Below are 72,089 nucleotides of genomic sequence, written 5' to 3'. Positions count from 1 at the left end.
TTGATTTGATTGAAAATATCTTGGGACACAGCACAGTAGATAACATTCATAGTTTTAGCCTTAACAGTTTGGTTTTCTTTGTCGAATTTTGTCCACTTTTCTTTAGATTTCGGTTTAGCATTATCAAGTACTATTTGTTTAGATGGTGGCACATATCATCTTTTAACTATATCCCAAACATCGTGATCCAAGGATCTCAGAAAGTAGTGCATTCTGGCCTTCTAGTATACATAATTTGATCTATTAAATACTGGAGGTCTAGAGACTGATGAGCCCTCTCCTTTGGCCATATTTCCAACTTCAGTCAAGATCACTCTCTAGGCAGTGAAGCACTTAAAGAGAGACCCGCTCTGATACCAAATAAAATTGCGGTAAAGACTGCTTTAGTTGAAGTAGGAATATGCTAATATGTCCTAGAGGGAGGTGAATAGGACTTTTTAATAATTTTATAACAATTTTAAAATCCTATCACTCTAATCCTTATGTAACGCCCTGAAATTCGGGGGTTGAGCATAACTCAGCTCCCGAGTTCCAAAACATCACTTATGCAACATATTTAATGATGAATGTATGTTGGCTGTATTAGTGCATAAAACATGGAATAGATTAAGCCAAAACACAGATATGATTCAGGGATAAGTGAATAAAGTAAACGGAAGACTTATAGAAAAATGTGTACAAGTGTAAATCCCTGAAGTACATATACAAGCCCGGTCGTATGAAAGTGTTATTTAACAAAATTATAAGTATCAAGTTACATCATTTAAATTCCTAAAAATAATCCCAGAGATCCCGCGCATCAGACCAAGGCTCGCTAGAACTCGTCTGAAAACTGCATATAAGAGAACGCAGCCTCATCATCATCCATCTCCCGCTCTGCCTCAGAAGTCGCATCCACATCTGCAACATCAGAACCTAAGACAGAGTCTGGTGGGTGTTTAACACCGCCCCAAAAATGTGGGAGTGAGTGATCAACTCAGTGAAACAATAAGGCACTGGTTAACATGTTATCAGTTCAATTAAACAGTAATGATAAAGCAGAACAATTAAATAAATCCTAAGTACTCTTGTTAATGCAAGGATGTATGCAAAATGATGCGTGCTCTCACGCGTACACCCTCAGCGTCTTCATCTTACGGTACGCATGACATCGCCTCAAAGTGCGCCACATCTACAAAGCACATGCAAATGCGGTGCATGGATATGATTACCAAGTCGTTATTAGTCCATTTCATATAGTAGGATTGGGAACCTAAGATACCTTCCTCATGTCACCATCCAAACAGTGATCCATTCTAGGGTCGTCAATCCTAGACATCTCATACGATCATATATTTGAGGTCGTAGCAAAGGGCTCGTCACCAATCAATGCACGCCTTTCATACCTTTACTACCACAATTCGGCTCGTCACCTCCTTGCGGTATCCAGGTATGCTCGAGGTCACTACAAAGGGCTCGTCACCAATCAATGAGGCCGACAGCACGAATATAGTGTCTCATACCACCATAATCGGCTCACGAGTTTAGTTGCTCACTGGTCACTACGGGGAGGCTCGTCACCCCAGCGTAGGCCGACAGCTCGACCACGGTGTCCCATACCACCATGTCCGGCTCATGAGTCTTAGCGGATCGAGGTACCACGGTTACTAGGATTTCACTGGTAAGTTCGGTACCCTAGATTCAAGCAGTAGCATCCATACATGGTGAACATACATCAGACAATCGGGTTACTTGACGAACTCGACTAGCACGAGTGCACGTTGAGTTGAGCGGCATAGAGTGCGCAAACACTCCGCGTGGCCAAACCACTACCGACAACTCTAATATGGCTCGGGTTCGTTTAATACGTCCTACGTGGCGAAAGCAACCTCAACCACGGACATAGAGTCGATTACCGATTTTCTGGACTAATGCATAGTCCCACACACATTACACTACAACAGATATTCATATGGAATGTAAAACAGTAATGGAACAACAACTTAAATCATGGTACATAAGCACTTGAGGAATATCAACTTAACATAAATGTAAGCACAAGTAGTGCTTGAATTTAAATAACATGGAATGTAACTTGCATAAAGGAAATCATGCACATCAATAGGAGTGTTGAGAATCACTTCTCAATGCCCGCAATTAGTGTAATAAATTACACTTTAGATCATTCATGCATTTCTACAAACACTTAGAATACATGGCACAACATACATGACGTATGTTGAAAAACATGCATTTAGACAATTCCTTTTACCAAGGAGTTGTCATACACACATCTAGCATACATACATGATGAATAATCATGGCAACCATAGGTGCATATTTTATACGTATACGGTACTTTATACATACACATAGAATACACAAATCTCAATATAACACATGCATAACAGGAAAACAACATAAACACAACATTTGGCATGCAGAATCTCATCCATAACAAGAATAAATCACTAACTGGCATTGAAAGCCTTGAAAACCATAACCTATACACTTAAAGTCTGCACCTTAAGCAAGGAAAGAACACCGAACTGATTTAGACGAGTTGTCTTCGTCAACGGCGAAAGAATACCCTAAAACAATGATAGAAATGAGATACAACAACACCAAGACTAATCTAAGCTCTAACACAGATTAGGGTTAGATTAACTTACCCCAAAATGAACTCAAAACCGTCAGAATAACGATTCAAAGTGAAGGTTCAAAGATGAAGAAGAATAAAGAAGAATCCAAGATGATTCACCAACTTATCTCTCTCACTTTCTCTCTCTTTCCAAGTTAGGGTTAGAGAAAATTCGTATGGAAAAGAGGGCTAGGGTTTAAGGACTATAAATAGGCCTATATTTGATGAAAATAACCCCAGGGACAAGGTATACTTAGGTTATAACCAAAGCATACCTTTCTCGATCCAACGAAGCACTTCTGGTGGGCCTATAACCACGAAAGGTCGGACTTAAGCTCCTTGACTATGGATCTAGGTCAAGCTGAGTTTTCATACCGACCGGCTCTTCAGATCAGCCGTGGCGGACCACACTCAATTCAACGGTCACGGAATCTCGATCAGGTCCACAAGCACAAGGATATGCCTGGACCACCTATCCTGATCAAAGGGTGAAATTGGGTCAGAATCCAACGGTCAGATAGCTTAAAATCGTCGCGCAAGCGACACGACTCAGATTTCATAAAAACTTAATAAATTCCAACCGTTCTCACACTCTTCACTCCGAACTCAATCAAATCGACCCAGATCATCACATGGACTTAATTTTTGAGGAGATGGTCAAGCCCAACTCAGTGACCACAACAACCTAAGATCATCGCCATCGGACTTTCGACGCGCGGTCCAGGTCCGATCCAGATCTTCCAAAAATTCTCCAGAACAACTGGATTTAGCGATGGATCTCAGATTTCAGAGTAACGTAGTGCTAACTAATCTATAGGTTTAGAGCCATGCAGATACAATTTAAAGTGATTGATGCGAATTTCACAAGCAATCGAGTATAGCGCTAATTACCCCAAAAACAACTACTTAAGGAAAGATTAGCACAAAAAATTCCAAGGTCGTTACACCTTATAACAAGCATATATTAGGATTACTCAAGAGTAACTCTACTAGCTTCTAAGCCCGGTAGAGGATCCAATCACAGACTATTTAAGAAATGAATAATATGCAAACTAGTGTATGATGGATATGACTGTGTATGTGTGTGAGGTGTGATCTTAGATAATCAAATATGAAAGTATTTAAGAAAATCACATAAACAAATGAAAGACAATAACAATCTCAAACACAGACATTTTTATAGTGGTTCGACTACTTGTCTACTCCACTCCCAGTAACCGCACTCAACCTTGAGTGTACCGGATTTTCCAAAGGAGGTTTCACATGGTTCACCCCAAACCCAAGGTTTTAAATCAGGTTCACCTTTAACCTTTACAACCTACACCTAGGCTGACTGTTTATGCTCTCATAAGCAACGATTAACACAACGCACCCACTTTTAGGCACACTGGCAAAGGATCTTCCATAAGACCCTAACTCGTTTATACTCTCATGAGCAAGGGTCACCACAATGCACCAACTTTTAGGCACACTGGCCAAGGATCTTCTACAAGACCCTAACTATTTATGCTCTCCACAGATCAAGGGTCAACACAATGCACCCACCATGTACACTCCCGCCGAAGGCCTCCTAGAGGACTTGCAAGGGGTGAGAAACACCTTAGACCCAATCCTACAAAGGAATGATCATAAGGATCCTCTGGACTCTAATAACTTATAGATAAGCAGATGAGTCCCTTTTTGCCCGTTGTCGAAGATCTCGTCCTTTGTTGATGAAGAGTCTTCTGCTTCCTTAAACTGCAACTCACAAGATATACCAATGCATGGCGACGGGTTGGGTTAAGGTTATGATGGAATCCTACTCTCAAATATTTTCCTATAAAGGAGATAGAATGATTCCAATTATCTATGCATTCAAGGCATCCCAGCTTAATGATTTGCCATTAAGGTGGTAGCTGGAGGATCCTTGAATGCAAAAGTTCATTCCCTAATCCACTTTATTGAATATCAATGATGAGGGTGGATTGGAGGATGAACTCCCTTGAGAGAAAGGGCTTTAGGTATATGATCTAATGTTAAACACTTAAAAGCACTCTCTTCTTTCTTTACCAGTAACAAAAGATAAGCTCTCTATATATAGAAAAAAAGTTTCAACGGATATAAAACGGTCACATTTATGACAGAGTTCGATATCATCGAGTGCATACTCTTGATTGTATCGACTGGCTGCTTGATGACTCAAACTCAAATGTCATACGCTTTTGAAACTTTTTGCCAGCTGATCCAGGAAATTGAAACAGGCGTCGATGACATCGGATTTTGATCTCCGATATCATCAATACGAGGTTCGATTCCTCGATATTTGAAAATGAGAGAGACAAAGCCTTTAAAAATTTTTAGGTCAAGGATATGATCGAGGTACACTCGATATCATCGAAATTTGAATGTCGATGATATCGAAAGTCGTGTCGATGCATCGATAAATCCAAAGATTTTATCAGTGAGCTTGTTGGATAGTTTATGTCCTTTCTCGATGCCATCGATCTGGCCTGATATCATTGATATTTGAATATCGATTCTATTGAGTGTCCCTCGATCCAAGATAAAAACCACCTGAAAAATGTTACTGGAAAAACTGTGTCCAAGACCAATATCATCGAAGGCCTTCCGATATCATCGGTATTTGAATTCGGAGGATATCAAGGAGTACTTCGATATATTGAGGGTCTATATGATTTTCTTACAAAAAACAGGGACACATACACTCTGTTGTCAATTTTATCGAGTCAACTTCGATAGACCCGAGTTTCAAATATTGATGATATCGATAGGGGTATCGATACATCGATAATTTCATCCAAATGAATACGTGGTTGCTGGACATTTTTGGTCCTCATTTCGATAGTATCGATTGATCATCGAGGACATCGACAACACTACTTGATTATATCGATAAGTCTATCGATAAATCGATAGAGGTAGAAAACTTAGAGATTTTTAAATATTTTGAAGATTTTTCTATTTAAAAAACCCTATGATATTCTAATCAATTTTAAGGGTTTTAATCACCTGGTGTTTTGAGACAAGGGATGTGAGGCTTAGATTTACCTGTGGCGAGTTCATACACACATCCGGTTGAGGCAGACGCTTTGATCGATCTTCCTATAAGGCTCTGCAGTCTAGCTGGCTCAACACACATTAATTGACAAACCAGGGCATTTTCAGGGTGGTGATTCAACACGAGTAGTGGGAATGAATCCTAGTAACGATCTCCTAAAATCTCTCTTCTCCTCACTCTTTTCTCCTCTTTTCTCTCTTCTCTCTCCTAGGGTTAGGAAAATTCATCTGGAATGAGAGAGGGGTGGGTTAAGGTCCTTATATAGGCCCAGAACTGGTCCGAATGGCCCTAGGGCCATGGTATACTTAGGTTATAGCCAAAAGACGTCTGTTTCGAGCCAACAGAGCTCATCTGGAGGTCCATTACTCGTATACGATTTGGAGAAAGTTCCTTGAACATGGATCTAAGCTAGGTTAAGGTTTCGGTTCGATCGAACTTATAGATCGACCGTGGAGGACCTGTTTCACTTCGACGGTCATCGTCACTCGATCAGGGCCACAAGTATACTAACATGTGTAGAGAAATTTCCCTGATCCACGGGTGTAATGTGGTCAAAATCTGACGGTCTGAAACTTTATATTTGGCCTGCAAGTGAACAGCCTAATTCACTTAATTTTGAGTTCATTTTCTGAAGATATTCGCGTTTCTCACACACTTCGCTCCAGGCGCAAGTTGTGTATTTCTGGATACTATTTAGACTCGATTCTCATGATTGTCAAGCCCAATAAGGTGGTCATAACCTTATAGTTTTGCACTCATCGGACTTTCGACGCGCGGTCTAGGCCCGATACGGAGTTTCAATGTGCTCCCAAGAGCTACTGGGTTTTGAGATTGATCTTAGGTTTCTAGGTAATGTTAGGTTAGCGATTCTAATGGTTTTGGGCCTTGTAGTTCGTATAGAAAGTGATTCGAGCTAATTCTCTAACTTATTTAGTTTAGTACTTAATTAATATTCGTCTAATTTCTAAAGGATTCGGTCCTTAGTGATTTCTGCCTAAGGTGGTACTCGGGTCTTTATACGGATTTTTTCGAGATGTTACAATCTACCCCCCTTAAAGAAAAATTTTATCCTCGAAATTAATACCTTTTCGTACTCCTTGAGAATTTGAGGGTAGTTCTTATGGACCTCGGCTTCTGTTTCCCAAGTAGCTTCTTCCTCAGTGTGATATGTCTATAGTACTTTCATAAGTGGGATAACATTACTGCGCAGCACCTGTTCCTTCCTGTCTAGGATACGTGTCGTTCGCAGTACATTAGTAACATCTTCACTCAACTGTACCTGTAAGATCCGTATTCTAGATCGTATCGTTCTTTAGGCTTCTGTGGTACTTTCGGTAGAATTTCAGCAGCCCTCGACCTGTTACCGGCATTTACGTGTGGTCCTGAGTTGTGTCCCGTATGTCTGAGTCGACTCAACCTGAGACTTGTATCCTTGCAAGCTCGCCGTCGCAGCGGTTCCGATGTTGCGTCTCACGCGCTAAGGTAATACCCGGGCCAGGAGATGTGGGCCAGCGTTCAATTTGAGGAAAGATGCCGCGCGTTGCAATCACTAGAAAATCCATCACATCAATCACTTCACTTGTCAAAGTACACCCATTAATCTATCCCATCCCCAAGTACAAAAGTTACCCTTAAAGGTCAACTCTATCCCTCACTCAAGTACACCCATCCATCTCTCTCTCCCATCACTCCTCTCCCATCACCCCTCTCTCCCTCTCATTCTCTCTCCATTTTTCAAACAACACCCCATGAGAGCACCTAACGTCCATGGCTCCATCAGAGGAGCTCGTGTGGCCCACTTTCTATCTCTCATCTCCACCCTCCAAAACCAATCTCAACCGTTGAAATTCTTTCCTTGGAGCTCTAAGACCTATTGGAGGAAGGAGGAGTTCAAGATCCAGAGGTGGGTGCTTCTTTCTCCCCCTCTCTCTCTTTCATTATTTTAGTGTGATGATGTGGCCGTGTGGCCCACTCAGACGTACCCCACCTTGATGTATGTCTTATCCAATCGTCCAAGTCATGTGGACCTTACCTTATGGATGATGAGAAAACACAAATATCAGACCCATCAGGTGGGCCACGTTCATGTGGGACCCACCTTGATGAAACGTGGGCCACGTATACGTGGGACCCACCATGATGCTGTGTTTATCCATGCCGTCTAGCGTCCTTGGACGCTAGACGTGAAGCTGGGTATAACTAACATGGAGTGCGTGTACTGACAGGGGCGTGTAGTAACAAGCTAATAATAATAATAATAATAATAAAATATATTATTTATAATTGGTGTTTGGGATAGGCTGCTCATGCAGGCCCCACCTTGAAGTATGAATTCAATCCACATCGTCCATCTAGTTCCTCAGATCATTTTAGGTGTTGAGCCAAAAAATGAGGCCAATCCGATAATCAAGCGGGCCATACCACAGGAAATAGTGGCCTTACCATTAAAATCTACCCTGATGCTTCTGTACTCTAAAACATGTTGCATATTAGGCTTGATAGGTAGGTCTTGAGCCATAGAAACTAATGGGTGGAGTAGATCCACCTGATGTGGGCCCCACTGAGTTAAAACCTCAAATAAACCCAAAAAAAATAATTTAAATTAATACATGCAGCAGGTCGCTGCTACTGCCAGAGGGCACGCAGGCAGTGCCTGCTACGTTAATGGTGGGTGGACGGACAACAGGGACCCACGATCCCAGCCGTGGGCCCCACCGTGATGAGTTTTGAACATCAACACCTTGCATTTGGTGGGCCCCCCTCAGGGCAGCGGGCCGCCTCAAAAATCTGCCATATTTGGGACTCAGGTGGCCCACATCACAGGAAACAGTTGGGTTGAATGTCTACCATTGAAACCTATCACTGGAGTTTTGGATCATTATAAAATTTGTTTTCCCTCTTCATCAGGGTCCATGTGACCTTGTCAATGGCTTGGATGGTAGATAAACATTATGATGAGCCCCACGTGGGACCCACTGATGTATGTATTGAATCCCATACCGTCCCAGGGTGGGACGGCTGGTGTACCTCACTCCTACTATATAACTGCTACAGTGGTGTCACCAAGCTCTGTGGCCCCACCAGCTTCGTCCACGCTGTTCATTCATGGGACTCACCATGATGCATGTATTGCATCCAAACCGTCCAATCATTTGGCAAGCTCGTCTTAAGGCTTGAGGCTAACAATGAGAGATAGACCTAGGATCAGGTGGACCACATTACCGAAATTAGTGGGATTTAAACATCCACCATTAAAACCCTTGGACCACAGGGTTTAGACTAATGTGATATTTGTTTTCCCTTTTAATCCAGGTCTTTAAGACCTTATGATTAGATTGGGTGGAAAATAAACCGTATGGTGGGCCCCTGTGAATTGTTTAAACAGTGAAAATTATTATTTCCACTGGTACTTGGGGTATGGTCCAAATGATCCTTCAATATGACTCTTTTTGGGCATGTACGAGCCCCACTTTGGTATATATAGAGCCCCATGTGATCGGGCCCACCTTGATGTATTTTGTGGTCCATTCGAGGTGCCCACCTTGATGTATTTTGTGTCCCATTTGTCGGGCCCACCTTGATGTATTATGTGGCCCATTTGACGGGCCCACTTTAATGTACTTTGTGGCCCAACCGTCAGGCCCACTTTGATGTATTTTGTGGTCCATTCGAGGTGTCCACCTTGATATACTTGTGATACATCTGTGAGGCCTACCTTGATATATTTATGGGGCACATTAATGCGGCCCACTTATTGTATATGAGGCCCATTAGTGCGGCCTATTGATGTGGCCCATTTAATGTTTATAAGGCCCATTGGTGCGACCCGTTGGTGCGGCCCATTGAAATGCCTGCTTGATATTTATGAGGCCCATTGGTGCGACCCATTGGTGTGACCCATTGATATGACCCACTTGATGTTTATGAGGCCTATTAGTGCAACCCATTGATATGGCCCACTTAATGTTTATGAGGCCCATTGGTGTAGCTCATTGATACGGCCTGCTTGATATTTATGAGGCCCATTGGTGCGACTCGTTGGTGAGGCCCATTGATATGCCCGCTTAATGTTTATGAGGCATATTGGTGAGACCCGTTGGTGCGGCCCATTAATATGGCCTGCTTGATGTTTATGAGGCTCATTGGTATAATTCATTGGTGCGGCCCACTTGATGTATACGGGGCCTATTGTGATATATTTTCGGCCCACATGATGAGGCCCCTTTGAGATGTATTGCCGGCCCTTGTGATGCGGCCCATAGTAATGTATATTAGGCCTTTGTGTGAGGCCATGGGCCCATTATATGTTTGACTCTATGCGGACCACTCCTTGGGAGCAATGTTGGTTAAATGTCCACATTGATGGGCAATGATGGTTGAATGTCCACATTGTGACCTTCCCTGAGGCCTTGTTAGGCCCATTCTCATCGATGCCGATTATCATGGCCGATTGCCGATTCTGGTCATTTTAGCCGATTGACTGATTATCGATCGAGGCCGATTATCATGGCTGATTGTCGATTTTGGTTGTTGTGGCCAATTGACCGATTATCGATCGAGGCTGATTATCATGGCTGATTGTTGATTCTGGTTGTTATGGCCGATTGACCGATTATTGATCGAGGCTGATTATCATGGCTGATTGTTGATTCTGGTTGTTGTGGCCGATTGACCGATTATCGATGGAGGCCGATTATCGTGGCCGATTGCCGATTCTGGTTGTTGTGGCTGATTGACCGATTATCGATCGAGGCTGATTATCGTGGCCAATTATCGATTTTGGTCATTGTGGTCGATTAACCGATTATCGATCGAGGCTGATTATCGTGGCTGATTGTCAATTCTGGTTGTTATAGTCAATTGACCGATTATCGATCGAGGCCAATTATCGTGGCCGATTGCCAATTCTGGTTGTTGTGGCCGATTAACCGATTATCGATCGAGGCTGATTATCATGGCTGATTGTCGATTCTTGTCGTTGTGGCCAATTAACCGATTATCGTGGCCGATTGTCGATTTTGGTTGTTGTGACTGATTGATCGATTATTGATCGAGGTCGATTATCGTGGTCGATTGCCGATTCTGGTTGTTGTGGCCGATTGACCGATTATCGATCGAGGCCGATTATCATGACCGATTGTCAATTTTGATCGCCGATTCCGATTGTTAAGGCCCAATGTGATGTATATGAGGCCTATGTGATGAGGCCCATTGTGATACATTTGCGGGCCAGGCGATGGAGCCCATTGTGATGTATGTTAGGCCCATGTGAAAGGCCCATCGTGATGTATATTAAACTCATGAGTGAGGCACATGGTGTTGTATATTTAGCCCTTATGTGAGGCCATGGGTCCACTATGTGTTAGGCTCTATATGAGCCATTCCTTGGGGGCAATGTTGGTTAAATGTCCACATTGTAGAGGTCGATTGTCGATGTTAGTTATTGATACCGATTATGAGTATGTGACAGTATAGCATCATGATACATGCCCATACTCATCATCTGCATGTTTGTTATGAGATGTGGTTGACCGTTGCATATGTCATTGGGCAGGTTGTTATGAGACTCCCTGATAGGCAGAGATTGTCTCACCTAAGCACATGGTATGCGTAGAGTGATGCATGATTGGATTGTATGACTCATGCATCTTGCATTGTGATCACTGTACGCCCTAGAGACATCAAGGCCGTAGCCTCCACAGGCATATTGTGGATGGCCAGATGGGATCCCGAAATTCTATTCTAGCATCGAGCTGCCATAAATGGCCCTGGGTGAAAATCTCTAAACCTTCTTGGTACCAGAGGACGCCCTAACGTCTAGATCGAGTGGATACATGAGCACTCGAGTACTGAATACCAGGAGGCCACGTCTCCCACTGTGTCGTGGTCAGTTGGGAGGGGGTGTGACCTTACCCGCCCGAGCGTATAGGGCATTGCTAGGCTGAGTTTGACTAGCTCGTGAATGGGTTCACTATCGACGTGTCGGATAGGTATTGATAGACTATTGGCCAGGCGGATAGAGAGGTTTCTTACGCTCACTTGGACTATGCGGCTGGGAGAGCGGTAGTGCCATTTGGAGTGTACTAAACCCCGGTGATGATCCCAGAGAGGAACTCTATTGATATGTGGACTTATTGAGTAGGAGTTGCATACTCATGCATTCATTTTATTCACCATCCACTTGGGTTAGTGGTGCATAACTAATTATTGTGTACCTTCGCATGGCTAGGATTTCGGTTAGGTGCGTGACTAACCTGAGATCAGGAGTTTACCATATTGGGTCTGACTATCTAAATTTAGGTATGTGATTGGTTTGGATAGAACTCCCTTGTGATGGACCCCATAGCCTACGATACTACGTACTATCATCCCGACTTCACACTCCAGCAGGGTCGTTACATTCGCACTGCATATCGCATTATATCAGTAGCATATGACATTTTGAGTTGCTATGTTTTTGCATTTATACAGCCTAGATACGACTGACGGTATTTGTGGACTCATCATGATTTGCATATTGCATTTGCATCATCGGCATCTAATATTTGGCTTCCTGTCTCCGCATTGCATAGATGTTTTGCATTGCTTCATTAGTATATGATATTATTTTTATTATATTTCTGCATCGCATAGCCTGGATAAGGCTGATGGTATTTATGGGCCTATCAGTAGGTTTTCGGATTACTCTGATATCGTATGATTCATGTTGTTAATATTTTCGCTTACTCTGATATCGTGTTATTCATGATCTTGTTAATATTTCTACATACTCTGATATCGTATGATTCATGATCTTGTTAATATTTCTACTTACTCTGATATCGTATGATTCATGATCTTGTTAATGTTTCTGCATACTCTGATATTGTATGATTCATGATCTTGTTAATATTTCTGCTTACTCTGATATCGTATGATTCATGATCTTGTCAGTATTTCCGCTTATTTCTGACATTATATGATTATGGCATTGTATTGAATACTTGGCACTTATCTTGTGCACACACCTACACCACCCTCTAAGCTTTCTATAAGCTTATGCATGATAGATGCGTGCAGGTGGCGTTAGGTTGCAGTAGCGTTGAGCTTGGAGCATGCAGCGGACCTCTGGAGCTTTGATTTTCGATATATGTATTTCCCTTTCAGCATTGTATTCAAATGATTATATTAGTGGATATGTGATGATGATGTTGCCTTTATGATTTGGGTATACTTGTGGTTATGCTTATTGCGAGATAAATGTACAAAAAAAAATCCTCCTTGCCGGATCCCAGGATCGAAATCTGGCGTATGGACGCTAGGAGCCGAGAATGGGGTACTACGGAGGATATCGGCACCGGATCGGTGATCAGGATTCCTGTGAATCCAATCTCTGGGTTTGGGGCGTGACAGTACCTGCTCCCATTTGATAGTGTGGGAAAGATCAGGAACGTATTTCTTCAGCATCGATACGTGAAATACGCTGTGCACGCCTGTGAGTGGAGTAGGCAAAGCAAGGCGGTACGCTACCACACCCACTCAGTCTAGAATCTAGAATGACCCAATAAATCGTGGCGTGAGTGTCCCCTTCTTACCAAATCGGAGGACTCCCTTCATGGGGGAAACCTTAAGAAACACATGATCCCCAACTTCAAACTCTAGTTGTCTCCGTCTGGTATCGGCGTAACTCTTCTGTCGGCTCTGTACTATAAGAAGTCGACGCTTGATAATGTCGATCTTCTCTGAGGTCACCTATGCTAAATCTAGGCCAATCAAACTCTTCTCGCCAACTTCTGCCCAACAATGTGGTGCTCGAAATGGACGTCCATACAGTGCTTCTTAAGGAGCCATGCCAATACTCGCTTGAAATCTATTATTATAAGAAAACTCAGCATAGGGAAGACAGTCATCCCAACTGTCTTTGAAATCGAGCACACATGCCCGCAACATGTCTTCTAACACCTGATTTACTCGTTTCGTCTGACCGTCAGTCTGTGGATGGAACACGGTACTGAACTTTAGTTTCATACCCATTGCTTCTTGGATACGAGTCCAGAAGATAGATGTGAATCACGTGTCTCGATCCGACATGATCTCCATAGTAACTCCATGCAGATGTATTATCTCCTTGATGTATAGCCTGACCAAATCGTCTGCTAAGTTTGAGACTCTAATTAGGAGGAAATGAGCCGATTTCGTCAATCAGTCCACAATTACCCAAATGGAGTCATATCCCTTCCTCATCTTCGGTGACCTTATGATGAAATCCATAGAGATGAAATCCCATTTCCATTCAGCTATAGGCATGGGCTGAAGTAAACCAGGAGGTCGGCAATGCTCGGCCTTCACCTGCTGGCACGTGAGACAATGGGACACATACTCTGCTATGTGGGCCTTCATGTTGTCCCACTAGTATGAACGCTTTATGTCTTGGTACATCTTCATATTGCCAGGATGCATTGCCATCCTCGAATTGTGAGCAGCTTCTACAACTTTCTTTCTCAAGTCATGAAGATTCGAGACACATACGCGGCCACTATAATGTATGCCCCCATCCGAACTAACTCTCCATTCAGACTCTTCGTTGTCAGTTACTTGCTCTCTCATCTTCATCATTCATATTTTCTCTGAGCCACAATAATTTGGTCATCAATAAGTGGCTGCAAGCGGATGTGTGCGACGCTCTCGAATGGCTCCTCTACCGTAAGCTTCTGTTCGAAGTCTCTCACAAACTCGACCATATTTCATCCCTGTATTATCAGCGGAGCTGCAAATGCTATTCTCTTCTTGTGGCTCAACGCGTCTGCCACAAGGTTGGCCTTGCCAAGATGGTAGGAGACCTCAAACTTGAAGTCCTTCAAGGTTTTTAGGTAACGGAGTTTCAATGTGCTCTCAAGAGCAACTGGGTTTTGAGATTGATCCTGAGTTTCTAGGTAATGTTGGGTTAGCGATTCTAATAGTTTCGGGTCTTGCAGTTCGTATAGAAAGTGGTTCGAGCTAATTCTCTGACTTATTTAGTTTAATACTTAATTAATTTTCGTCTAATTTCTTAAGGATTCGGTCCTTAGTGATTTCTGCCTGAGGTGGTACTCGGGTCTTTGTATGGATTTTTCTGAGACGTTGCAAAAGATCAACCTGATACAAAACTTTTATGGCCCCCCAAAAAAATTTAATGGTCAATGCCCATTCAACATTGTTTCCTTTAGTGTGGTCCATTTGAGATTGGGATATACCCCATTTTTGGTCTCATTACCATAAAATGATCTAGAAAAACATATAAACAACATAAATGAAACACATACAACATGGTGAGGCCCACATAACACCTACCACCCACCATTGACCGGTTGCGTGGGAGTAGCCAGTCCGTTTCTCAAACCCACGGACGCGGATTTCCTATTAAAGCCTTTCCCACAGATTCGCGAAAGGATTCTATGGGGCTCCCTGTGATTTTTGTGTGAAATCCAACCCATCCATTCATTTTTAGATATCATTTTAGGACATTATACCAAAAATGAGGAGGATCCAAAATTTAAGTGGGCCAAACGAGATGAAACACTACAGAAAGGAATGCTTACCGTTGAGGCCTTCCTAGGCTCCACCTTGGTGTTTATATTCCATCCAAACCGTTTATAAGGTCATTTTCACTAATATGAAATGAAAACACCATGAACATAAACCAATACAAAACTTTTGTAGCCATATGAATGTTTCAACGGTGGTCACTAAATCCCCACTATTTCCTCTCATGTGGCCCATTTAATATTTGGATCCTCCTCATTTTTTGTTGCATGTCCTAAAATGATTTTGAAAAATGGATGGACGGGTTGGATTTATCACAAACATCATAGTGGGCCCCACACAGAATCCTTGCACATGATCTTCCAACAACGAAAGGCTTGCACATAAATTATTTGCTGCCCTATAAATGGATGGATCCTCCTCATTTTTTGTTGCATGTCCTAAAATGATTTTGAAAAATGGATGGATGGGTTGGATTTATCACAAACATCATAGTGGGCCCCACACAGAATCCTTGCACATGATCTTCCAACAACGAAAGGCTTGCACATAAATTATTTGCTGCCCTATAAAATTTCCCGGTTTGTTTAAAATTTTCACCATCTTACGAATAATGTGACGCCTGTACTCAACCTTATAGAAGGTATAATACGGTCAAGCATACAGTACCTTTTCCCATATATATATCATGCCAACATTTTTTAGATCGAAAGGTCTTACTTAGTTGTAGAAGATTTTTATCAATGTATGTAAGGAAGTAGCTTCTTGGTCTTACATGCAATGATATATATATATATATATATATATATATATATATATATATATATATATATATATATATATATATCATTGCATGTAAGAAGAGGAAGGATACATTATTCTTCAATTGCCACATGTGGCTGGGCAAGTGCCTTGGCAATGTTGGCCAAAGCATTAGCTTGAATACTGTCCTCTCAAGGGACATGTTACAGTGTGATGTTTCGCAATGTCTGGCTAAGCTAGAAATAAATTGGTATAAATACGCTAGTGTTCCATGCAATCTTTGAACTCTTTGAGGATTCATGACCTAGTCAATTTCAATTCCCTATTGTTCGTATGATAAATTTTCCAAAGGAGACTCTACAAATGCATTTGAGAAGATTCATGCATGGAGGCATTTGAGTACTTGATGGAGATGATCGTAATGATTAGCATGACCTTCTGAGTGGACCACCAACTCATCCACATGGAATAATGTTTGCAAACACATTGATACATCATGCCAACATTTTTTAGACCGAAAGGTATTACTTAGTTGCAGAAGATTTTTATCAATGTATGTAAGGAAGTAGCTTCTTAGTCTTTGGGGACTATCGAATATGATTGTATCCAGTGTTCGAATTATCTCCGATATTATCTTTATCTCTAGCTTAGCGATCCCAATAACATTGGTAGTGATACCGATAACGCTGGCAGTATCAAAAATTTTAGGTATTAGCAATGTATCTCTAGGTATGGCCAATGTATCAATATTGCTAATGTAATCGCCAATATTTTCAACTATGTAAATTTTAGGTGTCTCTTGTATTGCCAATGCATCAACATTTCTAGTGGATCCAAACCTTTATTTTAGGTAATGCTTGTATCATAAGTGTATCAATGATATTTCAATAGTATTACCAACGTATTGATATCATCAAAATTTTGTTTATTAGAAAAAAAATTATTTCAATTTTTTTTCACGGGCACATGGTTTTATGTAGTATTTAATTTGTCATTGATAATATTGATATTATCTCGATATTATCGATAACGCAATATACGCGATATTGAGACCACAATCTTTCATTTCCTTTACAATTGTTGATGATTTCTTGGTGAAATATCATGTGTTGTTGATATTTTGCAATATTAATGAATGTTTGGATGGTTAAATAGGCCGGACGGGGTAGTTAGATTGATTTTTTACAACAACACCTACTTGTAAGGCCCCATTAAATGGAAACTTGTTATGTATGCCTTCTTTTTGTAATTTTTTTAAAAAAAATTCTAAATATGCAAATATGTACATTTTAACATTTCCTAAAGTTTTGCTAAAAATTTCACCGTTTTCCCCATGTTTCCCTACATTTTCGATTATCAGCAATATTATCGGCGATATCGATATTATTTCTGTATCCCTGGCTAGCGAAACTTGTAGCAATACTGATATTTCGAACACTAATTGTATCAATAGTAGCCATACATGAAGAACATCGTGTTGTACCCAATTGTTTTGTCTATCAACATATGTGTAATGGTTGGTGGGAAATTGTCCTTGAGGGAGGCTACATTGAGGCTGTGAAAGTTGATGTAGACCTTGATTTGCCCATTTTTTCTTCTTGATGAGGATGATATTTGAAATTCACCAGGGCTGCTTGACTTTCTTTATGAATTGACTCCAATGAGTTTATAAACCTCCTATTGAATAAACAAAATGCCTAAGTAGTTCTTGCACTCCATGTTTTACTTATTAACCTCCAATCACTCACCAGTCTAGTAGAACACACTCGTGTCACACACCACTCTAGCAATGCGAGCTCAAGTTGTAACATCTCAAATTTTCACGGCAAGAGTTTATACTCATGTCTGAGGAAATCGGGTGTTAATAATGTAAGAAGTGGATGTCTTGAGGGCTAGCCTTGAGATTTCTCTTATCTAGATCATATCTGGTTACATTTGTGATGGTAATCATTCACAAGAATAAAGATTAACTGCATTTCTCATTCCATAATCAAATAAATTGTCAAATGTTCTTATAATGGGAGTTTATTACAATATTTGAGTTACGTAACGGAAGTGTAAATAAAATAATTCATAAACTAATTTTTCCCATTCTATTCAGTAAAGTCTTCTATCGAGAACTGATCTTCTGGATCCTCAACCTAGACGTCGCCTGCATCATCTGTACTGTTGGAGAGGATCAATGCCCTACTCATAGTGATGTTATCCTTTAAGATTATCAATAATTTAAGAGACTTATAAAGGAAACGTAAGGATTCTGATATGTCTCGTACTCCACTACTACGAGGGGATCAACATGCGCAAACAACCTACATGAGATGCATGCCTAACAAAGTGTGTGCGGCTCATCATACGTAGTGATCATCACAAGGTGGAAGATAATTTATAGAAAAACTGGATCGCCTCGCATTTTCACACTACTGAGATTCACTAGCATGCCCGATGTTACCGTGGATTTACGTGAACACCTCAAGGTGGTGCAACACATGAGTCAGATGAATTATATGACACAATTTGTTCATAGAGCGACTATTTGTGACATCCAATCCCGGAAGTGATGTAACATGCATTGCGAATTACTTACATCGATTTGTGCACCACTACTCAAAACCCATGGAATTACGCGTCGACCAAGAGGGTCTTTACCCAGAGCGCACTACGTCCATGATAAAATATTTGAATAACTAGTTGTGATACCTCTTAACACATCACTTGCACTTAAAAAGAACAAAAGCCGAATCATGGGGATTCTAAAATATCAAGACACATGCCCAAGCCTCAAAGGTAAAATAGCACAAGCCTAGTAAAGTAAGGAAGAGAGTAGCAATGACTAACTCACAAAGAGGAGAGTGACAATGGTCATCTCAATAAAAGAGGAGTAGCAATGGCTAACTCAACAAATAGAAGAGCGGCAATGGCCAACTCAATAACAAGGAGAGTAGTGAGGGCTAACTCAACAAATTGATAAGGGCAAGGGCAAGGCCTATATCTATCGCTCCACATAAATTCATAAAGATCATTTGTAATTAACATCACGTCGTAATTCCCAAAAGGGTAGATAAGTGGTAATGATACTTTAAATAATTGTAGGAAGGAAATCATGAAAGCATGTAAAAGTTAAGGTAATTCACATCATCTTATATCAATGCAGGCTTAAAGGAAAAACCTTCACATCTATTCAGAAAAGTCATGTATAATGTACATCATATCATAACTACTTTTCCCAAAGGATAAATAATTGAAGGTGGGAAAATATTTAAAGAAAGGATTCAAAGCATGTGAAGAAACAGAATAGGTATGACCAAATTAGGTTAATATAAGCTTAAAGGATAAAACCCTCACCTTTCAAGATAAGTTGCCTTCTAATTGCTATGGTTTGATGTATTCGTACATTACGGCCAAGATCTAATCATGATTAACACTCTATTTGGTTAGATCCTAATAATACATGGTTTGTGTAGTTAAGATAGATGGTTAGGGTTGGGCCTGCGATGTAGATCTAGGGTGATATAATTAAATACTTAAATATGAAACTTGAACCAAGATGTTACACAAGTGAACAACTTACCTCGTTTAGCTCTAAGTCTTAACCCAATGATCCAATCCAGTGGATTGCTAATCACAGCTTTTCTCCTTCTCTTCCTTGATGGTTAGATAGAGAGTATGGACAGACCAGATCTCGATCCGTCAAATCCCAAAATGAGCTAGCTCATAACAGGGCCCGAGCTTCTCTCTCTCTCTCTCTCTCTCTCTCTCTCTCTCTCTCTCCTTTGTTCTTGTTGTTTCTCCTCCAACCGCTAGAGGAGTGTTGTTCTTTTATAGTGGCGGGGTGAGTCATCCAAACTCTTCCTGCGCTTTCGCAAGGCCCTTTGTGTAAGTATTTACGTAGCTCTATTTTCTGTACAGTGAAAGTCAGAAAGAGGCTTGCGTATCGACCGAAGTCAGACTGGCCATCAATATGATCTTGACGATCCGACTTCGTGGAAGCAATCAGATTTCTTCTTTCAGGAATTTAGATGGTTGAGATCAGGATTGTGATCCAAGGGTTGGCCATCCAATGTGCTTGGTTCAATCTGGATTCCTAGCCATTCGCGTCTGCTGTGGAAGGTTTTTCTTGCGTTAATGATGGGGTCCATGATCACGAACATCTGGGAAATCTAGTCCGTCCATTAGCTTCATCGTGAAATCTTGGCCTAGGAGGAGATGCTTTTGATCTAAGTTCGGTGTGGCCCATCGAGTTAATCTCACTGTGATGATCTGAACGCTCGGAAGGGTGGGGATGAATTCTAATTCATTCCTAGCGTGGCTTGCTGGGTCTTGGTCGGAGGTCCCATCCGTTTTAGATGGACGACTCTAATTGTTCATATAGACCAAGTTAGTGGGCCATGGTCGATATCAACAGTTGTCCGTTTGAATTCCTTACGGTGGGAAAAATGGGAAGAAGGAATCCTTCTTTGGTTTCTTGCGAGGGCAAAGTTGGTTTGACCACCTTCCAGATTTAGTATAGTGCAGGTGCACCCCTACTGTGTACGTGCACCACCTGGAGTGGAGTCCACAACGATGATCTCAACAGATCCAGTCTGTCCATTTATTTTATTAGCTCATGTTAAGGCTTGACCCATAGGACGGGGCAGGTCTGAAGCTTGAGTGGGCCATGATCCTAAGTGATGGGGTTATATTGCGATCCAAGGAGATATAACGGTTAGATGTCTTAATCTTAAGTGGAGACTATTCCCAATGGTTAGGTTTGCATTGGGGAATGTCTATAAGGGTTATGATGGTTGGATTTGTATCGAGCATGTGTTCTTAAGGGATTAAGTTCACGTTAACACTCAAGAACTTTTGATAATCGGGTATTGAGAAGTTCGGGGTGTTACACGAGTTGATCACCTAAATGGGATTATTGCAAACCTAGTGTTAAGTACGAAATATTGCGTATTTTCCCCTATTTATACCTTGGTTTTATAAACATTATAGTACTTAATCAATCTAATTATGCATGTTTTTATGTGCGGGTGATTTCGAGATCTTAAGTTGAAATCGATGCCAAAAGGAAGATTTATACTCAAAAGATTACTAAATGAAGATTTGGAGATTTTGAAGTCATTAATGAAGAATTCACATGCCAAAGATCCAAGGAAACCAAATGAGGAATGAAGAGAATCGAAGATTTGAAGTGAAGAAAAAAGAAAAGGAATCCTGAAAATTGTCCTATAAAATATATTCATAAAATTGTCCTGAAAAAATATATTTTAAAACTTCGAGTCTAAAAAATGAAAGTTTTGGAAGTCTATTTTGGGAAACTGCGCAGAGTATGTAAATTTGAGGCAATTTCTAAAATTTTCCAACTTGGTGAGAAAGTTGGAGTTCCATAACTATAAATAGGACTCCATATGATGCTCCAAAGGATTTTCTAGGGTTTGAAAAGGTCTCAAGGAGTATACACGAGGGTGGAGTAGCTACCAAAGAGTTTTTCTTCTTCCCTAGTTTATTTTTTATGCATTGTTTAAGAGATTTGGTTTTAATCATGTCTATAGTTGGCTAAACCTCTTAGCCAGCTTGTAGTGTGTTTGGATGATTATCTTGCTTTGATTCTTGTTCTTATTGAACCTCATTTATTTATAGTTTGATATTAAAAGAATATTTTCAGTTTTCTATGATTTATTGTGACTCAAATTACAATAGATGTTGTGATAGCTTGGATATATTCTTTTTCTATTTTGAGATTGTGAGATTGATAAATCTTGTTGTTCACCATTGTCTCTCGGGCATGGTAGGGTGATAGAATCCCTTCCAATCATTACAATTCTACTCCATTGAGAATTAGGTCAATGAAAGTTTAGATTTGATTTAAATTTCTTTATCTTCCAATTGGATAGGATAGGACTCCAATTCCAATTGTGTTCCTTGAATGAAGTAAGGTAGCATCTTAATAGCTACAAGTGGATCCTTGGCACCCTAGTTCCCACTTTTAAATTCATAAGTTTTAATCAATATTATTCAACATTACTCTCAATTATTCAGAATTCAATTTAGATCTTTTTCTAGTTCTAGTTCTAGTTATTTTCAGATTATATACAAGTTTAGTCCTTGTGGATTCGACCTCGGTCTTACCAAGTTATTACTACATTGCGACCCTATACTTGGGGTTGTGAACAAGTTTTTGGCGTCGTTGCCGGGGACTACGGCTACGTTTTTCTGGAATTAATTAATTTTAGAATTAGGTTAAGATTACGATTTATTTTTCCGCTATGTTTTTAGGTTAGGATTTTTTCTGAAATTATTTTTAGAAACTAACATTGTTTTCTATTTTGTATGATCCTAACATAACAACTTTTATTCAGTAATTTTGTTCCAACCCTCTCTCTTATCTTTTTTTTAGATCTCTTATTTTTTTCTAATTTTTCTAGTTTTCTTTTTTAGGTTTAATTTTTTAGTTACTTGAGGGCTGAGAGTGTTTAATGCCCAAGTGGGTTCGTGACAACACCCTCTGTCTTTTGAGTGAAGAATGATTAGTCGAAGGGTTGCCTATCCATCACAGGATTAGACACCACTTGAGATCCTTTCAGTTAATTGAAGTGATGACTGCAAATCAACCTCAACCTCAACCACCAGTTGAGAAAGTTCAAGATGAAAATGAAGTGCATAATGCACCCCCACCTCGTACTGTACGAGATTATTTACAACCGGCGGGGGTGAGTACACCTTCCTGCATGATATTTCCATTGAATAGAGGAACTGTGGATATTAAACCAAGGGTAATTCAACTCCTCCCTAAGTTTCATGGACTAGAATCTGAAAGTCTATACTTGCATATGAAAGAGTTCAATGAGATAATATCTACATTACACTTCCCAAACGTGTCTGAGGACACAGTTAGACTGAAATTGTTTCCTTTCCCTTTGAAAGAAAAGACTAAGTCATGGTTATATTCCTTAAGACCAAGGTCCATTGGCGCATGGGCTGAGATTATAAGGGAGTTCCTTAAAAAGTTCTTCCCCTATCATAAAACAAATACCTTAAGGAAAGCAATCATGAATTATGCACAAAAAGAGGATGAAACCTTCCAATGTTGGGAGCGATTTAAGGAACTCATAAATTCATGTCCACAATATGGCTATGAAATATGGCGTATAACAAGCTTTTTCTATGAGGGATTGACCTCACTCATGAGCCAATTTGTGGAGATGATGTATAATGGAGAATTCATGAACAAAGAAACCGATGATGTGTGAGATTATTTTGATAAACTTGCTGAAAACGCGTAATCATGGGATACCTTCGCAAGAACTACTACTTTTAAGCTTACTCAATCAAAGGAAATGGGAGGAATTTATGTTTTAAAAGAGGAAGATGATATAAATGTAAGAATGACCAAACTCATAAGAAAAATCGAGGCCATGGAACTTAAAAAGGTAGAACCCGAAAAGGCTGTAGAAGTTGTTTGTGGTGTTTGTACTTGTAACATGCATACAACTGAGAATTGCCCAACAATTCCTACTTTTCAAGAGATATTGAATGATCAATCAAATGCCGTAAATAATTACCAAAGACCTTTCAGAGGACCTACCTCAAATACATACAACTCTAGCTGGAGGAACTACTCAAATTTTAGTTGGAGGAATGGACAAACGACTAACCCACAAGAGGCCCTTACACTATTAAATCAAAAGAAGCCTTAAGAGGATATGATTCAAAAGTTCATGTAAAACTAAGAGCTATTCAACCAAAATACGGTGTAAGCATTCCAAGATCTCAAAACAAAAATGAGAATGTTTGCATCATCAATTCAAAAGATTTAGTCCACTTAGCGAATGGGGAGAAAGGGATGCTTCCAGCCCAACCCCTCCCCAATCCAAAACCGCAATATGAAATAAGTGACCCAAGCTCTTCAAATCAGATGGAGCAAGCTAAGTTTATCAATACTCTTAGGAGTGGGAAAATTATTGACAAAACCATTCCAGCGAGGGTTGAAATACCTAAGGACCTAAAAGAAATTGAGAATGATAGACTTAGTAATGCTCTGCGTGGGTTAGAACCAGAACCTCAAAGTAAGTCGATTGTGTTATTCCCTCAACGGTTGATTGCACTAAAACCTCTCTCTAACTCTTAAGATATTGTAGAGGTACTTAAGCAAGTGAAGGTCAATATTCCTCTACTGGATGTCATTAAACAAATACCTTCATATGCTAAATTTTTGAAAGATCTACTGTCATGCCCTAAACTCGGAAACCGGGCTCACAAAATTCCTGATTGTCAAATCTAGCGCCGACAGCTTCCATAGTACCCTATTCTCGGCCCCGGCACCCATATACCAGGTTCTGATCCTGGGATCCAACAAGGAGGATTTTCAATATAAATTTGTTTCATAATAAGCATACCTATGAACAATAACAAGAACACCATCACAAAATCCACTATAATCAAAATCTTTAAGGTACAATGCATAAGGGAAATACAATGATAATATCAGCACTCCAAAAGCTCGGCTACATGCTCCTACTCCTGCTTAGTTATCTCCTTACATCGCCTACATGCAACAGTTGTGTATAAGCTTATAAAAAGCTTAGAGGGTGGTGAAAGTGTGTGCGAAAGGTAGAAATGCAAGTATGCAATATCAGAGTAATGCGGTATCAATCGTACCAAGGCTATGTGATACAAGACGTGAATGTTATCGGCACGCCAAGGCCATGAGATGCAAGGCCTACATGGCCACTGTCATATGTGAGATGCAGCTCAAGCATGTTAGTCCTCATCTGAATCCATATATTAATACAACTTATCTCTGGGATATCACCGGGTCTAATACACTCTACACCAGATCGCCGCCCCAACTAGACACGCAACCATGCAAGTGGAAGAGACCTCACTACCCGCCTGACTAATAGTCTGCCAATATCTACCCGGCATGTTGGTAGCGGACCCATTTACGAGCTGGTTAGACTTAACCTAGCATTGCCCCCAACCCTTAGGCGGGTAAGGCCACACCCCCTTCCAACCGACCACGACACAGTGGGAGATGTGGCTTAACGGTATTTGGCACTCGTGCGCTCTTACCTCCACTTAGTCTCAACGTTGGAGCATCCTCTTGGTACCATAAGGGTTTGAGGACTTTCACCTTGGGACATGTATGAGGCTTGTGTGCTTTAACAAGTATTTTCGGTGTCCAATCCTGCCGACCACGCTATACCTGTGGAGGCTACAGCCCTGATGTCGGTAGGGCATATAGTAATCATAACACATAATGCAAGATGCATGAGTCACACAATCCAGTCATGCATCAATCCTGCGTGTACTGCGTGCTCATGTGGGACAACTTCGTCTATCATGGAGTCCCATAAACAACCTGCCCAATGGCATAATGCTATAATCAGTCACTCCTCATAATAAGCATGCAGATGATGTGTATGGGCATGTATCATGATGCTATGCTATCACATACTCATAGTTGGAATCGATAATTGGCCTATAAATAAAGCGGGGTCCACAGAAGGACAACAGATCTGATCTATAATGTGAAGATCGGTCCTCAATAGTGGATATACCAAATCTAATACCACATATTCATCCATCTTAAGCAAGGGTGAATCACATAATAAGTGGGCTTCCTTACCCACCCTATTATAAAGCCAACTGGGCTATCAATGAGGCCTAAAAGATATAAATGGGCTAGCATTAGTGGGGGCCCAATAATTTGGGATAGCCCAAAAAGGTGAGATGGATCATACTTGTACTAGTGGGGGCCCATTAATTTGGGTTAGTCCACAACAAGGGGAGATGAGAGTGGGCCTAACAATGGGCCCTAGTGAGGATTACAAGGTGGGCATTTAACCACCATTGCTTTTACAATGTGGACATTTAACCATCATTTCTCCCAAGGCAAGGCCCACAGAATCTATCTCATGATGGGGGCCCAAGGCCTTATACTAGCTAGGACAATAGTTGGGCATCATAAACATTACTATATACATCATATTAGGTTTACACATCATAATGGCCTCACCACATAGGCCTCTCATATATTTATAATGCCACGAATTTTGAGGGTTGAGCAAAGCTCAACTCCCGAGATCCAACACATCACTTATGTAACATAGATAATGATATTTACATGTTGTTCATATTACTACATTAAACATAAGAGGGATTATACTAAATCAACATATCATACTCCAGGCACAATTAAATTAAGCAAACGAAAGTCTTAAGTACGTGTATTAACATATGAAAGTGTTTCACAAATCGGATTATGAATATGTACTAGGTTGAATACATATAAGTGTCATTTTAAAATAAACAAAATGTTAAAAGGTAAAGGTCCGACTAATCCATGTATGCCTGTAATCCCATCGAAGCAGCACGAGGTCTACATAAACCTGCCAGAGAGCTGAACATAGGAGAACTCTTCCTCCTCATCTACGAAGTCCAACTCCGCTGCATACACATCCTCATCACCTGCATCTATAACAGAGTCTGGTTGGTGTTTTAAAATACCATCCTAGAGTGGGAGTGAGTGATCAACTCAATGGTACTATAAGGCAAAGGTTAACATGTTATCAATTCAATCAAGCAGTAATGATAAAGCAATACAACAATCACTTCCTAAATACTCTAGTTAATGCAAGAATGAAGTGCAGTAATGATGCATGCACTCACACAAAGCTCCCTCACAAGCGACAACATCAGCCATTCGGGCATGTCCAACTCCCTAATTGTGCCCTTCATCTACAAAGGCACATGTAATGTGGTGCATGGTCGTGTTAGCCGGGTTCTTAATTAGGCTTATTCATATAATAGATTTGGGAAGCTAAGATACCTCCCTTTAAATCATTTACCCAAATAAAGGATCAATCTAGGGTCGTCAATCCTAGTTAACAACATATGATAGGCAAGTTGTAGGGCATCACCCCTTAATGTAAAGTAGTCGATGACAAATTTAAGAGTTTATACTCGAGGTCACTATGGGGAGGCTCGTCACCTTAGCATAGGCCAACAACTTGAATATGGTGTCCCATACTACCATATTCGACTTATAAGTTTGGGTTGCTCACTGGTCACTACGAGGAGCCTAGTCACCCTAGTGTAGGCCGACAGCTCGAACACGGTGTCCCATACCACCATGCCCGGCTCATGAGTCTTAGCAGAATAAGGTACCATGGTTGAAACGGGTCTTTACATAGGTAAGTGGTACCTTTGTAATGACCCTGAAAATTTTGTGCTATTCTTTCCTTAGTAGTTATTTTTGGGGTAATTAACGCTATACTCGATTGCTTGTGAAATTTGCATCAATCACTTTAAATTGGATCTGCATGACTCAAAACTTGTAGATTAGTTAGCGCTATGTTACTCTGAAATCTGGGATCCATCGCTAAATCCAGTTGTTCTTGAGAATTTTTGAAAGTTCTAGATCGGACCTGGACTGCACGTCGAAAGTCCGATAGCGATGATCTTAGGCTGTTGCGGTCATCATGTTGGGCTTGACCATCACCTCGAAAATCAAGTCCAGATGATGTTCTGGGTCGATTTGATTGAGTCCGGAGTGAAGAGTGTGAGAACGGTTGGAACTTAAATGAGCTTTTATGAGATCTGAGTCGTGTCGCTTGCGCAATAATTTTAAGCAATCTGACCGTTGGATTCTGACCCAATTTCACTCTCTGATCAGGGAAGGTGGCCCAGGCATGTCCTTGTGCTTGTGGACCTGATCGAGATTCAGTGACCGTTGAATTGAGTGTGGTCCGCCACGGTTGATCTGAAGATCCGGTCGGTACGAAAACTCAGCTTGACCTAGATCCATGGTCAGTGAGCTTAAGTCCGACCTTTCGTGGTAATAGGCCCACCAGAAGTGCTTCGTTGGATCGTGAGAGGCCGGTTTTGGTTATACCCTAAGTATACCTTGGCCCTGGGGTTATTTTCATTAATATTAGCCCTATTTATAGTCCTTAAAACCCTAGCTCTCTTTTCCATACGAATTTCCTAACCCTAGCTTGGAAAGAGAAAGTGAGAGAGAAGTTGGTGAATCATCTTAGATTCTTTCCTGTTCTTCTTCATCCTTGAACCTTCACTTTGAATCGTTATTCTGACGATTCTGAGTTCATCTTTGGGTAAGTTAACCTAACCCTAATCTGTGTTAGAGCTTAGAATAGTCTTGGTGTTGTTGTATCTCATTTCTATTCTTGCTTTAGGGTATTCTATCGCCATTGACGAAGACACATCGTCTGAAATCAGTTCGGTGTTCTCTTCTGGCTTAAGGTGCGGACTTTAAGTGTATAGGTTATGGTTTTCAAGGCTTTCAATGCCAGCGAATGATTTATTCTTGTTATGGATGAGATTTCACATGCCAAATGTTATGTTTACTTTGTGTTCCTGATGTGCATGCATTATATTGAGATTTGTGTATTCTATGTGTATGTATAAAGTACCGTATGCGTATAAATTATGAACATGTGATTGCCATGATTATCTGTCGTGTATGTATGCTAGATGTATGTGCGACAACTCCTTGGTAAAAGGAATTGTCCAAATGCATGTATTTCAACATACGTCATGTATGTTGTTTTATGTATTCTAAGTGTTTGTAGAAATGTCTGAATGATCTAAAGTGTGATATTTCAACCTAGTATGGGCGTTGAGAAGCGATTCTCAACTCTCCCACTAGTGTGTATGATTTCCTTCATGCAAGTTATATTCCTTGTTGTTAAATTTCAAGCATTACTTATGCTTACATTCATGTTAAGTTGATATTCTTCAAATGTTTGAGTACCACATGGTTTGAGTTGTTGTTCTTTTACTGTTCTACATTCAATACGAATATCTATTGTAGTGTAATGTGTGTGGGACTATGCATTAGTCCAGAAAATCGGTAATTGGCCTTAAGATCGTGGCTGAGGTTGCTTTCGCCACGTAGGACGTATTAGACAAACCCGAGTCGTATTAGAGTTGTCGGCAGTGGTTTGGCCACACAGAGTGTTTGCGCACTTTATATCGTTTAACCCAACGTGCGCTCGTGCTAGTCGAGTTCGTCAAGTAACCCGATTGTCCGATGTATGTTCACCATGTATGGACGCTACTGTTTGAATCTAGGATACCCAACTTACCGATGAAATCCTATTAACCATGGTACCTTGATCCGCTAAGACTCATGAGCCGGACATGGTGGTATGGGACACCATGGTCGAGCTGTCGGCCTATGCTGGGGTGACGAGCCTCCTCGTAGTGACCAGTGAGCAACCAAACTCGTGAGCCGATTATGGTGGTATGGGACACTATATTCACGCTGTCGGCCTACATTGATTGGTGATGAGCCCTTTGTAGTAACCTCGAGCATACCTGGATACCGCATTGAGGTGAGGAGCCTTAGTGTAGTAACGATGGTATGATAAGCATGCATTGATTGGTGACGAGCCCTTTGCAATGACCTCAAACCATATGATCGTATGAGATATCTAGGACTGACGACCCTAGAATGGATCACTGTTTGGATGGTGATATGAGGAATGTATCTTAGCTTCCCAATCCTGCTGTATGAAAAGGACTAATAACAACTTGGTAATCATGTTCATGCACCGCATTTGCATGTGCTTTGTAGATGTGGCGCACTTTGAGGTGGTGTCATGCGTAACGTAAGATGAAGACGCTGAGGGTGTACGCGTGAGGGCACGCATCATTCTGCATACGTCCCTGCATTAACAAGAGTACTTAGGGCATGTTTAATTGTTCTTCTTTATCATTACTGCTTGATTGAACTGATAACATGTTAACCTGTGCTTTATTGTTCCACTGAGTTGATCACTCAGTCCCACGTTCTTGGGTGGTGTTAAACACCCACCAGACTCTGTCTTAGCTGCTGATGTTGCAGATGCGGATGCGACCTCTGAGGCAGAGTGGGAGATGGATGATGATGAGGCTGCTTTCTCTTTTATGCAGTTTTTAGATGGGTTCTAGTGAGCCTCGTTCTGATGCGCGGGATGCTGGGATTTCTTTTGGGAATTAAATGATGTAATTTTGATACTTGTAATTTTGATAGCAACACTTTCATTACGACCCGGTATGTATTTGTACTTCAGGGATTCACACTTGTACACATATTTCTATAAGTCTTCCGCTTGCTTTCTTCACTTATCCCTGAATTATATGTGCTATTTGGCTCAATCTATTCCATGTTTTATGCACTAATACAGACAACATACATCCATCATTAAATATGTTGCATAAGTGATGTTTTGGAACTCGGGAGCTGAGTTATGCTCGACCCTCGAATTTCAGGGCGTTACAACCTTAGATTCAAGTAGGGATGTCCATACATGGTAAACACATAATAGGCCAGTCGGTTTTGTTGGATAAGTTCGATTGGTATGAGCACATGCTAAATTAATCAATATAAAGCGCATAAGCACTCCACGTGGCCTAACCACTGTCAACAATCGTCGTATGACTCAAATTTACTAGACGTATCAAATGTGGAGAGACTAATTCTGCCCTCAAACGAGAATTATTACCGATTGCCTGGGCCAGGGTATGGGTCCAATCTTACTCAAGTGCAATAGGCAGAACACATGTGACACTCATAACAACATTTAACAAACAATTCAAATACAACGCTCATTTAAGCATTTTGTCAACACATTGAACATGTTACCAATTAATTGCATTCCATCCATAAATTGGGTAATCAAAATTTGACTACATGAAGGAAGTTATACATATAGATAAGGTAATTGAGAATCCCAACTCAATACTCTTATTAAATATAAACCATCAACAAATTCTCATTTAGACATTTTATCAAACACTTAGACTACACCTTACTAAATACATATACTAAATTAGTTACGGCATGTACTATCTCAATTCATTACACAACATCTGCTATAAAGCAAATAACATACATGGATCTTAAATTAGAAATCATGACAAGCACAAATCAGGATTTCACAACCATTTAAACATTTCAACAAACACATGGAATGCATCTTATTTCAACATAGTTCACACACACGAATAATTTATCAAAAACGTCGTAACCAAGATCATATGGCAGCAATCAAGTCACACATAAATCATTGCTAACATCGAAAGCTTTGAAAACCATAACTTAAACGTTTATAGTCTGCACCTTTATGTTCCCGAAAACAGAACGGCGACACCTAAACAATGAAATAAGTTAGCTATTTTGTTGATTATCTTATTTGGATTTTTAAAACAAGATTAGGGTTATGATTTCTTACTCAAATCGCAGTTGAAATGGGTCGTGTAGCGATGTGGAAAGGCGATCTAGTGCATGTAGTCGTGGGAGAGAAACACTGCCATGATCTCCCAAACTTTCTCTTCTCCTCACTCTTTTCTCTTCTTTTCTCTCTTCTATCTCCTAGGGTTTTTAGAAAATTCGTATGAGGGAGAGATGGGGTGGTTTAAGGCTTTAAATGGGCCCAGAACTGATGTCAATGGCCCCAGGGCCGTGGTATACTTAGGTTATAACCAAAGGGTGCCTATTTCTGACAAATAGGGCCCTTAAGAAGGTCCATTTCGCACCTACGTCATAGAGCAAGTTCCCTAACCGTGGATTTAAGCTAGGTTATGATTTCGGTTCAATCGGATTAGCGGATCGATCGTGGAGGACCAGTATCAGATCGATGGTCGTTGTTACTCGATCGGGGCCACAAGTATACTGATATGTGCAGAGAAATTTCCCTGATCCACGGGTGAAGTTCGGTGAGAATCTGACGGTCTAAATTCTTCAATTTCCGCCCATAAGCAAAAGGTCCAATTCACTTAAGTTCCAATGCATTTTCTAAAGATATTCGCATTTCTCACATACTTTACTCAGGGCTCAAGTTCTGTGGTTCTGGATACTATTTGGGCTCGATTCCCGCGATAGTTGTCAAGCCCAGTAGGACAGACATAATCCTATAGTTTTGCGGTCATCGAACTTTTGACGTGCAGTCTAGGTCTGATACGGAGTTTCAATGTGCTCCCGAGAGCAACTAGCTTTTGGGATTACTCCTAGTTTTTTTATTAGTGTTGAGTCAGTGATTGTGATGGTTTTGGGTCTTGCCATTTGTATAGATAGTGGTTAGAGCTAAATCCAAGGATTAATTAGTCTAACACTTAATTAATTTTCACCTAAATCTCTACAGAATACAGTCCTTAGGGATTTCTGCCTGAGGTGGTACTCGGGTCTTTGTACGGATTTTTCTAAGACGTTACAATCTATCCCCCTTAAAGAAAAATTTCATCCCCGAAATTAGTACCTTTTCGTACTCCTCGAGGATCTGAGGGTAGTTCTTATGGACTTCAGCTTCCATTTCCCAGGTCGTCTCTTCCTCAGTGTGGTGTGTCCATAATACCTTCACAAGTGGGATTACTTTACTACGTAGCACTTGTTCCTTCCTATCAAGAGTACATGTTGGTCGCAGTACATAGGTCACATCTTCACTCAACTGTACTTGCTCTCATTTGATAATATGAGTAAGGTCAAGAATATATTTCTTCAACATTGATATGTGAAATACATTGTGCATGCCTGCGAGTGGCGTCGGCAAAGCAAGGCAGTATGCTACCACACCCACTCGGTCTAAAATCTGGAATGGACCAATAAATTGTGGCGTAAGCTTCCCTTTCTTACTAAACTAGAGGACTCCCTTCATGGGGAAAACTTTAAGAAATACATGGTCCCCAACTTCGAATTCTAGCTGCCACCGTCTTGTATCGGCGTAACTCTTCTGTCTGCTATGGGCTACAAGAAGTCGACACCTAATAATATCAATCTTCTCTAAGGTCGCCTGTACTAAATCTGGGCTAACTAAACTCTTCTCACCAACTTCTGCCCAACAATGTGGTACTCGACATGGGCACCCATACAAGGCTTCGTAAGGAGCCATGCCAATGCTTGCTTGGAAGCTGTTGTTATAAGCAAACTCAGTATAAGGGAGATAGTCATCCTAACTATCCTTAAAATCAAGCACACATGCTCGTAACACATCTTCTAATATTTACCCATTCTATTTGCCCATCAGTCTATGGGTAGAATGCGGTACTAAACTTCAGTTTCACTCCCATTACTTCTTGAATCCATGTCCAGAAAATGGACGTGAATCGTGTGTCCCGATCTAACACAATCTCCATAGGAATCCTGTGCAGCCATACAATCTCCTTGATGTATAGCTTGGCTAAATCATTTGCTGAGTTCAAAACTCTAATCGGGAGGAAATGAGTCGATTTCATCAACCGGTCCACAATTACCCAAATGGAGTCATGCCCCTTTTTCGTCTTCGGTAACCCGGAAATGAAATCCATAGATATGAAATCCCATTTCCATTCAGCTATGGGCATGGACTGAAGTAAACCAGGAAGTCGGCGATGCTCGGCCTTGACCTGTTGGCACGTGAGACAACGGGATACATAATCTGTTATGTGGGCCTTCATGTTGTCTCACCAGTATGAACACTTCATGTCTTGATACATCTTCGTACTGCCAGGATGCATCGTCATCTTTGAATTGTGAGCAGCTTCTAGAACTTCCCTTCTCAAGTCATGGAGATTCGGGATGCACAAGTGGCCACGATATCATAACCCTTCATCCGAGCCAAGTCTCCATTCAAATTCTTCACTGTCAGTTACTTGCTCCCTCATTTTCACCAATAGTTCATCCTCTTTCTGAGCCACAATGAGTCGATCTTGATAAGTGGTTGTACGTGGATGTGTGCGACACTCTCAAAAGGCTCCTCAATTGTAAGCTTTTTTTTGAAGTCTCACACAAACTCTACCATATTTTTCTATCATCAGTGGAGCTACAAATTCTATTGTCTTCTTATTGCTTAATGCATCGGCCACAAGGTTGGCCTTACTAAGATGGTAGGAGACCTCAAACTTGAAGTCTTTCAAGGTTTCCATCCATCGTTGTTGCCTTATGTTCAAGTCCCTTTGTGTAAAAATGTATTTAAGGCTCTTATGGTTGTAAAAGAGCTTGAACTCCTCTTCGTAGAGGTAATGTCTCTAGAGTTTTATTGCGAAGATGACTGCCACCAATTTTAGGTCGTGCGTGGGGTAGTTTTCTTCATGTTTCCTCAACTATCACGATGCATAAGCAATCACTCTGTCCTTTTGCATAAGGACACAACCCAAACCAACACGAGATGCGTCGGTATATATAGTATATCTGACCCTTTACTCTGGCAATACTAGCACGGGTGTGGACGTCAGCTTGTCCTTTAATTCCTGAAAGGCTGCTTCTACTTTCTAGTTTCAAGTAAACTTAAGATCCTTTCGAGTGAGTTGAGATAACGGTCTGACTATCTTGGAAAAATCTTTAATGAAGTGGTGATAGTAGCCGACAAGTCTAAGAAAACTCCTCACTTCTGTAACCGAACCGGGCTGCTCCCAGTCCTGAACCGTGGCCACCTTAGCAAGGTCCACGGCTATTCCTTCCTTGGAAACTACATGCCCCAGGAACTTGACTTCTTCTTTCTAGAACTCGCATTTTCAGTATTGTGCAAACCATTAATTCTTCCTGAGAGTATCGAAGACAGCTCGCAGGTGTTCTTCATGATCTTTCCGACTCTTGGAGTATATCAAAATGTCATCTATAAATACAATGATGAATCGGTACAAATATGACCGGAACACCAGGTTCATGAGGTCCATGAACACGGCCGGTGCATTCGTAAGTCTGAACGACATCAAGAGGAACTCATAATGCCCAAAACTGGTTCTGAATGCTGTTTTCTACACGTCTTCATCCCTAACGCGCAACTGATGATACCCAGACTACAGCTCAATCTTAGAGAAATATTGTGCCCCTTTCAACTGGTCAAACAGGTCATCTATCATGGGCAGAGGATACTTGTTCTTGACCGTGACATGATTCAACCTGCGATAATTAATACACAATCGCAGCGAACCGTCCTTCTTCTTTACAAATAACACAGGTGCTCCCCAAGGAGAACGCTCGATCGTATGAAACCTGAATTCAATAGATCATCAATCTGTGTCCTCAACTCCTCCATTTCACATGGAGGCATGCGATATGTTGGTAAGGAAATGAGTATTGCACCAGGCACAAGGTCAATAGTAAAGTCTATCTCGAGCCTAGGAGGTAGCCCAGGGATCTTTCTGAACACATCCGTGAAGTCTTGGACTACAGGTGTGTCCCCAACTGTCAGATCATTAACATTTTCCAATAAGGAAGCGTAACAACTTATGTGGTAGGGCCAACTGACTTGAACTGGGAAAGTAAAGGACGTGCCCTCAGGTCCATGTGCCATCACCAATCGGGTTTCACAGTCAATCTCTGCCTTCATTTTAAGTAAATCCATGCTGAGGATGACGTCGTAATGATACAGTGGGGTGATGATTAGGTCAATGCACACCGTTCTGCTTCCTAAGTCTATCGAGCAATCCTTACAAAACTTACTAGCATTGGAAAAGGTCCCTGTTGCGGTAAGGACTCTCACCCCAACCATAGGGATAATGTTCAGCCCTAAGAGCTTGACTGAAGGGTATGATATTATCGAAATAGTGGACCCAGTGCCCACTAACAGAAAAATCGGTGTACCTTGAATGTGGGCAGTGACTTCGAAGGCTAAAGGCACTACGGTTGCTGACTCAGATGCTTCAGTTGCAAGTGCATGTACACGTGCTTGTTGAGAATGATTGGGTTGCACTGCCATAGTTCATTGAGGTGACCTATTTCAAGGTATGGGAGGTCGGTAGAATGGTTGTGTTGGCGGTACTGATTGTAAAGGTGGGGCTGAAATTGCCTGTGGCAACTGACGGTTGATCTTCTGAGGTAGCATAAAGTCGTTGTCCCTCATCTTGGTAAAACAATAAGTATTCGTATGACTCATCTTCTTACAGTAGGTGCACCAAGTATCCGATCGCCTCTGTTGGGTCATTGGAACCATAAGCCTAGGAGGCAAATCTACACGTGGCCTCTTGCTGAGAAATGGTCGGTTCGGCAAATCTAGTCGAGGCCTTGGGCCCATGGGCATACATGTCCGGGACAATTTGTCTCCATCATGCTTAGCTCGCAGGCACATGTTCACTAGCTCAGCATAGTTAGGAATGCTAACACAACACATCTTCATATGGATATTGGGCCGCAGACCCTCAAAAAATCACCGCATTCTCATCGGCTCGTCTACTAGGATTAGTGGAGCATATCTAGCTAGCTCCATGAATCAGTTCTCGTATTCAGCCATAGTCATTCCTCCTTGTCGAAGGTAAAGAAATTCACCCTCCTTTTCATTACGGTGAGGGGAAAGTACTTTTCATGGAAATGAGTTTCAAATGCATCCCATGTCCACACGTATCCTGCGAGGACAGTCCGTAGGATGCTGTCCCACCAAAGACTAGCCTCCTTCTCGAACATATAAGTGACCAACTCTACTTGCTCTGCCTCAGTACAGTGCAAGGGCTTCAACATCTTGGAAATACGGTCTAACCAATACTTAGCCTCCTCTGGTCGGTGAGTTCCTGCGAAAGTAGGAGGACAGAAGCGCTGAAAGTGCTCAAATAAATTTCTCGTGTTCATAGTTCCAGTGGGATGTACTGATGGTGTAGGCAGGACTAGGTTCATGTTTTGGGCAATGGTCCCTGCAATAGTGGCCTAAACATGCTACTGTTGCTATATTAAGAGTACCATTTGCTCCAACCTATCATGAGGAGAAGCCACCTGAGGCATGTGTGGTGTCGATGTAGACGCACGGTTCTGTTCTGTAATAGGTGGTGCACAAGGTGTTGACCCATTGGTGGGGCCAGTGGCCGGCTGTGAATCCGATATAGTCTCAATATCCGGGCCCAAACTGGGGTCTGTCTGGCTATCATTCAAGGGAGGTGCCCCGTCAGTTGATCCGCCAAGTGCGAGACATGCTTTGTTCTGAGTATTTTTAGGAGGTATTCCCTATAAACAACATAGGGTGCAACATGTGTCAGATTAAGATAATATCATCCTTATTTCCAAACATTCTACATATCTCAATTCAAAAGAAGCTTCATGCATTTCATTTAACCAAAATTTGTCATAATACATGAGGTGTAGTATTACATGAATCATGACAGAAGATGCATGTGAGCTAACTTAACAAAAGTTTTAACACTGACTATCCTAACGCTAAACTAAACCAACTAAGGCTATTACATAGAGAAACAAGAAATAGAAAAACAAACAAAAGACAACTGTAGCATACGCCTAATCCTCTGACTTTGGCAAAGGTGGAGGAGCACCCTTATCCTACATACAACACAGGAGGGTCTTCAAAGTGCGAGACATTTTCTTAAATTTTTGTTTTAGATAGGCCTGATTCTCTTTGATCTCCTACTTCAGAGCGGCTTGGGTTTCTTTAATCCTAGCCATGCAGGCTTCTAAGGTGGCCAGATCTTGGCGGTCATCATGGGTAGTAGTAGGAGGCTCCCTATCTGAGTATTGGGCCTCCTCTTCTTCTCCCTACTCTTCCTCTTCACTGCCTTCTTCATAACTTCCTTCTTCACCTTCACTCTTTCTTCCTCACCTTCACTACCTTCTTCCTCCTCACTCTCCTCTTCTATTTCATCCCCGAACTCATCAAGCCTTGCTTGTCATTTTCTGGGGCCTATGCCCATATTGTTGAGTGTCAAGTCACTGATGATATGGATTGGGGCAACGCTATCCAAGTGGAGTCTAAAGTTAAAATTTTGGGTGATCTTACAAATAAGTCGACTGAAAGGAAGTAAGGCATTTCCCCGCATTGATCATGTAGTATCAATAATCTGAGATAAGACAAACGTAGGCAGGCACAACTTGTCTCCTTGACCAGCTCTATATAAGAAATCCATCATGAGTCGAGTACATTTCGTGTGGTTACTCCACCTAGGATACACGTTGTACGTGCATATGTGGTGGAGCAGGCAGAAATCATTTGTCATTTTAGTCACTGCAAGGCTATTTCCTTGCCTCCACTGCTCAAGCCACGAAGGAAACATGTGCGGTGATTTCTTTCTCGTTCACTAGCGAGGTTTTTCTCACTGGCATGTACAACTCCATGTTCAATTCCCATGATACTAGCTATGAAATCCACTTTGACTATGGCTTCTTGCCTCCCCAAAGGGATAGTAAACTGAAGAGGCTCCAATAGTGGGTTCCGTATATGGGCATAGAAGGCTCGCACAGTGCCTTCACTTGCATGGGTATTTCCCTCAAATATGGGACCCCATCCATTTTCCAGGAGCATGTCAATTACTGGATAAACCCAAAAAGCTTTTCATCAACATGAGCCTCAAATACAACCTTGTGGTCACGGAACTTACCAAGTTCGGCGCCCGGCAGTAGGGATCTTTCGATGGGGATCCGAGGGTCGAGATCCCTTTTTGATCTTCTCTCTCGCTCGATACTTACACTAGCCTTGGCGCTCGTCTTCTTCCTTGAACGGGTTGGGCGGATAGGCTCGGCTTCATCTGAGGCCATTCTTCTCTTTCCAATAAGGAAAAGGAGCGTTGAGATGGAGAAAATAGTAACGACTAGCTCAAAGAGAGCCATGTGAGTGGAAAGGCTTAGAAAATGATATGGATTGGAGGATTTGAAAGTTATGAGGGGGTTTTGTGCTCAAATGCGTATGAAATGGGAAGATTAAGAGGAGTAAAAGATGGGTTTAGAGGAATAATGGTGGAGGGGTGTAAAATGTGAAAGATTTGAGAGGTTTGTATGTATGAAAGTGAGGATTTGAGAGAGAAAGGGAGATTTTACAGGTTTAGAGTGAAAATAGAGATGGAGGGGGTGTGAAATGGGTTTAAACAACCTAAAAGGGGTTTTAGAGGGGTGGTGGGGTGGTCCCACACATGAACTAGGGTCTACATGGCTAGGTGGTGGGCAGCGCACCATCATTGTTGCGGTGGCAGCGCCATCTGCTGGGGAGGCGGGCGGCGCGCCGCCGTCCGGGTGGTACTACCGCACCCACCTAGGGTCGCTGGCAGTGGCTCTGCCTTGGGGCAGTGGCCACCCCCTCCCGGGGTGCCGTACACATGCGGGGGACCCCCTGGGTCCCATCGTATTTTATGGTTTGGGCTCCTATGCCTATGAGATGTATTTTCTCGGTTCAACTCGTACATATTCACACCTTTCGCCGTGTTACAAGTTTGGGGTTCACCGACTTATAGCTTGAACCCATCGATTGACGGCCTAAAAGGTATTAAGATCATTTCACATGATCTCAGATGCGTTCGGGCTACATTACAATGGTCAATTTCACCCGTCGGTGAAATTTGGGATCTTACGGTCATTTCTACATTTCATCATCCCCTTCCTAAGTCAAAGTATGTCGAGTGCGTCATGTTACCTATAACTTAGATCCAGTTTAATCTAATCATGCTCTGATACCAACTTGAAACGCCCCGAATTTCGAGGGTCGAGTAAAGCTCAACTCCCGAGATCCAACGCATCACTTATACAACATAGATAATGATGTTTACATGTTGTCCATATTAGTGCAATAAACATGAGAGGGATTGTACTAAATCAATATATCATACTCCATGTTCAATTAAATTAAGCAAGCGGAAGTCTTAAGTACGTGTATTAACACATGAAAGTGTTTCACGAACCAGAGTATGAATATGTACTAGGCTCAATATATACAAGTGTTGTTTCAAAATATACAAAATGTCAAAAGGTAAAGGTCCAACTAATCCATGTATCCCTGTAATCCCATCGAAGCAGCACGAGGTCTACATAGACTTGGCAGAGGTTGAACATAGGAGAACTCTTCCTCCTCATCTGCGAAGTCTAATTCTGCTGCATACACATCCTCATCACCTGCATCTATAACAGAGTCTGGTTGGTGTTTTAAAACACCGTCCTAGAGTAGGAGTGAGTGATCAACTCAGTGGTACTATAAGACAAAGGTTAACATGTTATCAATTCAATCAAGCAGTAATGATAAAGCAATACAACAATCACTTCCTAAACACTCTAGTTAATGTAAGAATGAAGTGCAGTAATGATGCATGCACTCGCACAAAGCTCCCTCATAAGCGACAACATTAGCCATTCGCGCATGTCTAACTCCCTAATCATGCCCTTCATCTACAAAGGCACATGCAATGCAGTGCATGGTTGTGTTAGCCAGGTTCTTAATTAGGCTTATTCATACAACAGATTTTGGAAGCTAAGGTACGTTCCGTTAAATCATTTACCTAAACAAAGGATCCATATATGGTCATCAATCCTAGTTAACCACATACGATAGGCAAGTTGTAGGGCATCACCCCTTAATGTAAAGTAGTGGATGACAAATTCAAGAGTTTATACTCGAGGTCACTACGGGGAAGCTTGTCATGTTAGCGTAGGCCGACAGCTCAAATACGGTGTCCCATACCACCATATTCAGCTCACAAGTTTTGGTTGCTCACTGGTCACTACGGGGAGGCTCGTCACCCCGGCGTAGGCCGACAGGTCAACCATGGTGTCCCATACCACCATACCTGGATCATGAGTCTTAACGGATTAAGGTACCATGGTTAAAATGGGTCTTTACATAGGTAAGTGGTACCTTAGATTCAAGCAGGGATGTCCATACATGGTAAACACATAATAGGCTAGTCGGTTTTGTTGGATAAGTTCGATTAGTACGAGTGCCTGCTGAATTAATCGACATAGAGTGCATAAGCACTCCACGTGGCCTAACCACTGTCCACAATCGTCGTACGACTCGGATTCACCAGACGTATCAAATGTGGCGGGACTAATTTCGCCCTCAAAAGAGAATTGTTACCGATTGCCTGGGCCAGGGTATAGCCCCAATCTTACTCAAGTGTAATAGGTAGAACACATGTGATACTCATAACAGCATTTAACAAACAATCTGAATACAATGCTCATTTAAGCATTTTGTCAACACATTGAACATGTTACTAATTAATTGCATTTTATCCATAAATTGCGTAATCGAAATTTGACTACATGAAGGAAGTTATACATATAGATAAGATAATTGAGAATTCCAACTCAATACTCTTATTAAATACAAACCATCAACAAATTCTCATTTAGACATTTTATCAAACACTTAGACTACACCTTACTAAATACATAGACTAAATTAGTTACGACATGTACTATCTCAATTCATTGCAAAACATTTGTTATAAAGCATATAACATACATGGATCTTAAATTCGAAATCATGACAAGCACAAATCAGGATTTCACACCCATTCAAACATTTCAACAAACACATGGAATGCATCTTATTTCAACATAGTTCACACACGTATGTATAATTTAACGAAAACGTTGTAACTAAGATCATATGGCAGCAATCAAGTCAGACATAAATCATTGCTGACATTGAAAGCCTTGAAAACCATAACCTAAACATTTATATTCTACACCTTTCATCAGAATACCCGATTTGAACTCGGTTCCAACATAACATTCTCAACAACGGAACGATGAAACCTAAACAATGAAATAGGTTAGCCATTCTGTTGATTACTCTATTTGGATTTTTAAAACAAGATTAGGGTTAGGATTTCTAACCCAAATCGCAGTTGAAATAGCTCATGTAGCGATGTGGAAAGGCGATCTAGTGTGTGTAGTCATGGGAGAGAAACACTACCACAATCTCCCAAACTTTCTCTTCTCTCCTCACTCTTTTCTTTTCTTTTCTCTTCTTTTCTCTCTTCTATCTCCTAGATTTTTTTAGAAAATTCGTATGAGGGAGAGATGGGGTGGTTTAAGGCCTTTAAATAGGCCTAGAACTGATGTCAAAGGCCCCAGGGCCATGGTATACTTAGGTTATAACCAAAGGGTGCCTGTTTCTGACAAACAGGGCCCTTAGGAAGGTCCATTTCACACCTACGTCATAGAGCAAGCTCCCTGACCATGGATCTAAGCCACGTTATGATTTTAGTTTGATCAGATTAGTGGATCGACCATGGAGGACCAGTATCAAATCGATGGTCGTTGTTACTCGATCGGGGCCACAAGTATGCGGATGTGCAGGGAAATTTTCCTAATCCACGGGTGAAGTTCGGTCAGAATTTGATGGTCTGAAGTCTTCAATTTCTTCCGCAAGTGAAAAGTCCAATTTACTTAAGTTCTAATGCATTTTCTAAAGATATTCGCATTTCTCACACACTTTACTCAGGGCTCAAGTTGTGCTGTTCTGGATATTATTTGGGCTCGATTCTAGTGATGGTTGTCAAGCCCAGTAGGATGGACATAATTTTATAGTTTCACGTTCATCGGACTTTTGACGTACAATCCAGGTCTGATACGGAGTTTCAATGTGCTCCCAAGAGCAACTGGCTTTTGGGATTACTCCTAGGTTTTTAAGTAGTGTTAAGTCAGTGATTATGATGGTTTTGGGTCTTGCCATTTATATAGATAGTGGTTGGAGCTAAATCCAGGGATTAATTAGTCTAGCACTTAATTAATTTTTGCCTAAATCTCTACAGAATACGGTCCTTAGGGATTTTTGCCTGAGGTGGTACTCAGGTCTTTATACGGATTTTGTCGAGACGTTACAATATCACATTGGGCCTCACCATATGGGCCTCACACAAGGGCCTTATATATATCACAATGGTCTTCATATACATCCCATTGGGCCTTACACAAAGGGCCTCATATACATCACAATGAGCCTCACTCAAGGGCCTCATATACGTCGCATTGGGTCTCACACAAAGGCCTCATATACATCACAATGGGCCTCACCAAATGGGCCACATATACATGATATTGGGCCTCACATAAGGGCATCATATACATCACATTGGGCCTCACTCAAGGGCCACATATACATCATATTGGGCCTCACACAAGTGCCACAAATACATCATATTATGCGGGTCCACGTTTGACGGACGGCTGGACGGTATGGATGAAACACCCACATCAAGTGGGGTCCATGGGCGAATAAAGAGGATACAACAGTAACATGATGTGGGTCCCACCGTCCAAGGACTGGACGGTGTGGATACACACATATCATCAAGGTAGGCCTCACATATCACCATCCAGGGATGGACGGTGTGAATATATAACATGTACATCAAGGTGGGCCCCACCCCCCTACACGTGCAGCACGGGTGGTGTAGGTCCCATGTCCCGAAAAATGGACGGATGACGAAGATAAAACCCATACATCGTGGTGGGTCCACGTCCCTGCTGGACGGTTGAGATCCCACACATGCAGGGTGGGTCCCACCGTCCTAGGGACGGACGACTTAGATAAAATACATAAATCAGGTGGTTCCACATGTGTGGGCCCACCAGCTTTGGATCAGCTGATATTTATGTTTCCTCTACATCTGGGCCTGTCCAAACGGACAGCCAGGTGGGCCGTCTAGATGGTCAACAAGGCGGGCCCCAGTCGATGGTCGGGCGGCGTGGGTGGCACACATGCATGATGGGGTCCACAAAAGGGTGGGCCACCCCACAGACCAAGCTGATATTTGAGCTTTTTCCCTCAACCAGGCTTGCATGGTCTGTCCAACCATGCAGGCCCAATCTGGGCAGCAGGATGGGCCTTATTTACTGGATGATGGGTGTCCCACTGCTTGGACAACTAGGATAAGATACATACATCATCAGGTAGGCCATCATACAAGGAAAGAGAGAGAGAGAGAGAAGACGGTGGTGGTGGGAGGAGCTCCGCCACTATGAGCTCCTCTCATACATGCACATGCACATTAAGTGGGCCTTACATGGATGGCCATACATTAGAAATTCTGATGGGGAAATGCCATTTCCTCCACATAAACTAGGGCTTAGGTGGCCATACCCTATTGCATAACATAGAAACTTCATGGTGGGAGCCATGGAGAATGGTCCCACCATGGGTAGATACATGCATGATGTGATGGACCTCAAGCTACCTCTAGGGACCAAGATGGGATCCCTTCCATTGATTGGTGGGTCCCACTTGCTCCAAGCTAAAGAAAATAAAGGTCCATGGAGAATATAAAAGAAATAGGATCTTAAATTTCTTCTTCCCTAGTGATTCAATGCTCCTAAGATGATTTAATGGTGGAGATTGACTTTTGATGGTTGGATTGGTGGGGAATATAGGTGAAAGGGGCTGAATTTTCTCCAAAGGGTGGGACGTCCAAGCCCTTGCAAGAATGGAGAAAATGAAGAAGAAAGAGGGAGGGAGAGAGATAAGAGAGAGAGAGAGCTAGCTTCTCTAGTTAGGCATGATGGCATGAAAGAAGCATGGAAGAGAAAAGCATCATTACTTGTAAGGTAATAATGGATTTATAAGAGGCATGGAATAGGTTAGCAATCATAACTTGCTATGGTAGGTTGGCTATAGCTAGGGTAATATCATCACCCTCATGATTACCTAGAGAATGGTGCTATATGGGATAAGTGGGTCCTGCAACATGCGGTCCATGACCATTATAATGTGCGGTCCACATCTTATGATCTAAGCGTCGGATTGGCGGATGAGATGCGACATTGGAACTGCGGCGACAACGCGGTTGCATTGGCATAGGTCTCGGGTTGAGTCGGATCAGGTTTACAGGATACGACTTAAGATTACGCACAAATAATATCTACAGGTCGTGGGTCGCCAGAATTCGATTAGGAGGACCGCAGGATCCTACGGAACGGCAAGATGCTAGGACACAGGCCTGACATCTACACACTATCAAAAGATGATAAAACATACAAAAGGAAATCCTTTTGATAGAAAAAGTGAGTACCATCCTCAAGTAAGATGTGCCACAAAAATACAAAGATCTTGGTAACCCAACCATCACTTATATAATTGGGAACCCCGAATTAAGCATGCACTTCTTGACTTGGGGGCGAGTGTTAACTTGATCCTTTACTCGGTTTACGAACAATTGGGTTTTAGAGATTTAAAACCCACCCGAACCACATTACAACTTGCCTATCGCCCAGTTCATGTACCGAGAGGGATGATTGAGGATGTATTGGTCCAAGTTGATAAATTATACTATCTAGTAGATTTTATTGTCCTGGATACTCAACCCATCATAAATATGAGCACTCAAATACCCATCATTCTTGGTCGCCCATCCCTTGCTACATCAAATGATATCATTAATTATAGGAATGAAATTATGAATTTATCTTTCGAAAATATGACATTGGAGCTCAACATCTTTTTCAATATGAACAAATAGTTAGAGGATGATAACGATACCCACAAAATTAACATGATGATTCTTTCATGGAAGATAAAGAACTTTTGACTCTATACTCTGACGCTCTAGAGACATACTTGACTCACTTCCCTGATTTAGATGATGACATGATAAAGGAGATGGATGTCTTGCTTGATGCTATGCCGGTACTTGAAGTTAATCGGTGGAGGCCACAATTTGAGAAATTACCCCAAATTGATGTAGTGCCTCTACTGTCTAGCCTCAAAGCACTGAAGCTTGAGCTAAAACATTTGCCTGTTGATCTTAAATATGTTTACTTAGGTCAAGATGAAACATACATGGTGGTCATTTCTTCCCACCTACAGAAAGAACAAGAAACTATGCTTATTTCTACTCTCGTTGAGCATAAAAGAGCCCTTGGATGGTCAATTGTGAACCTCAAGGGAATTGATGCTTTGATTTGTACTCACCAAATTCATCTTGAGGATAATGCGAAAACCTACCGACAACCATAATGTCGACTCAATTCAAATATGAAAGAAGTGGTTAAGGCTGAGGTACTTAAGTTGTTGGATGTGGGTATAATATACCCTATATCTGACAGTCAATGGGTGAGTCCAACTCAGGTGGTTCCTAAGAAGTCCAGAATCACCATCGTAGCCAATGCTGATAATGAATTCGTACCAACTAGAGTTACTAGTAGTTGGAGAATGTGCATTGACTACAGAAAATTGAATATAGTCACAAGGAAGGACCACTTTCCTTTGTCCTTTATTGATCAAATTTTGAAAAGGCCAGCTGGTCACTCTTACCATTGCTTCCTTGACGGCTATACAAGCTACAACCAAATTGAGATAGCCCTTGAAGATCAAGAAAAGACAACGTTCACATGTCCATTTGGCACCATTGCTTACCGAAGGATTCCATGCGAACTGTGTAATGCACCTGCCACTTTTTCAGCGATGCATGTTGAATATTTTTTTTGACATGGTGGGGTAATATTTAGAGGTCATCATGGATGTCTTCCCTGTCTTTGGTCTATCCTTCAGCAACTATTTGGAAAATCTTAAATGTGTATTGAAGCAATGCGAGGAAAAGAATTTGATTCTGACTTGAGAGAAATGTCATTTCATGGTTCCCAAGGAAATTGTGCTTTGACACGTAATTTTGTCTAAGGGAATTGAGGTAGACAAGGCAAAAATTGATCTTATCTATAACCTACCTCCATGTAACGCCCCAATTTCTAAAGCTCGAGTACGAGACTTGCTTCAGAAACCTGGGAGTTTATAAATCAAAGAACTAGCAGAAGTATAAATTTAGAGTGCGATAGCAAAATGAAGCATAGATAATCATTTAAGCCCAAATATTTGACTCACCCAGCTGGGGGTCTTAGTTACAAAATTTTTAAGTTCTAAAACATTAAACCACTGAAATTAAAATACTGATCCACTGATTTAGCTCGAAATATGCCGCTGCTTCTTACTGCAACTCGTCATCATAGTACCCTTCCTCGGGTTCTGTGGTCGCGCCATTAAGGCCAGCGCTGTCATCCTTTACATCCGGCCCTACATACTCTATACGATTAGATAGTTGATGAATGAGTGGCCAGCTTAGTGTGAATTCTCCTCAAGATTATACACCACCGCCTTAACAAACATAGTTTAAAGGAAACAAGGCAACAATCCAAAATAGACAAGATGCAGTCTTATGAAATGCATGGATGTATGAATGCACATCGACGTGGGGATGCTCATCTAGTCAGACTTAGGCTCGTCAGCCATGTAATCATCGACCTGGGAATACTCATCTAGTCAGAACAATAGGTCGATAGTCGATGGTCTGGGATCTAGCGAAATGATACCCCGATGATCCTAAGGGCACGTGCTACAACATCCAAAATTAACCACCCGTCATTGTCAATATACTATGGATGCATGATTAGCCAACCCATTATTAATACAGTTACAAACAGCCAGTTTGAGTAACTCAATGGTCACTATGGGGGGGGGGGGGGGGGTTCATCACCCAACATAGGTCGACAGCTCCAACATAATGTCCCATGACCACTATCCTCAACCCATGAGGTTCTCCCCCTTGGGATATTTAAATAAGATCCCTTAATCAAAGAGACACTAGGTCAAGGGCCCTATTTTTCTACACAGTTCGTCTAGTTACATCCCATGTGTGGCTCACATACAATAGTGGAATGCTCCATGTGTAACATTATGAGTGAAATGATAAGGCAACTTACAACAATCATGTAGTGACATATAAATTTAAATGATGATACTGAAACATGTAAGGAGGTGCCACGAAACTGAAATACTAGCTATCGAACGATATAATATTAAGACATGTGAATAGTAATCATCTCGTAAGAATTTACTAGCATGTGGGCCTATCATATAGTATGTGCATAGTACATTGAATCATAGAGTTGAGACAGGGTGGTTATCAGAAATTAGACATTTACAATGAATACTAGAACCATAACTAGTGGTGGCAATTTGATGCATACTATGTTTGGCTAACTTAGGGATGGAAAGCCCAAGGGAAAAAGTCATCACCTTGAAGAGTTACCTAACCGTCCTTGGTTCATGTTCCCGTACATGCCTTGTGGTTCAATTCATACAACGATCACCTACAGTTATAGCCAGAGATTTAAAGAGTGGAGTTGTGTGAGTTTAGAGGGCCCATAAACAGGGTATTTGGGCCAGAATTTGTGGTGCCCAGCCTCCACCAGATCTTAGTCCAATAAATGGCCCAAGTTGGGCCCCGGTTACTTCCATAACTAAGGCCTAGAATGGGCCTGGAGTTTGCCCACAGGTAAGGCCTGAATTGGGCCACAACTACATCAAGGTGGGCCTCATGGATGGGCTACACCATCTACACCATTTATCTATTTTAAGAGATCATTTTAGAGTATTACCCCAAAAGAACGAATCATGACGAAAGATCATCTGGACCATATCACAAATAGTAGTGGTGATAATGATTTCCACTATTGGAACCTCATAGGGCCCACCATGGTGTTTACTTTCCATCCAATCTGTTCATATGGTCACAAGGACCTGGTTTAAGAGGATAAGCAAATATCATATTGATCCAGAACTTCGGCGTTCCCAAAGGATTTCAATAGTGGACGTCCAATTCTCCACTGTTTATGGCAGTGTGGTCCTCTTGATAACTAGATCTGTCTTATTTTTCTTCTCGACCCTTAGGACGAGCTCTCCAAATGGATGGACGGTTTGGATGAATCACATGCATTAAGGTGGGCCCACCCATCCAGCATATGGACGGTGTGGATAACTCATATAACATAGGTGGGACCCTCAGAACTTGGGGCATCAATACAACAGCTATATAGCTGGTGTATACGTACACCAACCAATCTCTTCACAAGTGGGTCCCACGTAGGCCCACCATAATCTTTTATTAATATATATCATATTATATATATATATATATATATTACCATAACATAGTCCAGCGTCAGGCCCTGGACGACCTGGATACCAGACACATGCATCAACGGCCACACTTTGATGGTGGGCCACACTCTGTTCATATGGTGCAGCCCACCTAACGTCCAGCCAGCGTGTGGCCCACCCGCAGCATGCGGCCCATCTGCACAGAGTGCGGCCCACCTGCAGCATGCGGCCCATCTGCACAATGTGTGGCCCACTTGCAGCATGCAGCCCATCTGCACAGTGTACGGCCCACCTGAAGCCTATTTCGGGGCCGTTTCCCTGCCCATTGTAAGGCCTGTTTTATAGCCTGAATTAGGGCCTGAAGTTGGACCAATTTCAGCCCGTTTTAGAGCTCAAACAGGGGCTCGTTGGCTGCCATTTTTCCAGTCAAAGGACGGCCCGAATAGGGGTGTTTTTAACCAGGTTTTTGGACTATTATCAGTCTATTTTCTGGGACATCTTGTAGCTCAAACAGGGCCTACTTGTAGGCCATTTTTTTAGACTGAGTTTCAGCCCCTAGCTAAGGCCATTCATTGGCCATTGTTCAGCCTCAAACAGAGCTTGCACTCAGGCCATGTTTGGCCTCAAAACAGAGCTTGTTTTTTGGCTCTGTCCAAGCTTCTGCATGGTCAGATTTTTGGCCCCAAACATGGCTTATAATAGGGCTGATAACTACATGAAATGAAGAAGAAAACGGAAAAAGAAAAAAAAGAAAAGGCTGAAGTTTTGGGTTGTTTACCTGGCCGAGCCTGGCTCCACTCTCTCTCTCTCTCTCTCTCTCTCTCTCTCTCTCTTTTATTCCTCTCTTTTCTCTCCCTTTTCTGGTGTGAAATCTGAAGGGAACTGAGCCCTTCTTATAGGCAGGGGGAGGGGAATCGAATGGATGAGATCATCCCTGCCATCCCCAAGAAGCGGCCGTTGGTGCCAGCTTCTCTTTCCCGAAATGGGAAGTCCCTGTTTTCACTCTTCAAGCCGTGTCCGGTCACTTTTGGCTTGAGAGAGGACTTCCACCTTAGCTAGCGAGTGGGTGGAAGCAATCCACTAGACAAGCCAATGCTGGTTTGCATGGCGGTCCCTCTGATGGTCCCCTATCCGGAAATCCTAGCTGTATGTGAGCATTGGACGACCCCGACCCATCTCCCTCGCCTCTATGAGTGGGTCCAAAACCCTACACGGTTTTGGTTGGACGGACCCCGTGAGAAAAATGAACGATTTAGATCATCCATAAAGTGGCTAGGGTGGCCCACTTTGGGTCTCGAAATCTCCCGCTTTTGAAATTTCAAGATGGAGGGAGAAAATTCTTTGTTTTTGCAAATGGCTCGGTTAAAGACCATTTGACCGATAGTTGTGGTCTGGTGCACCTCGTATAGGGGAAGTTATTGGTGCACATGCACTGTGTACAGGGTCCACTATGATGGTCTCCTTAGATCCATTCGTTCAAACACTTTGGGAGCCTTATCTGGCGGTACCGGTCCACTTTGGGCTGATGGTGAGGCCCAGGTGGGCCGTTGCACACTTCTTTGGGCTATATTTGGCCCATGTGACGCAACTTGATGGTCAGATGGGCTTGATACTCATTTTTAATAGTCAAATATATTTTTATAACACGGTGGTACCTTGTTGGCTAGTCACTGACTTCCGTGGATTGAGTTTTCGAAATATTGTTAACACAAGTTGTCTTATAAACTGATGAGACTTAAGTCGTTCGATCATGCTTACCTCCTTGACTGGTGTCGAGTGTAAATGGAGTCTCCAGGGTCATGGTGGATTATATCAATGTTGCTTGGAACTCCCACCCTATACGTGTTAAGTTAAGTCATTTGATAAATCGATTTTGTGTTTCAATAGTCGCGGGTTTTTAAAAGGTAACACCCGAGTACCGGAGGTATGGGGTGTTACACTTCGCCCAAGAGCGTACGTGGCATACAATCCTTTCTAGGACATGCTAGATTCTATAGAAGATTCATAAAGGACTTTAGTCATCTCTCTCATCCTTTATGCAATCTACTTCAAAAGAATGTACCATATGAGTGGATTGAACAATGCTAAGAAGCTTTCACTAAGCTCAAGGGCATGTTAACTACCACACTTATTATGCAGCCACCCGATTGAAACATCCCTTCTGAGATTATGTGCAAGGCATATGACTATGCTATTGGGGCAGTGTTAGGCTAGAGAAATGGAAAGCAGCCCTACATTATTCATTATGCCAGCTATGACGCCCCGACTTTTCAGGACCCGAGTATATGACCCGTGTCCCAAAAGCCCGAGTGTTAACTTTAAAGGATGGTCAAATTTGAGTATACATTTTTTTTATCAGAGTAAGCAAATGAGCGTAGAGTGGACAAATCGACATAAAGAAAAATTTCATTATCGTTCAAATATATAAGAAACTGCCCATAATGACTTATACAAATCAATGTCTCTGAATTTAAACAAGTATAAGATTTACATGATTTAATACATGAAGAATAACAGAAAGCATATAAACATAAGCCGCGAGATCATGCAGCTCCTCCAAACAAATATAGTCATGCATCCCTGGCGATCGTACCCTACTCCTCATCAAGTCTAAACAAGCATATTACTTAAGCTACCTGTATTACCTGTACAGTTGTATATTTGATGGATGAGTGACCAACTTAGTGTGAATTCCACTCAAGATTACGCACCATCGCATTAGGTAAGAAATAGTATAAAACATCCAGACAACCAAAACAGAGTAAATGCAGTCTTATTAGGTGCATGGATGCATGAATGCAATCATCGACTCAGGTAAATCATCCAGACGGTCGGTGCCCCAGGAAAAACATCCAAACAGGCAATGGGGTCGTCACCCAAGGATGTGACTGGTCATCAGCGCAACACGCGGCGTAATCGTATGGGTATGAGTGATCTAAGTCATCATCATAAATCGATCGGCTGGTCATTAGCGCAACACGCGGCGTAATCGTATGGGCATAATGATCCAAGTCGTCGTAGTATGCCATGCATGCTTGATTAGCCAAGTCATTATTAGTCCATTTAGAACCAGCCAATTTAGATAAGCTCAAAGGTCACTACGGGGAGCACATGGCTCAGCATAGGCCGACAGCTCGGGCATAGTGTCCCATTACCACCATCCCCGGCTCATGAGACTACCATCTTAGGATGTTTAATGGAAACCCGTCGACTAGTGGCCAATAATATTACAGTATATGGGGCTTACCATCGCATGGTTGCATGGTATAAAACATCGAACCCATATAGGGAAAATACCAGAACAAAGCCATATAGGGCGATATCAAACAAGCCACATAGGGCGATATCAAAATAGGCTTCATAGGGCGAGTATCAAAACCATGTGATAAAAGACCATCCTTGAAAACTATTGGACATAACAACCCTAGATGGTAGGCCCACATTAATGATCCATTTAGACCACCACTCAATAACCACTAAGTCGAAGGTCCATTTTAATCACAATCAGTCAGGTTACATCCCAAGTATGGGTGTACATTTATAGGTGAGGGTTTCCCACTAATGTACCAGTTTAAAGTCCATAAGCAATACACAAATAGTCCACAAGCGTGAACAAATATACAGGATGAACATTAAGTAGACAATATAGCAATTCAATTTCTACTAGCTAACACATGTGATTATAAGAGAGAGATACTAATTATAATTCTTAATAAAAACTATAACTTAAGCTAATAAGAAGATGAAAAGCTCAAGGGGAAAAATCATCACCTTATACTTTGAATCGCCTACTAGTGCTGCTAGAGAATGCGTGTTTCCTTAGAATCAATCCCTATCATAAATCAGGAACTTGTACAATTAGATCTAATTTCTAATCACTATCTAGGGTTTGGATTTCTTTTAGGGTTTTAATATGGAATTAGGGCTTCATCCTGGGGTTTTAGTTCTAGGAGTCAAACTAGGGTGTAGGTGTAGCTTAAACATAATATAATGATATGGTTAGTTACAGTTTTAACGTTAATGATATGACTAATATTTGTGACCATGGTAATACTAAGTATTACAATGTAGCATGTAATTTATTTTTAATGATAATATTCTTACGTGATAGATACTACACTAACATCGTTAATGGTAACTTGCTTATAATGACTAGCATTAGCACAAACAATGTGTTGATGTAGAGCTAGGTTTCCATCCTAGAGTTTAGCCTTAGACTTAGGTTCTAGGATCTACATTGTAATTGGTGTACAATAAATTACAATGTTAATTTAATGATTAGAAAAATGATTACTAACCTTAACGTTATAATTAATGTTATTAACATGGTGATAATAATTATTATGATAATAATAAATACTATGATCTATTATTAAGGCGACACCTATTATAGTACTAAATCAATCGATTTACTTTAGGAGGGAAGGCTGACTTATATCTTAGTTGAGATTAGGAAATCTATTGACTAACTAAACTACAAACTAGAATTTCAATGAGAGGTAGAAGAACGCACCTAGTCGACTCGGTTGAGTCGACTCGACACACCATTGCTCGCCTCTCTCTTCTTCTTTCTACTCCCTTCCCTTCTACGAATGACAAGTCTATCAGCCAAACACCCGCCCTGGTCTTGGGTCATCAGCTGGGTCAACTCAGTTAAGTATTACAACGCCTCAGTGAGTCGAGCACACTCAACTCGGCAGTGAGTGCAACTTGCACTCGCCCACTCACTCTCTCTCTCACAAATCTCCTTCTCCTTCTTTCCTTCCTTCTTCTCTCCTTTCTTCCTCTACTCCCTGCTCTCCTTCTCACTCACGTCCATTATCTGGACTCAGCAGGACTCAACTCAATCCATGACTTGCTCGAGTCATGCTACTACAGCAAACAACAGCCAGACGAACTGCCTTCTTTCTTTTTCTTCTCATCTTCCTTTCTTTTCTTCTCTTTTCTTTCTTTCTTCCTTCATCAGATCTGTCCAACAAGTCTGCTGGACCAGACAATGTCTGGACTTGACCAGACCGCACCCACTCGGTCTAGACTCGGTCCAGATTCATCGGCTGTCAGGCCCAGCTCGATGCAGCAGCACGGTCGCACCTCCCCTCTCTTTTCTCTCTCGTCTTTCTCTCTTTTCTTTCCTTCTGTTTCCCAGCATCCAGCAAGGCTGGAGTAGACTCAGCTAGGCAGTGAGTTGGATTAGCACTTACAATGGGTGTGGTGCAGTACAGCCCAAGTCGAGCTCACCCCCCGCTCTCCGATTCTCTCTCTCTATCCTTCCATTTCTTTCTTTCTTCTTCCTTCTTCTTCTTCCTTTCTGACATGTCTAACAAGCTCAGGACTTGGTTTAACTGAGTTCGAGCAAGCCAGCAACTTGGTGAAGACAATCATGGCTGTTAATGGTGGATTTGGACATGATGCTTCCACCTCTAATCTGCCTCCTTCAGATGATTTGAATGGGTCCTAGAAAGCTCCTAGACAAGCCTTTTCAAAGCTTGAGACAGGTTTGTTTGGTGGTTTCGAAGGAATGAAGAAAACGGCCATTTTCGAGTTGAGGCAAGGGAGTGGGAGAGAGACCCATTGCAACTCCCATCTCTTGGACTTAAATCGGGCCCTGAACTCCCTCAGGGCCGTTGGATGAGGATTGGATGGCCCGGATTGAATACTGCCGTTCGGTTTTCTCAAAACCGTGGGAAGGAATGAAAACCAGTCGTGGTTTCATTTACAAAGCCCTAAGCGAATGGGACGACTAAGATCCCTCTAGGATGGAGGGTTGAGATGGCGTAGGAGCAGCTCACGCGGATTGCTGAGCTGGCTGGGAGAGCAGTTTCCTCTATTGGAAATGGTGCGCTTGCAGGCCTGGATTGCAGCTAGGATCGTGTGTTCGCACGTGCATGAAAATTAGTTTTGACAGTTGGGTTTTGGTCAGGGCTGAAGGATGTACGCGATGGACGGCTTGGATTATCAAGATGGGCCATGAAGGTGGGTCACTGATCAAGGAAAATGGGTGCCCGACTGTCTGCTGACAAGAGCAGTAGAAGGGAAAGAAAATCTCTCTTTTTGGAGAAATTTCGGGCTAGCCCCAGCTGACCGAGAAGACACGCCTGGTGCATGGCGGGTATGGGTGCACTCGCACCCCGTGTGGTGTACATCATGATGTTTGTGACTAATCCACAGTCCATTCATCTTGGAAGGCCCCAATATGGACTTTGACTGAAGATCAGGTGGAGTTAAGGCCTAGGTGGGGCCCCACAGAGGGATTTGGTGTTCTGGTTCCTAATCCTCGTCAACCTGATGGTCGGATCGCCATCATGCTTGTCCTATGGGTTTCCTAAGGGTCTTTGGTTGAGTTTAAATGAGAATCCTAGGTAACCTAGTGGTTAAATGCCTTGATCAGGATGGTTAAGCATCGTTTTTAATGAAATTCTAATGTGTGAGGATTGGTAATTTAATGATTAAAATCTCATACATATAAATAAAATTTTTAATGTTATTGCACTACTGTATACATGCTATTGATCACGTTAATTCATAACATTCTATTATAAGTAAACATACATATAAATGAATTGAGAATCAATTTAAAATCATGTTTGCACTTAATAATATTGTTATACAATTTTCCTGAAAATATCTGATAACTTTTGTATACGTATTTATAAAGAAATTTAATACTATATTTATATTTATAATTCCATTATACATTGTAAAACTATTGTAATGTAATATTACTTTCATAATATTTTATTTACATTAAATATATACATATCAATACATTTTCATACACTTCTATATGATAAGTAATTTATCAAGATACATCTAAAATTTCCCTGATCTATGTTTGTGTAAAATATAATAAATAAAATAAATATACTTATTAAATATCATTGGAGTGCCAATGGACAAATGGGTTAACATATGGATGGGAATTGTTTTAACGATTTGATTTAAACTAGGATGCACGTAAATGTTTACATAAGTCTAGCTTATTTTTATACTCAGTTTGGTTATATGGTAACACTCGAGTACTGAAAAGTAAGGGGTGTTACAATCTACCCCCCTTAAAGAGAATTTCGTCCCCGAAATTCAGTGCTCCTATTATTATTAGGGACGATGATAATATCCATTATTTTCCTACATGTAGAACGTATGTCACTAGGTGTCCAAAACTGAGGTTGTTGCAATCTACCCCCCTTAAAGAAAATCTCGACCTCGAGATTTGGTAACACGTGGTTCAATTATTATTATTATGATTGATTTAGTCATCCTAAACATGTACCCTATCATGTTACATGTATTCTCAACAAGCCACGTCAAAAATTTTCATGACCCTCATGCCTTTAAGCTAGTAGATCAATTGGTGACTGAAGATCGTAAATCATTTATGTATTAACTTGAGCTAGGGAATTATTCTAATGCTCATCAACAACAAGATTTTTAGTAACGTTTATTAAGATTATAAGTTCATTTGGGTTGCCAATATCCATATCTTATCTTTCCTTTTATTCCCGTTTACCTCTATTAATAGTTCCCCACTACCTAAAGTACAATATGATTTTTCAGTGTTCGAGCCGTCATGGACAAATGGTTGTAGTGGGTTTGAGTCCGATACAACGATCCTTTGCCTATGTAGAACAAAGGATTACTAGTATCAATTCGTAATCCTACAAAATCTCGATCCTTTGCTTAATCAGGGCATTGAATCATTGAGACTTGCTAGGACTTAGAATTTAGGTCAAACCGCGTACTCATCGCATAAACGTGATTCCATCAATCCGTGACCCCGATTATTCTAAGCTCATGGGAAACATCATTTGACCATTTATTTTCATAATGAACAAGACTATGTGGCCCATTACGCTTCCAATGCACACTCTGATTGTCTAAACACAAGATCTTAGGACCAAGGTTTCTACATGAAATCTAAGTTTGAATTTATTTTTTTTTCAAGTTCACCTAGAATTCCAAACCTAGCCCCGATATGCTTAGCCTATGGTTGAAAATTTACTTAAGATTCTATAAGTTCACCCCTAACTAATCTTTACATGCTGATGGGAAACGTTATATCTAAGTAAGAAGATGTATTAGGGAATTTAAACTACATTCATAGTAAGATTTCTTAAGTTCAGGGAGTGCCTATACTCAATCCTATGTACGATCTAGGGGATAAAGAATTTCCTATGAAGTCCGAGTTCGTTCGATAAACTGGTTATCATGACAACGTTGTTTCTAACTAAGAGATCCCGAAAAGGTTCAATTTCTAGATACCTAAGGATTGTTCATTGAGAGTCAAGCTTAAGGAACATTCTAATTCAACCTCAGACACATTATAATAGGTACTTGTCCTCCCACAACACACGAGTTTAATTCCTAAATGATAATTCTAATAGCTTTTAAGGGAACTAAGGTTTATGTTCCTAAGTTCAAATAATTGAACTTAAAATGTTCTAAATTCATTTCTAAGTTCTTTGGTCATCCAAACAAGTTTCTAGGGGCCTAAAATTTTGAGTCCCTATATCCTCAATTTCTCCTAACTACAAGGGACATCACATAAGTTCAAATGGTTATTCTAATCATTTCTAAGGGATTTCTACATAAGTTTAAAGTCCAGTGGTCTAACTTAAAATTCTCAAGGGAGTCTAGAGTTTGAGATTTCTATGTTTCCAATTTTCTATTATTTTAAGGGAATCCTACATATATTCAAATGACTAATCTAATAATTCTCAAGGGAACCTAAGTTTGGATTTCTACGTTCTCAAAACCCTTCTAATTTAAGGGACATTCACCTAAGTTCAATTTCTAATTTCAAACATCCTACCTTGAGACATCTAAAGCTTGTATAAGACCATTTCCCAAGGCCAAGTTTGTCCAAACTATGCTTTGATACCAACTTGTAATGCCCCGACTTTTCAGGACCCGAGTATATGACCCGTGTCCCAAAAGCCCGAGTGTTAACTTTAAAGGATGGTCAAATTCGAGTGTACATTTTTTTTCATCAGAGTAAGCAAATGAGCGTAGAGTGGACAAATCGACATAAAGGAAAATTTCATTATCGTTCAAATATACAAGAAGCTGCCCATAATGACTTATACAAACCAATGTCTCTGAATTTAAAAAAGTACAAGATTTACATGATTTAATACATGAAGAATAACAGAAAGCATATAAACATAAGCCGTGAGATCACGCAGCTCCTCCAAACAAATATAGTCATGCATCCTTGGCGATCGTACCCTACTACTCATCAAGTTTGAACATGCATATTACTTAAGCTACCTGTATTACTTATACAGTTGTATATTTGATGGATGAGTGACCAACTCAGTGTGAATTTTCCTCAAGATTACATACCGCCGCATTAGGTAAGAAATAGTATAAAACATCCAGACAACCAAAACAGAGTAAATGCAGTCTTATTAGGTGCATGGATGCATGAATGCAATCATCGACCTGGGTAAATCATCCAGATGGTCGGTGCCCCAGGAAAAATATCCAGACAGGCAATGGGGTCGTCACCCAAGGATGTGACTGGTCATCAGGGCAACACGCGGCGTAATCGTATGGGCATGAGTGATCCAAGTCATCATTATAAATCGATCGGCTGGTCATTAGCGCAACATGCGGCGTAATCGTATGAGCATAATGATCCAAGTTGTCGTAGTATGTCATGCATGCATGATTAGCCAAGTCATTATTAGTCTATTTACAACCATCCAATTTAGATAAGCTCAAAGGTCGCTACAGGGAGCACATGGCCTAGCATAAGCCGATAGCTCTGGCATAGTGTCCCATTACCACCATCCTCGGCTCATGAGGCTACCATCTTAAGATGTTTAATGGAAACCCGTCGACTAGTGGCCAATCATATTACAGTATATGGGGCTTACCATCGCATAGTTGCACGGTATAAAACATCGAACCCATATAGGGGAAGCACTAGAACAAAGTCACATAGGGCGATATCAAACAAGCCACATAGGATGATATCAAAATAGGCCTCATAGGGCGAGTATCAAAACTATGCGATAAAAGACCATCCTTGAAAACTATTGGATGGTAGGCCCACATTAATGATCCATTTAGACCACCACTCAATAACCACTAAGTCGAAGGTCCATTTTAATCACAACCAATCAGGTTATATCCCAAGTATGGGTGTACATTTATAGGTGGGGGTTTCCCACTAATGTACCAGTTTAAAGTCCATAAGCAATATACAAATAGTCCACAAGCGTGAACAAATATACAGGATGAACATTAAGCAAACAATATAGCAATTCAATTTTCACTAGCTAACACATGTGATTATAAGAGAGAGAAACCAATTATAATTCTTAATAAAAACCATAACTTAAGCTAATGAGAAGATGGAAAGCTTAAGGGGAAGAATCATCACCTTATACTTTGAATCGCCTACCAATGCTGTTAGAGAATACGCGTTTCCTTAGAATCAATCCCTATCATAAATCAGGAACTTGTACAATTAGATCCAATTTCTAATCACTACCTAGGGTTTGGATTTCTTTTAGGATTTTAATATGGAGTTAGGGCTTCATCCTGGGGTTTTAGTTCTAGGAGTCGAACTAGGGTGTATGTGTAGCTTAAACATAATGTAATGATATGGTTAGTTACAGTTTTAACATTAATGATATGACTAATATTTGTGACAATGGTAATACTAAGTATTATAATGTAGCATGTAATTTATTTTTAATGATAATATTCTTACGTGATGGATACTACACTAACATCATTAATGGTAACTTGCTTATAATGACTAGCATGAGCACAAACAATGGGTTGATGTAGATCTAGGTTTCCATCCTAGAGTTTAGCCTTAGACTTAGGTTCTAGGATCTACATTGTAGTTGGTGTACAATAAATTACAATGTTAATTTAATGATTAGAAAAATGATTATTAACCTTAATGTTATAATTAATGTTATCAACATGGTGATAATAATTATTATGATAATAATAAATACTATGATCTATTAATAAGGCGACACCTATTGTAGTACTAAATCAATTGATTTACTTTAGGAGGGAAGGCTAACTTATATCTTAGTTGAGATTAGGAAATCTATTAACCAACTAAACTACAAACTGGAATTTCAATGAGAGGTAGAAGAACACACCTAGTCGACTTGGTTGAGTCGACTCGACACACCATTGCTCGCCTCTCTCTTCTTCTTTCTACTCCCTTTTCTTCTATGAATGACAAATCTATCAGCCGAGCACCCGCCCTGGTCTTAGGTCATCAGCTGGGTCAACTCAGTTAAGTATTACAGCGCCTCAGTGAGTCGAGCACACTCAACTATGTAGCGAGTGCAACTTGCACTCGCCCACTCACCCTCTCTCTCACAAATCTCCTTCTCCTTCTTTCCTTCCTTCTTCTCTCCTTTCTTCCTCTACTCCCTGCTCTCCTTCTCACTCATGTCCATTATCTGGACTCAGCAGGACTCAACTCAGTCCACGACTTGCTCGAGTCATGTTACTGCAGCAAATAGCAGCCAAACGCACTGCATTCTTTCTTTTTCTTCTCATCTTCCTTTCTTTTCTTCTCTTTTCTTTCTTTCTTCCTTCATCAGATCTGTCCAACAAGTCTGCTGGACCAGACAATGTTTGGACTTGACCAGACCGCACCCAACTCGGTCTAGACTTGGTCCAGATTCATCGGCTGTCAGGCCCAGCTCGATGCAGCAGCACGGTCGCACCTCCTCTCCCTTTTCTCTCTCTTCTTTCTCTCTTTTCTTTCCTTCTGTTTCCTAGTGTCCAGCAAAGCCGGAGTAGACTCAGCTCGGCAGTGAGTTTGATTAGCACTGACAGCGGGTGTGGTGTAGTACAGTCCAAGTATAGCTCACCCCCCGCTCTCCGATTCTCTCTCTCTATCCTTGCATTTCTTTCTTTCTTCTTCCTTCTTCTTCTTCCTTTCTGACATGTCTAACAAGCTTAGGACTCGGTTTAATTGAGTTCGAGCAAGCCAGCAACTTGGTGAAGACAATCATGGCCGTTAATGGCGGATTTGGACATGATGCTTCCACCTCTAATCTGCCTCCTTCAGATGATTCGAATGGGTCCTAGAACGCTCCCAGACAAGCCTTTTCAAAGCTTGAGGAAGGTTTGTTTGGTTGTTTCGAAGGAATGAAAAAAATGACCATTTTCGAGTTGAGGCATGAGAATGGGAGAGAGACCCATTGCAACTCCCATCTCTTGGACTTAAATCGGGCCCTGAACTCCCTTAGGGCCATTGGATGAGGACTGGATGGCCCGGATTGAATACTGCCGTTCAGTTTTCTCAAAACCATGGGAAGGAATGAAAATTGGTCATGGTTTCATTTGGAAAGCCCTAAGCGAATGGGATGACTGAGATCCCTCTAGGATGGAGGGTTGAGATGGCGTAGGAGTAGCTCACGCGAATTGCTACAGTTTCCTCTATTGGAAATGGTGTGCTTGCAGGACCAGATTGCAGCTAGGATCATGTGTTCACATGTGCATGAAAATTAGTTTCGACAGTTGGGTTTTGGTCAGGGCTGAAGGACGTACGCGGTGGACAGCTTGGATTATCAAGATGGGCCATGAAGGTGGGCCACTGATCAAGGAAAATGGTTGCCCGACTATCCGCTGATAAGAGCAGTAGAAGGGAGAGAAAATCTCTCTTTTTGGAGAGATTTCGGGCCAACGCCAGCTGACCGAGCAAACATGCCTGGTGCAAGGCGGGTACAGGTGCATTTGGTGCACTCGCACCCCATGTGGTGTACATCATGATGTTTGTGACTAATCCACACTGTCCATTCATCTTGGAAGGCCCCAATATGGACTTTGACTGAAGATCAGGTGGAGTTAAGGCCTAGGTGGGGCCCAACAGAGGGATTTGGTATTCTGGTTCCTAATCCCCGTCAACCTGACGGTCGGGTCACCATCATGCTTGTCCTACGGGTTTCCTAAGGGTCTCTGGTTGAGTTTAAATGAGAATCCTAGGTAACCTAGTGGTTAAATGCCTTGATCAGGATGGTTAAGCATCGTTTTTAATGAAATTCTAATGTGTGAGGATTTTGGTAATTTAATGATTAAATTCTCATACATATAAATAAAATTTTTAATGTTATTGCACTACTGTATACATGTTATTGATCATGTTAATTCATAACATTCTATTATAAGTAAACATACATATAAATGAATTGAGAATCAATTTAAAATCATGTTTGCACTCAGTAATATTATTATACAAATTTCCTGAAAATATCTGATAACTTTTATATATGTATTTATAAAGATATTTAATACTATATTTATATTTATAATTCTATTATACATTGTAAAACTATTGTAATGTAATATTACTTTCATATTATTTTATTTACATTAAATATATACATATCAATACATTTTCATACACTTCTATATGATAAGTAATTTATTAAGATGCATCTAAAATTTCCCTGATCTATTTTTGTGTAAAATATAATAAATAAAATAAATATACTTATTAAATATCATTGGAGTGCTAATGGACAAATGGGTTAACATATGGATGGGAATTGTTTTAACGATTAGATTTAAACTAGGATGTACGTAAATGTTTACATAAGTCTAGCTTATCTTTATACTAAGTTTGGTTATATGGTAACACCTAAGTACTGAAAAGTACGGGGTGTTACAATCTACCCCCCTTAAAGAGAATTTTGTCCTCTAAATTCAGTGCTCCTATTATTATTAGGGACGATGATAATATCCATTATTTTTCTACATGTACTTCGTATGCCACTAGGTGCCCAAAACTGAGGTTGTTACACCAGCAGAACTCTAAATTCCACCCAAGTGAACTACTCTACTACGGAGAAGGAACCCTTAGCCATAGTGTTCGCTTTTGACAAATTTAGATCCTACCTAATCGAATTCAAGATCATCATCTACACGGACCATGTGGCGTTAAAGTATCTTCTTTCTAAGATGGATGCCAAGCCCTGCTCGATAAAATGGATCCTCTTACTCTAAGAATTTGATATTGAAAATTAATACGAGATCAAAAAGGAGTAAAAAACGTAGTAGTCGACAACCTTTCAAGACTTGACCTCCCTGATTCCCTTGAGCTGACATTAATAAACAATATGTTCCTTGATAAATAATTGTTTAAACTCTCCCAACTACCTTGGTTTGCTGACATTGCAAATTATCTTGCTATAGGTTTCACGTCAACATATTGGACTGCGCAAGATAAGAAAAAATTCATCACTGATGTACATAAGTTTTTCTGGGATGATCCTTATTTGTTTAAATATTGCCCTGACCAAATTCTAAGGAAATGTATGCCAGACAATGAACATCAAAGTGTTATCTCCTTTTGTCATTCTCTGGCCTGTGGTGGTCACTTTTTTACTAAAAAGACCACGACCAAAATTCTACTATGTGGATTTTTCTGGCCCATGATGTTCACAGATACCCAGAAGTTTTGTAAAGCTTATGAGCATTTTCAGAAATTGGGAGCTTTATCAATCGAAATATGATGCATCTGAACCCCATTCTTATCATTGAAGCATTTGATTGCTGGAGCTTCGATTTCATGGGACCATTCCAACAATTCTTTGGGAATATTTACATTTTTTAGCAGTAGACTGTCACTAAGTGGGTCGAAGCGATGTCGGAATAATGATTGTAAAACAGTCATTCAATTCTTAAAAGAAAATATACTTTCCCTGTTTAGAATGTGTCAGGCTATCATTAGTGATGGAGGTTTACATTTTCGTAATTGGCCATTTGAGAACTTAATGAAGAAATATGACATCCTTCATAAAGTGAACACTCCATACCACCCACAAATAAGTGGGTAAGTTGAGATTTCCAACAGTGAAATTAAATAATTTATGAAAAAAATGATTAACCCTGATCGTAAGGATTGGTCAATTCGCTTGATTGATGCCTTATGGGCTTGCCGTACAACCTTTAAGACCCCCATTAGAATGTCTCCCTTTAGATTCGTCTATGGGAAAGCTTGCCACCTACCTATGAAGCTGGAGCATAGAGCCTACTGGGCTATCAAAAATTTGAACTTTAATTTGGACAACGATGGCTCACTACGCAAACTTCAATTGAATGAACTCGAAGAAATCCATAACGACACTTATGAGAACTTGAGAATTTACAAGGAGAGGATGAAGGTATTCCATGACTGAAACATCCTTTAGAAATCATTCATAACTAGTCAAAAAGTCCTTATGTACAATTCTCGGTTACATTTTTCTTTCGATAAACTTTGATCTCATTGGACCGGTCCCTTCATTGACTCATGGGGACATTGAGATAAAGAATTCGATGAATGACAATGTTTTCAAAGTGAATGGATATTGTCTCAAGCCATTTGTTGAGAAGTTTGATTCAGAAGACATGTACATGTCTCTGATTGATCTTGTGTACCAGGATTGACCTCCTAGTCTGACGGAGGTGTTGAAAAGGCCGAGTTATACGTCCTAGAGGGGGGGGGGGGGGGATGAATAGAACTATGCCGAATTTAAAAAATAAATGTGGAATTAAAGAAAGATAACACAATTCAAATAATAATAAAGCACAAGTAAATAACAAACTCAAATGTACTAGTCTTGAGAGGTTGATACAAACTTAGTACTAAGGACAACCTAACATAAAAAACCAAAGGCTTATGGTAGGACAACCTTACTAGAACATTTGTAAGTATCAAAAACCCAAACTAATAAAGAGGCAAAGGAAATAGCAAATAAAATAAACTAAGTTATTACAACATTCCCACTAGTGCTTAAAATAAATTACAACATTCACACACATAAGCACATTCAATCATTCACGACAACTTCAGGAATTATAGTGGTTTGCTTGTGTGTACACCAACTATTAGAAAACAACCACGCAACTACTCCACTCCTAATATCTACTCCCTCGGGATATTAACATTCACTATGAAAAAGGTTTTCGAAGGTTTACCTTAAAACCTTCACAATTATGTCTATGATTGGGCTTACACAATTCCAAAAACCCCACACTATGATATTTTCTGCATCACCTCAAACAAACCAAAAAGAGATTTTTCTATCATAACCTCAAAAGCCAAAAAGATACAGAATTGTAAATAATACTTATCTAGAAATTCTCCTTTGAAGAAGCCTGATAGAACCGATCTGATTAAGACGAAGATGTTCAATGTCCAGTCTCACAGATGAAAAAGTTTTAGTTCTAAATGATTTTTAATTAAATCAACCTAGGCTAACTTGATTTGATTTTGATCTCAAGAAAGGGGAAAACTGAAAAGGTTGAGCTATATGTCCTAGAGGGGGAGGGGGGATTGAATAGGACTATGCCAAATTAAAACTTAATAGCAGAATTTAAATAAATTAAATATAGATAGCAATAGCAATAGACAATCTCACAATACTGAATTTAAAGACAACCTCAAATGTACGAGTATTGAGAAGTTGATACAGATGTTGTTCTAAGGATAACCTTACACTATAAAAACTAAGGGTTTATGGCAGGACAACCTTACTAGAATGGTTTGTGTATCAAAAACTCAAACTGAGACCACAATGCTATTACAACATTCCCACACTTGCAAAAAGAAATTACAACATTCTCCACAATGCAAAAAGGAAATTACAATCATCCATAAAAAGAAATAAACAATCAATTCATAAGACCAAAAATTATAGTAGTTCGCTTGTGTGTACACCAACTGTTTAGAAAAACAACCACACAACTACTCCACTCATAATATCCTCACACAGTGGATATTAGCGTTCACTATGAAAATAGGTTTTTCCAGGTTCACCTACAACCCTTACAATTGTGTCTTTCAAGTGGGCTTACACAATTCAAAAAACCCCACACTTTGAGTTTTCTAAATCACCTCAGACAAATCAAATCAGAGATTTTTCTGGCACAATCTCAAAATCCAAAACAGAAATTTATAATAATGTAAAATACCTAGATATTCTCTTTTTGATGCCGCCCAGAAAAACTAAATTGGAGTAGAATTTCAACGTAGAAGTTCAATGTCCAAACTCACTTATGAAATGGTTCTAGGTTCTAAATTGATTTTAAATTAAATCAAGTTGGGCTAGCTTTATTTGATTTTAATTCCAAGAAAAGGGCAATTCTCAATCCCTTCTTCAAATATGAATGGAATATAGAATACAAAATCAAATATAACAAAGCTAAATTAAGAGAATATTAAATGAGCACAATATAGCTTAAAAAGAACACTAACTTATCGCTTAGAGTGACATATTGATTTAGCTTAAATTCAATGAAAAACTCTGAAATTTGTGCTCTATTTATAAGTGAATAAATCGCGTTCATGACTGGTCCTGTGGAAACTATGACTGGTCGTAGGACCAATAGATTTTTAAAATTTTAAGCGTGATAAGATAAAGCTGTTCCACGACTGGTCGTAGGCCCTTCATGACCGATCGAGGGACCTCTACGACTAGTCATTTCCTGACCACGACTGGTCGTGTGGAACCTGAAATAGTTGCTTAACTTTGAGGCATAGCTGTAGGACTGGTCGAGAACGAGTCAAGCACTGTTTACACGACCGGTCGAGCAGTCTCTAGGACTAGTCGAGGCTTAACAAAAAATTCTGAAAATCTGTAACAAACTTAGGACTGGTCGAGGAATTTCTTGGATTGGCAGAGAAATTTCTTGGATTGATCGAGCTAGTGCTAGGACTAGTCAAACTGAGTCTAAGACTAGTCGAGAAATAGTCTATTCACTTATAAAATGATTTAATTGAATTATGTATTCAAAATGACCTACCCTATGGTCAATCTAGGGTCATTCATACCTTAAACATGATATATGAACATTGAAACTTCTTTTTCTTCATTTGATATTCGTTCTTTGAAGTTCACGAAGCTTGAGATCTTGTCATAGAATGAAGCTTGAACTTGTGACTTTTTGAAGAACATTCGAAGTTGAATTTGTAGCCTTAAGAAGCTTGAACTTAAAATATCTTAAATCTTAAGCTTGAGGTTCAAAGTAAAACGACTTTGTCTTGACTTAGAGCTTGAATTATGAATCTTGACCATTGAACACACACTTGATGTTGTACTCGAACTTGACCATGTAGTCTTACCTTTCTTGAAGTAAAGACCTTTGTTCTTGAGTGATGCAAAGTCTTCATGATGTAAAAGAGCTACATAAGACAGATTCCAAGAGAGGTTTTGGTACTACCAAATTTGACAATTATAGGAACTAGAAACTATAACACTTACAATCTCCCTCTTTGTCAAATTTGTGACAAAACACACTCCATACAAACATAAGCATTATATGCATAAAGAATCATGCACCAGTTATAAGAAGAAAGCAAGCATCAACTCGCATTACTTCCACCAACAATCAATTTTAAAATACTCCCCCTTACTTAACTCGCCTTCACAAAATAGAATCATTCATAATCAACCATCCATAATCCACATGCCATACCAATATATACCACAATCACCATATATTAAGCATGCCAAAATTCTCGCCCTTTTTGTCACAATATGACAAAGGAAGGAATCAGGAAATAGAAGAGGAATTATATAAAGAAGGAAGAATAAGATGAGTATTGAGGAATAAATGATGAAGAAAGTCATCATATGAAATCCATAAGCAATTCATATTCAAACATAATTAACCAAGTACTACCAAGTTAAGTCAAGAATAACATCACAAGACAAAATAAACTAAGTAGCATTAAAGTTATTATAAACCAAGATTAGAAAATACTAATCAGATCCTGAAGAGGAAGCAGGAATAGATGGATCAATCTGATGTAAACCCTTATTAATGTGCCTCATATATTTATGCATATAAGTAAATTGCAAATCCTGGGTTACATGAATCTGAGCTACTTGTTCCTCAAGAGAATTCAACCTCTCAGCAAAATCCGAAGGCTGATAATCAGGGTCAGCCGTAGAATCTGATTCGATCTCATCAAAGATATCGCCATATTTATGTCATCAGGAGGTAAATCGTCTTCTTCTTCATTTTCTGCTTTAGCTCCACCACCACCCACATTAACCTGGCCTGCGGCCAACATCAAATTCATCTTGTTTATATTTGAGTTGTTGAAAATAAGGTGTTGAATAGGAGCCTCTCTAACAGGCATAGCCACTAACGTACGGGTGGCCAACATAGTCATAAGATATGTAAAAGGGATATCACTGTGTCCAGGATAGAGACGGAATTGTATGATGGAATGACAGATTAAAGAAGGAAGACACATATTGGTTCCAGAGATGATGGAATGCAAAATTCGAACCATGAAAGAGGTGAGTTCAGTTTTGTTACTAGAACGTGGATAAAGTTTGACATAAATATCTTGTGAAGGACCCTATATTTGGGTAACAAGTACTTTGAAGCAAGCACATTTCCATTTTGACTCCATCACACATCTATATTGCACAATGCTCTAATAAGCATACGTTTTTTTTTATTCAGATGGTTTAACTACTAGAGTGCTAATTGAAATACCTTCATCATTGACAGGTATGTCCATTAGGCCAGAAATCAGATGTCGGTCTACTTCAAATGGACCTTCTCTAGTTATTATAATAAAAGTTAAATTTTTAGTTGAAAAATCAGAAATACATGCATACATAGCCTGCACAATAGACCGGTATGCCGGCCCACCCCAATGTAGAATGTTAGCCCATCCTACATATTGGAGAAGAGGAAGGATTTCAAATGGAGCAAGATGTTCAACATGAACAGGTCGCTCAATTATAACATTGTGAAACCGTAAATCCCACACATAGGAGGGATCATCTTCAGGTGACCGAAAGTGGCACCTTGTGATATGTGTCGATCTAGATGTTGAAGGACCACGAGAACTTTTCTTTCTACCTCTAGCATCCATTTCCAACTAGGAATATAAGAAATCAAGAGGTTGCAAAATATGTAGAGTAGGTTTTCTCAAAATTAAATTTTAGAGAAGAAAACCCCAAAAACCTCAATGAAACAAGAAATAAATCACTCCAAATATGAAAAAGAAGTAATAAGGACTTAAATCTATAAGGAAAATAGAAATAAACCGCTAACCTTGAAGATCAATGGAGATGGGTTCGACTGATCGTGCTTAGACCCATTGGAGAAGAAGCCCAAATGAAGAAAAGAGGGATTTTCCCTCAAATATAGTTAAACCCGCGATTCCACAACTGGTTGAGCATGTACTCAACTGGTCGTGCACAGCCAAAAATGAGTATTTTTCATTAAAATTTGAAATTTAACCATACAAACGAATAAGTATATACATTATAATACTGAAATGCTTGAATAATCAATTCAAATTGCACATACTAAGATCAAATTTCAATTTAGAAAAGCTTCTTTTGTCAAGCGATTTTGTGAATATGTCAGCAAGTTGAGTCTCGGTCTGAATGTATTCCAAAGTAATTATCTTTTCTTCCACTAACTCATGAATGTAGTGATATCTAATGTCAATGTGCTTAGTTCGTGAATGCTGCATTGGATTGTTAATATATTAATTGCACTGGAATTATCATAATACAAAACCATAGAGTCCTGTGCAATTCATTAATCACTTAACATTCTTTTCATCCATATAAGCTAAGTGCATGCATTACCTGCAACAATGTATTCAGCCTTAGCGGTAGAGAGTGATACAAAACTTTGTTTCTTACTCTGCCAAGAAACTAAACAGTTCACAAACATAGAAACAACCACCACTAGTTGATTTCCTATCATCTACATTACCAGCCCAATCAGCATCAGTGTACCCAACTAATTGAACACTAGTATCATGTGGATACCAAAGACCCAAATTAGCTATACTTGCGACATATTGCATAATCCGCTTAACATCAGTTAAATGTGACTCTTTAGGGTCAGATTGATATCTAGCACAAATTCCTATGCTAAATGCAATATCAGGTCAGCTTGTAGTTAAATACAACAAACTACCTATCATACTGTGATATAATTTAGGATCCACTTTCTTACCTGTATAGTCCTTTGAGAGTTTTAGAGTCGTACTCATAGGAGTATCAAAATTTTTCCTATTCTCAAATCTGAAATTTTTAACTAAGTTCAGATCATACTTGGTTTGAGAAATAAAGAAACCATCAGGTTGTTGTTTAACTTGCAACCCTAGGAAATAATTCAATTCCCCAACCATGCTCATTTCGAACTTAGATTTCATAAGATCTGCAAACTCAACAGTCATGTTAGCATAGGTAGATCCATAAATAATATCATCAACATAATTTTGTACTATTAAAATGTGATCATTATGTTTCCTTACAAACAAAGTTTTATTAACACTTTCCATTATAAAGTTATGACTTAGTAGAAACTTAGTCAATTTTTCATACGATGCCCTGGGAGCTTGTTTTAAACTGTAAAGAGCCTTTTTTAGGCAATAGACATGATCAGTATTCTTAGGGTCTTCAAAACCCGTTAGTTGTTCAGCATACACTTCTTCATGCAAATCATCATTTAAAAAAGCACTCTTTACATTCATTTGATAAATTTTGAACTTTCTAAAGCAAAGAATGGATATAAATAGTCTGATTGATTTAAGATGAGCTATTGGGGCAAAGGTTTCATCATAATTGATGCCTTCAATTTGAGTGTACCCTTATACAACCAGTCTAGCCTTGTTTTGAAATATATTACCAAGTTCATCAGACTTATTTTTGAAAATTCACTTAGTTCCTATAATATATTTATCTTTTGGTCTAGGAAATAAGTACCAAACATCATTTCTAACAAATTGATTAAGCTCTTCTTGCATCGCAACTATCCATTTTTCGTCAGTAAGAGCTTTTTTTATGTTAGCTAGTTCTATATGGGATGTAAAACATACATAATTACACATGTCTTCTAATTGTTTACGAGTGCGTACACTAGTGAGAGAGTTTCCAAGAATTTGATTAGTTGGATGATCTTTAACAGTTCTCAGTTCAGAGTTGTTTTGACTTAATAAAGAATCTAATTTATCAATTAGAAGTACTTCATCATTATCTGAACTTGAGACAAGTGTATTCAAGTGATCGTCAATAACCACATTAATGGATTCTTGAATTACACTGGTTCTCTTATTTAGAACCTGATATGCTCGACTATTCAGAGCATACCCTAAAAATATTCCTTCATCACTTTTGGTGTCACACTTACCCAGATTTTCCCGGTCACGTAAATGTAGCACTTGATGCCAAAAACTCGAGAGTATTTGACAGTAGGCTTCTTATCAAACCACATTTCATAAGTTGTTTTACCATTTAATTTTCTTTTATAAACACAATTAGTTATATAACATGCAATATTTACGGCTTCGGCCTAAAGATTTTTAGGGAGCTTTATACTGTTTAACATTACATTTGCCATTTCTTAAAGCACTCTATTTTTTTCTTTCTATTATACCATTTTATTGTGGTGTTTTGGGTGCAAAGAATTCATGTGATATTCCCTGATCACTGCAAAATTTCTCAAAACCACTATTTTCAAATTCTGATCTATGATCGCTATGGATCTTATAGACTTGAGATTCTTTTTTAGTTTGGATATGTCTAAGTACCCTTTTAACTTCAGCAAGAGTTTCTGATTTTTCTCTTAAGAAGACTACCCAAGTATATCTGGTAAATTCATCGACGATTACCAGTATGCACTTCTTGCCACCTCGACTCTCCGTTCTAGTTCGTCCAATAAGATCCATATGGAGGAGTTCGAGCGGTTTAGATGTGGCATTGGAGTCCACTTTTTTGTGAGAACTCTTAGTTTGCTTGCCAATCTGGCATTCACCACATATTTTATCTATTTTTTATAATTTGGGTAAGCTTCTTACTAACTCCATTTTGCTCAATCTATTTAAGTTACGGTAGTGTACATGTCCAAGGCGTTTATGCCATAACTTGGTCTCATCGGTATGGACCATGTTACATGATAGATTAGGTAGCTAGAATCACTTACAATATAGTATTTTTTAGAAGTTCTGTGACCAGTTAATATTATTGAACCATTTTTATTTAAAATTTCACACCCTAGGTTAGAAAATTTTACATTATGATTTTTATCACATATTTGAGAAATGCTTAATAAGTTGTGTTTTAAACCTTCTACATATAAAACATTCTCAAATAAAGGGAGGTTAAAAAGTTGAATCGTACCTTGGCCAATAATCCTGCAGTTACTGCCATCACCAAATGTAACTGAACCGTCAGTCATGTCTTTAAGAGTGGTAAATTGACCTTTGTCATCAGTCATGTGCCTGGAGCATCCACTATCTAGGTACCACTTTGAATGGCTTGATGCTTTGAAAGTCATGTGGGCAACTAAGCAAGTAACTTTAGGAACTCATTTCATTACTATCTTAGGTTTAGGAGAATAGTTGGTCTTCTTAATATTGTAGTTGTTATAAGATTGACCCATTGAGTTTGATTTTAAGAGCTCCTTAAGTAAATCAACAATTTTCTCAGCTAAAGGATTACGATTCGGATTTTTATAGTTGATATGTTTGCTTTTAGGTTTTAAGGATTGAAAAGTTTTAGCATTTTTAGAATAATTTTGATTTAAACTTTTCCTTTTTAAGTTAGAAGACTCTCCTTTCACAAACTTAGAAGGAGTATTCTTATGTTTGGGA

The sequence above is a fragment of the Magnolia sinica genome, chromosome 7, assembly GCF_029962835.1.
Source record: "Magnolia sinica isolate HGM2019 chromosome 7, MsV1, whole genome shotgun sequence".
Lineage (NCBI taxonomy): Eukaryota > Viridiplantae > Streptophyta > Magnoliopsida > Magnoliales > Magnoliaceae > Magnolia > Magnolia sinica.
Note: the sequence above shows the minus strand (reverse complement) of the source record.